This window comes from Thalassophryne amazonica, chromosome 6 (genome assembly GCF_902500255.1).
Source record: "Thalassophryne amazonica chromosome 6, fThaAma1.1, whole genome shotgun sequence".
In the NCBI taxonomy this organism is placed as follows: domain Eukaryota; kingdom Metazoa; phylum Chordata; class Actinopteri; order Batrachoidiformes; family Batrachoididae; genus Thalassophryne; species Thalassophryne amazonica.
The window spans coordinates 125405669-125477757 of record NC_047108.1 but is presented as its reverse complement, the minus strand read 5'-3'; the positions used below and the strand labels follow the sequence as shown (position 1 = coordinate 125477757).

Below are 72089 nucleotides of genomic sequence, written 5' to 3'. Positions count from 1 at the left end.
CTCCTTCTAGTCCCCGTCAGTACTCTAGCTGCAGCATTTTGAATTAACTGAAGGCTTTTTAGGGAACTTTTAGGACAACCTGATAATAATGAATTACAATAGTCCAGCCTAGAGGAAATAAATGCATGAATTAGTTTTTCAGCATCACTCTGAGACAAGACCTTTCTGATTTTAGAGATATTGCGTAAATGCAAAAAAGCAGTCCTACATATTTGTTTAATATGCGCTTTGAATGACATATCCTGATCAAAAATGACTCCAAGATTTCTCACAGTATTACTAGAGGTCAGGGTAATGCCATCCAGAGTAAGGATCTGGTTAGACACCATGTTTCTAAGATTTGTGGGGCCAAGTACAATAACTTCAGATTTATCTGAGTTTAAAAGCAGGAAATTAGAGGTCATCCATGTCTTTATGTCTGTAAGACAATCCTGCAGTTTAGCTAATTGGTGTGTGTCCTCTGGCTTCATGGATAGATAAAGCTGGGTATCATCTGCGTAACAATGAAAATTTAAGCAATACCATCTAATAATACTGCCTAAGGGAAGCATGTATAAAGTGAATAAAATTGGTCCTAGCACAGAACCTTGTGGAACAGAAGAAGAGAACATCTCTGCATTTCAGAATGTGAGGAAAGTGCCACCAAAAATGCCACCAATTTGAGGTTGAAGCTGTAGAGGAGACCTTCAGGTGTGAGTCTCTGCAGACTCACACTTGCTGCTACGCTTCTAAATAAAACAAAGGCTCTTTAAACAGTAACTATTTTATTATTTGAAAAAAAAAAAACTTTTCCTTGTTTTAACATTAAATTAATAAATCAATAAACATGTCCATGAAGTCAAATTTCAGTTAAAAAGACATTTGCACAGGTAGAAGAATCTCCACCCCTATTGTGCATAATTTTAAAACATTCACAACCACTAGAATAGTGAAATTTATTTTTTAGTAATTACTTTGTATTGATTACAACATTAAAAGCAATCACATAGTCAATGAGGGAGTGATTTAATGTTGAAATGACTCAGTTAAAAAAATTATTAAATCATGAGAAATGCTAATGAACAAACACACACAGCAATCATTGTTACATCATCTCCTATTGTGTTGATAATAAATATTTATATTTATTTACAGTGTCTTTTTTATGGTTGAAATGCAGATATGATTTAATGAATCTACCACTTAAAAATGTACGCATTACTTTTCATGCTATTTTGTCTAAAATAAATGTCCAAGGGTCATTATCATGTTAATCAAGAAATCATCTCATCTGAAACAACAACAATAGATGAGTTATGGTTTTAATTTACAGACAAACATCAAAGATTTCTAAAGAAACTTCTTTTTTTAACTTAAAAATGTTTGAATTACAAGTTATTGAATGTAAGAAAAAACACAAGGATTTTCTTGAATAAACTGCTGGGTATAAATTAGCAGTTCTGATGTTCCTCACACACATCTACACTATTCTGTGTTTTGGCCTGATGCCTTGGCTTTAAAGTAAGACTGTGACAAAGATTAATTAAAAAAAAAACTATGGCTTTCCTTCAGACAATTTGGTGCTCAAAATGTAGGCAATAGTGCGTCAGAGGGTTATAAATTTTAAAATCATCTGCTGTAAATATTTACCGGCTGTAGGAGAACTTTTCCCCCAGTGCTCGGGTGCTCGGTGGGTGGCACACTGCAGGAGAACTTTAGCGGCTGGAGGAGGACTTTAGTGGCTGTAGGAGAATTTTCCCCCGGCGCTCGGTGCGTGGCACACTGCAGGAGAACTTTAGCGGCTTCGGTTCTGTCGACTACGCCGTTTGGAAGCACTTTAAAATTAAAATGGCCATGTAAATATTCCGTGCCCTTCTCCATGTCCGCGGCAGCAGTCAGCGACAGACTTGCAAAAAAAATAAATAAATAAAAAAAACTGTGTTAACGTGATTAAAAAAAACTGTCAGCGTTAATTAATTAATGCATTAACGTGATAATAACACGTTAACTTGCCTAGCCCTAAAACATATACTTTTTAGATCATCTAGCTAGGCTTCCGGACCACATATTCCTTGATCTTTGAACAAACTATTTGAAAATCTTTTCACCTCTAGATACCTATCCATGTTATATTCCAACCAGATTTAAAGGAAATCCAGACATTTTTAACTTATCTTGTCTAAAGTTATTTCAAAATGCTGTCATTTTTGATCAGGATATGTCATTCAATGCACATATTAAGCAAATATGTAGGACTGCTTTTTTGCATTTGCGCAATATCTCTAAAATTAGAAAGGTCTTGTCTCAGAGTGATGCTGAAAAGCTAATTCATGCATTTATTTCCTCTAGGCTGGACTATTGTAATTCATTACTATCAGGTTGTCCTAAAAGTTCCCTGAAAAGCCTTCAGTTAATTCAAAATGCTGCAGCTAGAGTACTGACAGGGACTAGAAGGAGAGAGCATATTTCACCCATATTGGCCTCTCTTCATTGGCTTCCTGTTAATTCTAGAATAGAATTTAAAATTCTTCTTCTTACTTATAAGGTTTTGAATAATCAGGTCCCATCTTATCTTAGGGACCTCTTAGTACCATATCACCCCAATAGAGTGCTTCGCTCTCAGACTGCAGGCTTACTTGTAGTTCCTAGGGTTTGTAAGAGTAGAATGGGAGGCAGAGCCTTCAGCTTTCAGGCTCCTCTCCTGTGGAACCAGCTCCCAATTCAGATCAGGGAGACAGACACCCTCTCTACTTTTAAGATTAGGCTTAAAACTTTCCTTTTTGCTAAAGCTTATAGTTAGGGCTGGATCAGGTGACCCTGAACCATCCCTTAGTTATGCTGCTATAGACTTAGACTGCTGGGGGGTTCCCATGATGCACTGAGTGTTTCTTTCTCTTTTTGCTCTGTATGCACCACTCTGCATTTAATCATTAGTGATTGATCTCTGCTCCCCTCCACAGCATGTCTTTTTCCTGGTTCTCTCCCCTCAGCCCCAACCAGTCCCAGCAGAAGACTGCCCCTCCCTGAGCCTGGTTCTGCTGGAGGTTTCTTCCTGTTAAAAGGGAGTTTTTCCTTCCCACTGTTGCCAAGTGCTTGCTCACAGGGGGTCGTTTTGACCGTTGGGGTTTTTCTGTAATTATTGTATGGCCTTGCCTTACAATATAAAGCACCTTGGGGCAACTGTTGTTGTGATCTGGCGCTATATAAATAAAATTGATTTGATTTGATTTTAAAGACAAGCGACACACAGACACTCCAGTGAAAACAATGCCCTGTTCTCCACTAGATTTCTATTTACTCATTAGATGAAGGACCAGGCCAAACCACTCATTCGCTGGCTGTTGCCAGAGCGCCACCATATTGGTTAACGTCAGACAACCAGACATCAGTAGAAATCAATGTAGACATCATCAATATTTTCACGAGAGTTTCACCATAAATCTGCATTTTCCGTGCTTTTACTGTGCTGTTACATTTATTCAAACTCAGTCCCATATTTGTACAGCCACTATTTGTCAAAACAAAAACAGAAAACAAATACTATTTATATAATAGACTTGAATAAATTTGTCTCCCAGTCCAGACAGAAAATAATACCATCACTTTGTCAAACACACTATGTTTGCCACAACATCAGACACTAGTCTGATCCTTAATTCATTTGATTATAAAGTTAAGTTAAATTTGGGAAATAATTAGAGGTGAGAGTAAGAGCTTCACGTGCTCGCATTATATTAAAGATATGAATATTAAAGACTGCTCTTAACCCACCTGTGGTGCCAATTTTACGGAGCACTTCTACGTGAAAATATCAAATAAAATGAAACATCCACGCCAGCCACGGTGCTCTTACAGAATATCTCAGGATGGAAAACCTGATGTGAAGAAAAAACCAGAGGCTAATTAAAAAGGGATAAACTGAGACTTATGAAAGTGAGACTTCTAATTGAATCGGTAAACGAATGGTGAGATACAACCCCTGGCAATAATTATGGAATCACCGGCCTCGGAGGATGTTCATTCAGTTGTTTAATTTTGTCGAAAAAAAAGCAGATCACAGACATGACACAAAACTAAAGTCATTTCAAATGGCAACTTTCTGGCTTTAAGAAACACTATAAGAAATCAAGAAAAAAAATTGTGGCAGTCAGTAACAGTTACTTTTTAGACCAAGCAGAGAGAAAAAATATGGACTCACTCAATTCTGAGGAATAAATTATGGAATCACCCTGTAAATTCAATGTCAACGTCTGTGACCGAACTGTAAGAAACCGCCTAAAGGAAATGGGATTTACATACAGAAAAGCTAAACGAAAGCCATCATTAACACCTAAACAGAAAAAAACAAGGTTACAATGGGCTAAGGAAAAGCAATCGTGGACTGTGGATGACTGGATGAAAGTCATATTCAGTGATGAATCTCGAATCTGCATTGGGCAAGGTGATGATGCTGGAACTTTTGTTTGGTGCCGTTCCAATGAGATTTATAAAGATGACTGCCTGAAGAGAACATGTAAATTTCCACAGTCATTGATGATATGGGGCTGCATGTCAGGTAAAGGCACTGGGGAGATGGCTGTCATTACATCATCAATAAATGCACAAGTTTACGTTGATATTTTAGACACTTTTCTTATCGCATCAATTGAAAGGATGTTTTGGGATGATGAAATCATTTTTCAAGATGATAATGCATCTTGCCATAGAACAAAAAGTGTGAAAACATTCTTTGCAAAAAGACACATAGGGTCAATGTCATGGCCTGCAAATAGTCCGGATCTTAATCCAATTGAAAATCTTTGGTGGAAGTTGAAGAAAATGGTCCATGACAAGGCTCCAACCTGCAAAGCTGATCTGGCAACAGCAATCAGAGAAAGTTGGAGCCAGATTGATGAAGAGTACTGTTTGTCACTCATTAAGTCCATGCCTCAGAGACTGCAAGCTGTTATAAAAGCCAGAGGTGGTGCAACAAAATACTAGTGATGTGTTGGAGCGTTCTTTTGTTTTTCATGATTCCATAATTTTTTCCTCAATTCCATATTTTTTTTTCCCTCTGCTTGGTCTAAAAAAGTAACAGTTACTGACTGCCACAATCTTTTTTTCTTGATTTCTTATAGTGTTTCTTAAAGCCAGAAAGTTGCCATTTGAAATGACTTTAGTTTTGTGTCATGTCTGTGATCTGCTTTTTTTTCTACAAAATTAAACAACTGAATGAACATCCTCCGGGGCCGGTGATTCCATCATTTTTGCCAGTGGTTGTATTTATCATGACAAAGCATTCAGGCAGTAAAATTGAAGTCATTGTACAATACAGATCAACACAAAAAATAAATCATTTTCTAAACTTTATTCAGCAATGTTAGTCATTTCCCCACATCATTAATATTACATATAATACTCACCTATGAAAGCTCACGCCACCGTTTATTATTATATTTATTTTTTATATATTTAACCAGCTGATAGTCCTTTGTCAGCTTGTGGCAGCACTCGAATGCTGCACAAAACAGCATTTTCAGATCACTTCAACTGTTGTGGTTAGGGGTCCGGATGGGACCGGATGGACTCAAACGCTGGGAGCACAGACAAGAATGGGTTATGAACGAAAAGAGATTTATTATAACAAGGAATAGATGAGGAATTAAAGTGCTGAGCTGGTTAGGCTGCCTGCAGAGCCGATACAGGGCCACTTGTAGCGGTGGAATTCTGGGAGCTGCAGTGCACACAGGGCCAGACTTGGGAGTCTGAGAATGAGCTGGAATCCTGGATATATGGGACTGGACCCGGAGCCAGGTAGAACACACAGAGCCAAGGACGAGGAATGTTGTTGAGATGAGCTGTGGGAAGCTCAGACATCAAAGCGCATGGAAGCGGCAGGAATGATGCCGTAACGATCATGGAGAATCAATGTAGGATCTGGCCTAGTCAAGGTCAGAGAAGACTCTGGCAAAGACTGAGCTCAGAGCCGGTGTTTAAGTAGCCCGCTCATGTTCAGGAGCTCATGAGTGTCAGGTGTGAGGAGATAATGAATCTCAGGTGTTCTTCAGCTCTGCAGCACACCACCTGGAGGAGAAACAGACAAACAACACACAAAAGGACAGACAGGGCAAAGGACCAAGGCAGATCACGACATTAACCCAAGTTTAAATCAGCGCATCATAGATTTATATTTAATCTAATGCCTGACGATGCGGAATAATGCTAAGTGAGATGGCGGCCGCTGGCAACAGCTCACAGGCTGCATCCGCCATATAGTGGATTAAATAGAAATCGATGGTAAAATCCGACTGTGATTCTTAGATTTATTTTGACTGTACAGTATGAACCAAAGACATTTTGTATTTTCTGTGGTCAGTTTCATTTCATTTATTAATATACACTGATTTCTGCACTTAAGACCTGCATCAAATTCCAAAAAATGTGTAAATGCTAATCCATTTACCACTTTGTACTGTTGCTATTCCTTCTCACAACACTGAAAAGACATTTTGGCATTGATGATATCAAGTGATGACACATTTCAGGTGTTATTTTAACCCATTCATCCTACAGACACTTTTTAAGCTGTGCAGCAGTTTGGGGTAGTCAGTGTGAAATTTTTCCTTTCAAAATTCTCCAAACATTCCCCATTGGGGACATGTCAGCATCCGTACCTTCTGCTTCCACAGCAATGTTTTTGTAATGTGTGCAGTCTTTTTGAAAAATGAATGAACTTCCCTGACAATGTGATTTAGCTACCACATGCAATTAAAATTAGTGATGGTAGTTTTCTGAAGTGGAATGTATTGATCGGGTATATGGTGCATTCACTAGTGTGACCTTCTTGTGTCTTCTACAGTGATGGGGCCCACTCCAGCCCTGGGATTAATCATGCTGTTTGTTGCAGCTGTTTCTTCCATTGCTGATGGTGGAAAAGTGTTAGTTTTCGGTGTGGAAGGGAGCCACTGGCTTAAGATGAAAATCCTGGTGGAGGCCCTTCATTCTCGGGGCCATGACATCACAGTGATCCGTACTTCCACCAGTTGGTACATAAAAGATTCTTCACCTCATTACACCTCCATCACCATCACCCTGGAACAGGGTCAAAACATTGAAAGTCAGAGCCTCATGAGCAACTTCTTGAAAAGGTCACTAGACTTTCAAAAGAGCAACGGCTCACCGTGGGCGCTTCTGGCCTACTATCATAACACTTTTAACCTGCTTCAGAAGGACGAAGAAGTTACAGCAAAAGTGGCCGCCACCATCTTGGAGAATAAGACACTGGTTAAGGAGTTGAAACACAACAAGTTTGATCTTTTATTGACTGACCCTTGTCTTCCAGGTGGAGTGTTGTTGGCACATTATCTCCAGTGTCCAATGGTTTTGGTTGGTCGCTGGTTTTTCAGTGGTGAGGCCCACTTTGCTATTGCTCCTTCACCTCTTTCCTACATCCCTCAATTATTCTCCAAACTGACAGACAAAATGGATTTCTTTCAAAGGGTCAAAAATATCCTCCATCATGGCTTAATGTTGTACATGTACTACTATGTCACCAATCCACCATACCAGGCAGTCTGTGACCATTACTTTGGACCTGATACCAATGTTATGTCTCTCATTCAGGGGGCTGATATCTTTCTAATTAGTGCTGATTTCACTTTTGAGTTTCCTCACCCCACCATGCCTAATGTTGTCTATATTGGTGGGTTCCATTGTAGGCCCCCCAAGCCTCTTCCATCACACTTAGAGGAGTTTGTGCAAAGTTCTGGTGACCATGGGGTGATTATTATGACTCTGGGCACCCTGCTGGGTGACCTCGGCCCTGAGATATCGGAGATATTTGCCTCAGCATTTGCCAGCCTCCCACAGAAGGTTTTGTGGCGCCACACTGGAAAAAGACCTGTCACTCTGGGAAACAACACCATGCTGGTTGACTGGCTCCCTCAAAATGATCTCCTAGGTCATCCTAAAACCAGGATCTTGGTTTCACATGGGGGGACAAATGGACTTTATGAGGCCATCTACCATGGTGTACCAGTCCTGGGAGTTCCTCTCATCTTTGACCAACATGACAATATGGTTCGCATGACAGCAAGGGAAGTGGCTGAAGTAGTTGATGTGACAAACTTGGATGTTGAGTCTCTAACAAAGGCTCTGAAGAATCTATTAGACCTTGAAAAGCCTTACCGAGAGAATATGCAGAAACTATCCCAGATTCATCGTGACAAACCACTAAAACCAATAGACAGCGCCACTTTCTGGATGGAGTATGTCATGAGACACAAGGGTGCACCACATCTGCGCACTGAGTCGTACAAGTTGCCGTGGTATACCTATCATTCTCTTGATGTGATAGCATTCTTTCTAGGATGTGGGCTGCTGATTGTTATCTTAATTGTGACTTCCTGTGGATGTCTGTTCAGATGTTTTTCAAATACCAAAAACTTCAAATCTAAGTCTAAAAGAGAATAGATGAGTGGACAAATTAAGAAGATTGATAAAAATATTATAAACAACATATACAAATTTTGTTTACAAATGTGTTTATTATGCGGAATGTAAAATACTACAATAAAAGTGATACTTTTAGTCTGTTATCTCCTTGACTATTCATTCTGTCTCTTGGTAGGACAACACATTGTTGTGTATGTGTATTGTACTGTTTATGTCGAGGAGTCCTGGCATGTTACTCTGGTACAGGAAATACAGAAAGATGGGGTGACACATACAGAAAAATCTTGGTGTGGTTTATCTAGTGACATTTATGGATGTGTATACACCTTCCACTTATGAATATCACCGTGAATAGCACAAAAAAAGCATAAAACCATGTTTCCGTAGTGGTCCACACAAAAAGTCAGCCAGGATGGGACTAGAACCTTTGGCTGCTACAAACCACAGCTTGTGGCATAAGGTAAGTTCATTATCCCCTTGGTCACCTGTGTACTCAGTAGTTCTTCTAAAAGTTCATCTCCCATGAACTGAAGAATCATCTGAGTAACTGATGACCTGCTCTTTTAGTTATAATGCAACAGGTTCTGTGAATCACTGCTGATCACTGAGACAGGACATATTACTCAGAGAAACATCATCACAAACCGCTTCCAAATACTTGAGTGCATGAACTTTGGGTAATCACTGAAAGAAAAAGTCACGGATACAAGTGAGAAATGAGATTCCTTCATCGGCTATCTGGGTTTGCACTCATTGACAGGGTGAAAAGCTCAACTATCTGGGAGGGACTTAGCTGCTGTTTCTTTGCATCAAAAAGAGTCAGCTGAAGTGGCTCGGGTATCTGGTGAGGATGCCCCCTGGTGGTCTCCCCAGGGAGGTCTTCCAGGTGTTCTGTCCAACTGGGAGGAGGCCCCGGTGAAGACCCAGGACATGCTGGTTTGGCAACGATTCAGGATCCCCTGGGAAGAATTACAGGACTTTGCAGAGGATAAGGAAATTTTGGCTGAGCTGCTTGGTCTGCTGGCACCATGTCCTGGACCCAGATGAGTGGCAGAAGATGAACAAATGAATGAAAGAATACTTGATTGCATTAGAACAGTGATTCCTATAATGGAGGCCACAGTCCACCAGGAGGTCTCTTCGGCAGATCTTTTGGTACCGCCAGAATTATTTTGTGTCAAACAAACTGTTACTTAAGAAGATACAGATGAGGAATACTTGTTGCATCATGTGGGAACATGAGCTATGAGATTTTGGCCATGTGCTCTGTTTCCCTGAGGACCCCAGCAACTGGAAGGGGCCATGGCCACGCCCACATTGTAGTGGGCTGCAGCTGATAGATGGTTATTTTCAAGAGCTGAGGATGGACTCGTCATCTGCTTGGATAGTTGCCATCTAGGACCTGAGGCAGTTCTGTGGCCTGGTGGGTGCAGCGACTCACAGAATAAATGCATGTTCCCAGACTTGACTTGATATTCATAAAACTTGTTGTACTTTGGAGGCCTGTAAACAATTACTAGCAATACTCTTGATGCACCTTTCAGAACTGCACAGAGATGCAACAACTGTTTCTACTGCAAGGAACCAGAGCAGCTGTATAGTATCTTTATTTAATGATTTGTTGAAACCGCCTCAATTAAATGGTAAATGCTCACAAACTGCAATAGTGACGTCTATCGACTGACCTCAGTTCTTCGGGGTAGTCACAGCGTATCTGCTACAAATCTGCATTGGGATATGGCACAAGTCTGATGCCGGCTGTCCTTCCTGAAGCAACTCCAGTTCTGCACGGAGAAACACATGCAGCTTCTGGTCTTCCCAAGTGGACTTCCAGGTAAGTACTAATGAAGACCTACTCTGCTTCACTTCTGACATCCGAGGTGATCAGGAGTGCACAAAGCAGAGCTAATTTATTAACTTGTGCAATTTGTGCCAAAGATAGAACATTTTGGCAAGTGGCTGAGCTTGTACCTAAATTTTTATTTAATTCAAATTGACTTGATTTTAGCAGTACCTGTACTGGTCCTGTGTATAAGACATTTATCTTTCAAATACATCCCCACTGCCTTAGACACCAAATCAGGGGTACTGCCCCCCTATCAAATGTTACAGCACTCTTAACAAAACCATACCTTTAACCCAGCCCCCTCCCCCCGGGGCAACAGATCTGGAAGACGACCTGGAAGAAGATGAAGATCAATCAATCAATCAACTTTTTTTTTATATAGCGCCAAATCACAACAAACAGTTGCCCCAAGGCGCTTTATATTGTAAGGCAAGGCCATACAACAATCATGAAAAACCCCAACGGTCAAAACGACCCCCTGTGAGCAAGCACTTGGCAACAGTGGGAAGGAAAAACTCCCTCTTAACAGGAAGAAACCTCCAGCAGAACCAGGCTCAGGGAGGGGCAGTCTTCTGCTGAGACTGGTTGGGGCTGAGGGAAAGAACCAGGAAAAAGACATGCTGTGGAGGGGGGCAGAGATCGATCACTAATGATTAAATGCGGAGTGATGCATACAGAGCAAAAAGAGAAAGAGAAAAGAGAAGATGAAGATGAAGACCAATGTGTTTTTATAGCCTCATTAAAATTTTGCGCTGCTAAGTGTCAACACATATAGGCCACAATTCTTTTTTGGAGATGAATTCTGTGTTTTTATTTTTTCTTTTATCAATTTTCTTAATTTTGATTCACTGATACACTGTGCAGATTCTTTCCATGATACACTGGGCAATGATGAATCCTTGCTGCTCTTAATCTGGTAATGAAGTACTGCTTACATCATTCTTGTTGTTGATTTAGGTATTACAATGAAGTAACCGTTCATACACCATTTGGGGTGCAGGATTATGGGGCTTTGTTTTGTCTCAAAAGGGGGAGTAGCTAGTGTGTCTATAATTTGATTTGCCTGTACATGGAGAGACTCTGACGTCACACATTTGCATTAATCTCTCAATATCATAACGTTGCAACTGAGAAAAGATGTTAAGAGCGATCGATGACCACTCCATCAGCACAGATAACCTGTATAATTTTATAGTTGTGTTTGCTTTGTTGTGGTTGTTCAGACAATTTCATGATGAATATTAAGAGATTCCCCCCTGACACTTGATGAGCTCCTTATTTTCACTGTTATTCTTGCCTTCGTAACCTTTATATTTGATCTTTTCCTCATATCATTTGTTATGGCAATGTAAACGATTGTCATTTATTGTTGGTTGAGTGCAACATTGTCCAGATTTATCCAACAGATTAATCTTTAGGGAAACTGTTGGGGAGGTAATTCAATTCACATTCAGTGATCCTATGAATTTAAAGATCAGTGACAGTTTGGACGTGACACCTTGATTGGTAGTTCCCTCTCACACCTTGGTGCTGCTGCCTTGTCAGTATGTTGTCAGACGAGTCTGGAAGGCTGGATAGCTTATGACGGGTAAGATCCCACCTTATAACCCCATAAGGGAGCATCAGGATGGGGTCAATTGATGGCTGCTGTGCCTACATGTTTGGCATAATATTGATTTGATTGGAATATTGGATCATACATGAGAATTGAATTATGGCAAAATGATCTTCTTTGTTGACATGACAGAGTCATGTCAAGAGGGGAGGTTGTTAGATAATATCTGTGTTAATTCCTTCTTTTATTTTATGTTATCAAGTATTTGCTTTTGTTATCTGTTTAGAAGTGCCTGTAACCTGGTTCAAATTTCAACAAGAAGAGTTAAGTTTCACTTCCATTACGCATGCACAAGTTTCAGATGTATGGAGGGCTTCCCTCTGTCTGTGGGGAGCCAGTAAGATTACAAGCTTTATTAGAAAACTAACCGGCAGTTTTATAAAAAAAAAAAAAACTATATGGATTTGAATCACATGCGATTACACCAGACATGATTGAACCCTCGTGCGCATGCGTGAGTTTTTTCACGCGTGTCGGTGACGTCATCCGCCTGTGGGCAGGCTTTGAGTGAGCACTGGTTCAGCCCTCTCGGCTGAAATCCTTTGTCTGAGACGCTGCTGGAGACCGCGCGCGTTGCTTTATCAAAATTTTTTCAGGACCTGTGAGGGATATCCGAGTGGACACTTTCGAGAAATTCTGCTGGTTTTCGGTGAAAATTTTAACGGCTGATGAGAGGTTGTGGAGTTTCTTTCGCTTTAAGGACAGCTCACAAAGCAGATCGGCGCGGCGCGGTCAGAGGTGGCGTCAGTCTGGCTGTTTCCAGCTGAAAACTTTCTAATTTAAGGCTCTGTTCACCCAGGTCATCATCAGAGTACAGAGAAGTTTCAGAAGAAGTCGGATTGAGGAGTTTATGCGGACATTCCACTGTTAAAGGAGATTTTGATTTTGATTTTTTTAATGAAAGATGTGCGGACGGATTCGCGTCCTCCGTGTTGATAACCATTTATAAAATCCAGGCGGCTTTTGGTGGCTTTCAGTTGAGTGAGTATCTGAGAAATTGTTTAACAGCAGGGCATGTTCCAACTTGTCCTTAAGGCTTCCAACGGAGGTGTTTTTCCTGTGGCGGGCGCGCCGCGTCGGCTCGTAGCCACAGACCTCGTATATAAGAATCAGTAAATGAGGACAGTCTGTGTGCACTGTTTCCCTGTATATCGTTCTGAGCTACTGAGCCAAGCATGGGTGGAGCTCCAGAAAAAAAAAGACTTTTGCTGAGTGGTGTGCCTGCTCAAGAGGACCTGAAAGCGCAACATAACTAAAATTCTTCTTACTATTATTATTATTTTTATTCTCATTCTTATTATTACCCTCTCACCACACAATGTAGACATACTCATATTTTTGAAAAAGAATTTGAAGTTATAAACTCAGGTGTGTTTTTCTGTATTTCCTTTTTAAATTATGCTTTTATGATGTCCAAGGCTATTTTTTTTATTAGTACTGACACAACTGAATATTAAGCATTTTAATTAAAAATATGTTCTTTATTATTATTATTATTATTTTATTCAAGAAAAAGTTCCTTGTTTTCATTGTTAATTGAATTTTTTTTTAATGGAAAGCAATTCTATCAGTGGGGCGGCATGGTGGCTTTATATAGTACTTTATATGCACTATTTTGTCTGCAATCCACCATATCAGGTCATCTGTGATCAATACTTTGGACCTGATGTCAGTGTGTTGTCTCTCATCCAGGCTGCTGACATCTGCCTATATCGTGCTGATTTCACTTTTGATTTTCCTCATCCCACCATGCCTAACATTGTCTACATTGGTGGGTTTCAGGCAAAACCCCCAAAGCCTCTTCCATCAGACTTAGAGGAGTTTGTGCAGAGTTCTGGAGAACATGGAGTGATTGTCATGACTCTCGGGACCCTGCTCGGTGACCTCAGCCCTGAGATATCAGAAATATTTGTCTCAGCATTTGCCAGCCTCCCACAGAAGGTCATTTGGCGACACACTGGAAGTATACCTGCCACTTTAGGAAACAATACCATTCTGGTTGATTGGCTCCCTCAAAACGATCTTCTAGGCCACCCTCAAACCAGGGTTTTTGTTACACACGGGGGTACGAATGGACTTTACGAGGCCATCTACCATGGTGTACCAGTCCTGGGAGTTCCTCTCATCTTTGACCAACATGATAACATGGTGCGCATGACAACAAGGAAAGTGGCTGAAGTAGTTGATGTGACAAACTTGGATGTTGAGTCTTTAAAAAGGACTCTTAAAAATATTTTAGACCTTGAAAAGCCCTACCGACAGAATATGCAGAAACTATCCCAGATTCATCGTGACACACCACTAAAACCAATAGACAGCGCCGTTTTTTGGATAGAGTACGTCATGAGGCACAAGGGTGCAGCACATCTGCACACGGAGTCCTACAAGTTGCCGTGGTATACCTATCACTGTGTAGATGTGGTGGTATTCCTTCTAGCATGTGGATTGGTGATTGTTATGCTGGTTGTGATCAGCTGTAGGTTTCTGATTCGATGTTTGTTAAAGTTAAAAAAGTCCAAATCTAAGTCTAAAAGAGAATAAACGAGATGACAAAATGAGAATTTTGCTCAAAGCAGGATAAACAAAAGCCGTTAAATACGGTTGTCACCAATTTCTAAATGTAAACCAAATTCAAATCTCTTTAATTGTTAGGTGTAACATATCTGCAGTGTTCTTAGGCAGCATAAGGACTTCAATAGTTCCCTCTCAGCTAACAGCTAAAGCGCACTGTTGTCATCATATCTGTCCTCCTGTCTGTCTTTGTGTCTGTCTGTCTATGTGATGATATAAACACATTATGGATTCAGGGTTGTCCATCATTTTTATGTCAGTGATGCATCTGAGGAAGTGCTCAAGGCCTACTGGTGATTGGTCACACTGACATCATTTCTGGTGCAGATGTTTGCCATTTTACTGCCAGTGATGCATCTTGGAACAGACCAGAAGCTTATTGAAGATTGAGCTGTTTTTTTTTTTTTTTGGGGGGGGGAAAAATAAACTTTGTCAGTGCCTACATACGGTGCAGCTGGAAAGTATTCACACCGCTTCACTTTTTCCACATTTTGTTATGTTACAGCTTTATTCCAAAATGCAATAAATTCATTTCCTCCCTCCCCCAAAAAATTCTACTCACAAACAACAATAACACCAAACAAATAATTGGGAGGAAGGTAAAATAGTTCAGTAAAAATATTTAAAATTCAGTGTTCAGAGATTTGTTTCAGTAAAATAAAATTGATCAAAAACATATTTGTGACTGAAGTCACACAGATGTCATATGATGAAGTTATACATAGTGCAGCGTTTTGGTTTGATGAGGAACTGGATGAGCGCTGATGTGCGTCTTTGTGTGTACAAGCAGAGAGCACGCACATCATTAACCTGGCATGATAAGGTGAATCTGAACATTGTTCAGGGACCCTTCACACATAGTGCGGTTTTTGTAGAATTGTGCATGAAGCAGGAATCGTATGCAAAACGTGTAAAATCGTTGCTGCTTCCAACACCTTGTACTCTTGTTGCTATAACTATTTGCGCACACCAGCAGCTGAAAGACAGTGTGCGCTGTGCGAGCCCATTGAACCCTCTTGCGGCAGGTGTTGGCCAAATTACAGGTGACAAATCAAATCAAATCAATTTTATTTATATAGCGCCAAATCACAACAACAGTTGCCCCAAGGCGCAAGGTGACACACATGAACATCTAACACCACTCGCTTGGCACTTAGAAAATGTGTGGCCATTCATACTATCATCATGAAAAGATTCAGCAGACAATCACTGTCAAGCTGGATGTGAAATTTGTCTAAGTGCCCCACGAGTGTGGAGTTGCAAAAGCAACGCACATGTGGTTCATGTGTCTCGCATTTGTGCGTGTCTGTCGCCCCCCCACCCCCCCAACACATAAATGCATATATGTACTTACAGATCTGATCACATGGGAGCCGGACAGTGAGGTCTGATTGCACACAGCACAGGGAGGAGCCTGTCAGCTGATCACAACACACTGACAGGTGGGTGACGGCTCAGTGCACACATTACACACACAGACACCACCGCCAGGACAGGTATAGAAATAATTATGACAATAATTACATAACAAGTAACAATAATGAATGACCACATAACACAGAGAGTGACACGTTGGTCTGGGCACTGAACGGACAGGGGGTGCTTCCATGTTTGGAAGAACATGAACGGACAACATTCCTCTGTGAGGTGCGTGTCTCTATAAAATATTAGAACATTATTTGCCTGTGCGCCGGACTGCAGTGGCTGCACACAGCGCACCTTCTCTTTGTTGATTTTTGATTTCAGGCATTTTTCCACACTGATTACAGGCCAGCAATGGTAGCACAGTGGTAACGTTTCCACCTGGTAATCAGAGCTTATGGGTTTGGATCCCGTGACACTTTTTTTTTTATCAGGCTTATTTAACCACAGCGTTCTGTATTACGTCCCCTTTTATGTATTATTTACATCAACCCAGTGATATTCACGAATTATACAGCTGGTTTTATTTTATTATTCTCCACATCAGCGGTATGATGTGGTGCAGCTGCTCGCACTGTGTTCCTGCTCGAAAGACACCATCACACTGGGATCATGCACACCTGCCCGTCAGCGCAATGTTTTCGTGGTTCGCTCATATGAGCTGTGTCACCTTGAGTCGCCTTGAGTTGTACTTATTCATACTATGTGTGAAGGGGCCCTCAATATATATCACAGGAAATAAAAATAATCAAAAACAAAAAACTCTGCAATCAACTTAAGACCAAACGTCTGATGGTCTACAGTGGATTTTTTATTTGACATTTTTTGTTTGTTATTAAAGTAGTATAGACCCTAGGCCTGAACATGACAACTGTATGAGTTGTAAGACAGCAGTGACACTTGGACTGCGCTGTTTTGTGCCAGATGTGAGAGAAGGTGCATGACTTTAAAATCAGTGGTGGGCACAGATAACCAAAAAATTAACTTCGATAACAGATAATCAGATAACTTAAAAGTTATCTTTGATAAACATAAACCGATAAACCACCCAAAAATGTATCGGAAGTTACAGATAACCGATAACTGATAAATTCCAGTATTGTCTCTGGTACACTTGCAACTACTAACAAGCTGATTTTGAGTTGTAACACCACGATCACTTTTGGAAGCATTAAAAGGGATGACAGTAGAGGTGGGCGGATCGATCCTAATATCGATACCAATGCTGGTATTGATATTGAATGATCCTCGTGTAAAAAGATCGATACTCAAGCTTTTTTTCTCTCCTGCACACTGACTGCTGTGCACACAGATTCATCAAAGTCTACTTTCTGTCTGTAAGAGCAGCGCTGCGCTGTGTCACACAACACGGAGCAGCGCACCCTCCCCCCTCTGGTCTTTTGTTGTCGCGCCATCACGTGGTTTAGCAGTGCCAGCCAACAGTCATGCAGGTAGGATCAGCCTGGCCCGCCCACTCAGCGCTCTCCTCGAGTCAGCCCTCTACCTGAGATTTTGTTTTAAGTTGTGTTGAGTGATATTTTTTAAACAAAATTGTTGATTGTGATAAGGTATTTTGTTGTCACGTACAATGTTTGGCGAAATTCCATCCTAGGTCTTTTGGATCCTTTGTATTTATGAAGCTTTGTATATATGAAAAAATATCGGTATCGGCGATCCTGGTCCTGTATTTACTTGGTATCGGATCAATACAAAATTCTTGGTATCGCCCACCTCCAGACGATAGACCCAAACAATGAGTCAGCACTTCTGTCTTTGAGCATTCTGCCCACTGCTGGAAGCTCCTGTTTACTACATGGCTTCCAGTACAGATGCAAGCTGAGAAGAGCTATGAAGCTCAACTCTCTCCTCAATCATAATGATGCCGTGAGGCGGAGGAGGTCTTGGAAAATAAAGCAATGCTGAGTTATGGTTTGGTGTATAAATAAAATGAACACGATAGAATAACTGTCAATTCTGTCATTTGTACAAAGTTAAAATATAACATATATCTTTTAATGTTGAATAATGCACTAATTCTGAAGTTTTGTAAAAACAGACAGATCACAAAGGATTCTGGGTAAAATGTGCCTCGGCTAACACTGATTGGTTTGACTCATATATTATGTAAACCAACACGTTAATGTGAGGTGTGTCATGTGTTGGTGTTTACAGATAAATGTGCTTTTGTAAAACATTCCATTTTTTTATTTGTAAAAAAAAGGCATTAAAAAAAAAAGCCAAGTTGTAATTAGATAACCCTCTGATGTAACCTGTGTCAAAAATAAATAATAGAACACTGTCATGATCTACTGGTGCCAGACGTTCAGTAAGCTGGGTTTACACTGTGCGAGTTTTGCCCCTTTTTCAGATGATTTTTCATTCATGCGAGAATTTTTTGGATTACACCGAGTTTCAGGTTAATTGCGCGTCCTACATCATGTAGTATACATGGAGTAACGAGCTGTGTTTAACATCTCACGACCACCTCCTGATCGGCGATCGTATGGTCGAATGAAAATCAAACCTGTTTGATATTCTGGTCGGCCGTCGTGAGGGTATCCCGCTGCTGAAGAGCTGCAAGCATCCAACCGCTTGCACTGGGTCTGTCTTGTAATGTTTTTTTTGTTGTTGTTTTGTTTTGTTTTTTAAACTTTGATGTCTCCAATCAAGAGTTTTTGTAAATTAAGTTTGAAAAAAAGCTTACGTTTTGCTTCTGGAAACACGAGTCCAACGTGTGGTTTTTGAACCCACAATGTGTGTGAGAACATAAATCGGGTGCCCGTGAACTTTTACACCGTGTGGTTCTGTGGTACAGTTTGAACTGAAACTGAGTACATCGATTAAAAATATCATACAGTGTCTGCCCAGCTTCAGTTTAAATACTGCCATGAACACTACTGGCCAGTAGATGGCAGTAGAGACTGTGAAAACTTGCCAAACAAAAATTCCAGATAATCCGTGTCTGCTACATTTAAGATGCTTGGAATTTAACAAACGCAAACACAATAACATGTCTATAAACCCAGAGAATATATTCACAAGAGTTTTAGGCACTAGAGTTTAATGCTGTTGTCCATGGAGCCTGATCAGAGTGTCTGAAATGCATTTGTCCTGTCATGAACGTACTGAGATTACCCTATCCTACCCATAATGCACTGCTGGACACAGCGTGTGCTCACTAAAACCTTAAAAATTAGCACATTACTTTAACACTAAAACATATATCTGATATTTTCACTTTATAAAACTGCAGACGTGACAGTAATTTTAAATAACTTGTCCAAAATTAGTGTTATGTGTCGGACGCAGCTCGGAGAACCGACCAGCGTTTGAAGGACCCAGTATGAAATAAGCAGAGCACGGTACAAAGGCTAACTGAATTTAATACATAACAGTGAAAATATAATAACAAAAAGGTGCGGCCTGGCGTGGTGCGCTCCCAGCAGCGCTAACGGTCCAGAGCCAGAAGCTGTTTCGGACCCAAGGACCCCGCCGACACCCCCCAGGTGGCCGCAACAACCGAGTCTGTGAAAGAAGGAACCATTATGTGAGTCCACACTCTACACACAGAACACTTAAAGGTGTACAAACAGCAAACACTTCCTGGCTTGATTACTGATCAGCTTCCTAACCTGCAGGCATGGAACATCCAGTTCACAAAACTCCACTGCAGTGGAAGCTGATACATGACTAACAAACAGCTCAATACAATAAGGTGTGAGGGACACCACATTTACTGACTGTATAACTGTTAGTCACAAAATCTAACGTACCTCAGGAAGTGTGCTGACGAGCGTGAGACCTCACCCCCTCCTCTTTCACAGACTGTGCATCAAACCTGGACGTTCTCAGCATCCGCTGCTGATGAGATGGCTCCCGAGACGACGATCTCACCCGTCTGGTCACAAGGTCGAGTCTCTGGCAAATACACACTGTGCACTCCAGTCTTAAATGCCAACATGTTCCAATCCATCCAGATGCACCACAGCTGTGAGTCCTGACGAGTCGCAGGTGATCAGGGTGAGGTCCTGACAGCCTCAGCAACACAGCCACTCAGTCCCAAATGCACGCCACCTGGGAGGAAACCAAAAGACAAACAAACCGGCAGCCAGGCCCCCCCAGCCATATAACAATTAGTTTGGTTAAAATTTCAACCATAAGTTAAAAATGTATGCCTCTGGATGACTTGGGTGATATTGCCAGTGTATCAGTATGGGATTAAAAGATTTTCCTTCTGTGACCAGTTTCCTCCTGCAGAGAATAGAGCAGTTTCTTCTAGAAGCAGCTCTCTTCTGTTTGCAGAGTAGAACTACACATCTGCTATGAAACTTTTAACAGGTAGCTGCTCAACTGATTTTAAATTTTAAAAATGTTTGTAGCTGTTTACTACGTTAATGGTCTAAAAATTATCAGATGAAAATTTATCGGAAGATAATTAGTCCAATAATGGTTTTTAAAGTTATCTAAATAGATAATCCGATAATGAAAACATTATCTTCGATAACACTATGTAAGACAATTTTTGTTCTTGGCTTCTAAGTGTTATATTTTAACTGCTTATGTCTAAAGTCTATGGAAAAATGACTACATTCAGCACAAACTTTGATTTAATTTTTTTTTAACATTCTAGAAAGTTCTAAAAGTTTCTTGAAATTTCTAGATAATTCTGGAAACCTCTAGAAAATTCTGGACAGTTCTAGCAGTTAAAGAATATTCTAGAAGACTACTCAGTAGTAGTGAAGGCGAATCGAGAATATTCTTGAAAACAGACAAATTTCAAAATATCAATGTCCTGATCACAGAAGCAAAGTTTCTGTGGAATAACAGCTATTTTCTATTTATTTAAGGCATAACAGGTTAGGAAAACACACTGTGTACCCAGGAACAAAACAAAAATAAAAATTTGTTACATAGGGTAATTATCAGATTATCGGAACTGTGCCCAGGCTGCATTAGACAAGCTGTCAATCACCTGTCAGTCAAACTGACAGCTTTCTGCTATGAGCCATCATCACTCAAAACTAACGTGTCTTCAGGTGAGGTTTGTAAGAAAAAGACTGTCTCATTTGGATAAAATCACTCCTCCCTTTGCACATCTGTTTTTCTTCATGGTTTGGTGGGAGGGACTAAGACACAATGGAAAAAAGCAAGTGATGGACAGAAGGTGGATTCCAAAGTTCTCCACTGCTTCCACTGTTGCTATGATTTCTTCACCTCTTTGTGTTCGCTGCTTTCAATTAAGAATTTATGAATGAGGCGAGGATGCAAGGAAACAACATGAGGAGAGAGGATAAGCTGAAAGGTATCACCTGATGCAGTATCCACGTCTGATGACAGCGGCACTATTCCAACTGGACTAACTGCTCTTCAAGGACTTATGTATCCCCTCTGCAAAATGTCAAAATGTGAAATAAAAGTCTTTGCATGATGATGTTTAAAAACAGGCATCTCCAGATCAGTCATTGGATGTATGTTGTGACTTTAAACCAGTTTTGCTTTTGTCTCTTGAAAATGATTTAATAATCTGTATAATGTGACTTTACTCGTGATAAATACACCAATAAATAATAAAAATCTATGGTATAAAAATAACCGTAATTGAAATTTTTGCTCCAAAAAGAAGTCAATAAATAATTCACTTAACTGTAAGTTGTGCTTGTCAAGAGAAATTCTGCCAACCCAAAATAAAAATCATAGACTTCTGACAATTATGAATTGTTTTTTTTTTTCTTACTGAATTTTGAGTTTTGCATGGAAATGTCTAGGAGAGATGGCAGTAGAGTTTCTAACCAGATTGTTTAATAAAATCTTGGAAAGTGAGAGGATGCCTGAGGAGTGGAGACGAAGTGTGCTGGTTCCTATTTTCAAGAACAAGGGTGATGTGCAGAGCTGCAGTAACTACAGAGGCATAAAGCTGATCAGCCACAGCATGAAGTTATGGGAAAGAGTAGTAGAAGCTAGGCTTAGAAAACAGGTGAAGATCTGTGAGCAGCAATATGGTTTCATGCCGAGAAAGAGCACTACAGATGCAATGTTTGCTCTGACAATACTGTTGGAAAAGTACAGAGAAGGACAGAAAGAGTTACAATGTGTGTTTGTGGACTTTGAAAAAGCTTATGCTAGGGTGCCAAGAGAAGAGTTGTGGCATTGTATGAGGAAGTCTGGAGTGGCAGAGAAGTATGTTAGGGTAGTGCAGGACATGTACAAGAATAGTGTGACAGCAGTGAGATGCGCAGTCGGAATGACAGACTCATTCAAGGTGGAGGTGGGATTACACCAAGGATCAGCTCTGAGTCCTTTCTTGTTTGCAGTGGTGATGGACAGTTTAACAGATGAGATCAGACAGGAGTCCCCATGGACTATGATGTTTGCAGATGACATTGTGATCTGTAGTGAGAGTAGAGAGCAAGTTGAGTCTAGTCTGGAGAAGTGGAGATATGCTTTGGAGAGAAGGGGAATGAAAGTCAGTAGAAGCAAGACTGAGTACATGTGTGTGAATGAGAGGGAGCCCAGTGGAATAGTGCAGTTACAAGGAGTAGAAGTGGTGAAAGTAGATGAGTTTAAATATTTGGGGTCAACTGTTCAAAGTAATGGAGAGTGTGGTAGAGAGGTGAAGAAGAGAGTGCAGGCAGGGTGGAGTGGGTGGAGAAAGGTGGCAGGAGTGATTTGTGACTGAAGAATATCAGCAAGAGTGAAGGGGAAAGTTTACAAAACAGTAGTGAGACCAGCTATGTTGTATGGTTTAGAGACAGTGGCACTAACAAAAAGACAGGAGGCAGAGCTGGAGGTGGCAGAGCTGAAGATGTTGAGATTCTCTTTGGGAGTGACAAGAATGGACAAGATTAGGAATGAACATATCAGAGGGACAGCTCAGGTGGGACGGTTTGGAGACAAAATCAGAGAGGCGAGATTGAGATGGTTTGGACATGTGCAGAGGAGGGACCCAGGGTATATAGGGAGAAGGATACTGAGGATGGAGCCACCAGGCAGGAGGAGAAGAGGGAGACCAAAGAGGAGGTTCATGGATGTGCTGAGAGAGGACATGCAGGTGGTTGGTGTGACAGAGGAAGATACAGAGGACAGGGTGAGATGGAAACGATTGATCTGCTGTGGCGACCCCTAACGGGAACAGCCGAAAGACAAAGAAGAAGAGGAAGACGACTGAATTTTGAGTTTCAAGTAGGAAATGTACAGCTGCCCTGAAATTCTCACATTACTCGCTAGATGGCGACAAAAGCTGCTCAGCTGTGCAGTAAGGTCTTAACAGTTTATTCATGTGAGAAGTAAACTTTTGCAAAAAAAATAAAAATAAAATAAAATAAGAATGGGTGACAGCCAATAGTCAACCGACAGTTGTGTTTCTTGCCCTTATGGGCAACTTACTCGTAATAATTCCTCACGCACAGGGGGAACGTAAAATAGCTATGCAAAATAAATGACTGTTGTGAAACACATGAAAGGGTACCGCTGCCACACCAACTTAAAAAAGTTTAGTCTCATTTCATAATGTGAATTTCTCACCTTTTAACACGAAACGTTATGACAAAGTTACCATAATAAACTTAACATATTATTTTATAACTTGCTGAGTTTGCATGTTTTGATAACCTGATATTATAACATGATACTGAACAATTTTTGTTTTCTTTTATGGCAGTTTTACAGTTCCAGACTAACAGACAGACTGTATCAACAAAAGTAATGAATAGTGGATTTGCACCAACGTTACACGACAAGAAATCAGTGTGATCATGGAGGACACACAAAAATGGCCTATTGTGTTAACACACCAAAGGTCACTAAGGATCCAAGACATCGACACATGCTAATTTCCGTACATATGTCTTATCTGCTGTAGATAAGCACTATAAACTTACTCCATCTCCTGAAGTTGATTGCATAGATGTTAGAACACAGACAGACTGAAAAACAGTTGTTTTTTCCCCCCAAAAGCCATAAGCATCCTGAACTCACAAGTGCATTGACGCTTGAGTCTAACCCCGAGACTTTCTCTACTCACTTACTGTGAAATACATGACTGTGCAATATCTGTATCCCCAACTCTCTCTGTCCAATATCTATATTTCATTGCATATGATCAATACTACTGTGCACATCCAATTAATAACATGCAATATGTCACACTGCATATAAACACATATTCAGACTTGAAAATCCATAGTATTCTTTTTTCTGCAATTGTATATAAATCTCAGACAGTGCACCTTATCCCCCCTTCCTGTATCATTGTTTTATATGTTTGCACTGAGAAGGAGTTACTTTTAATCTCATTGTACATGCATTTTGTGTCAATAAAGGCATTCTTTTCTATTCTATTCTAAGATATCAATCAATCAATCAACTTTTTTCTTATATAGCGCCAAATCACAACAAACAGTTGCCCCAAGGCGCTCCATATTGTAAGGCAAGGCCATACAATAATTATGAAAAACCCCAACGGTCAAAACGACCCCCTATGAGCAAGCACTTGGCAACAGTGGGAAGGAAAAACTCCCTTTTAACAGGAAGAAACCTCCAGCAGAACCAGGCTCAGGGAGGGGCAGTCTTCTGCTGAGACTGGTTGGGGCTGAGGGAAAAAACCAGGAAAAAGACATGCTGTGGAGGGGGGCAGAGATCGATCACTAATGATTAAATGCAGAGTGATGCATACGGAGCAAAAAGAGAAAGAAACAGTGCATCATGGGAACCCCCCCACAATCTACGTCTAAAGCAGCATAACCAAGGGATGGTCCAGGGTCACCCGATCCAGCCCTAACTATAAGCCTTAGCGAAAAGGAAAGTTTTAAGCCTAATCTTAAAAGTAGAGAGGGTGTCTGTCTCCATGATCTGAATTGGGAGCTGGTTCCACAGGAGAGGAGCCTGAAAGCTGAAGGCTCTGCCTCCCATTCTACTCTTACAAACCCTAGGAACTACAAGTAAGCCCGCAGTCTGAGAGCGAAGCGCTCTAATGGGGTAATATGGTACTACGAGGTCCCTAAGATAAGATGGGACCTGATTATTCAAAACCTTATAAGTAAGAAGAAGAATTTTAAATTCTATTCTAGAATTAACAGGAAGCCAATGAAGAGAGGCCAACACGGGTGAGATATGCTCTCTCCTGCTAGTCCCCGTCAGTACTCTAGCTGCAGCATTCTGAACCAACTGAAGGCTTTTTAGGGAACTTTTAGGACAACCTGATAATAATGAATTACAATAGTCCAGCCTAGAGGAAATAAATGCGTGAATTAGTTTTTCAGCATCACTCTGAGACAAGACCTTTCTGATTTTAGAGATATTGCGTAAATGCAAAAAGGCAGTCCTACATATTTGTTTAATATGTTTACACAGAGACTGCTACCTGCTGCTTTGGACTTGAATTAACAGTCTTTTTCAAGACTTTTTTTTACCTTTTTACCTTTTTTTTTTTTACTTTTTTACTGTGCTCCAACGCCTAAGGAAGACCTCTAACGGTCGAAACATCGCGACGGAGCACTTTTATCAGCTAACTTTCATCAGTGTTGGCAAGCTAACTAGCTTGCTAACGCTTTCGTTTTTATTTTTTTTATTTTATTTTATTTTATTTTTTTCTCTTTTAGCACTGTTGTCGTGCGTTATCTGTGCTGCTCCACAGCGTGTTTAGTTGATTTTTATTTTATTTTAGCACCGTTGTCGTGCGTTCGCTGTTGTTGTGCGTTCGCTGTTGTTGTGCGTTCCCTGTGCTGCTTCATGGCCTGTTTGGTGCCTTGATTGGGGCACTCCTTCTGCTGAATCACCTTTAAATTATTTACACATTATTCACTTCGTGTGTTTTTAGGAATCCGCTAGGTTGCGTAGCTACTAGCTCTTAGCCGATTTAGCATGGCGGCTTCTCCTGTCTCTCCCGCACTTTTCTGCTCTGGGTGTGAAATGTTTAGTTATTCCTCGGCCTCCTTTAGCAGTAACGGTACTTGTAATAAGTGCAGCTTATTCGTAGCTTTGGAGGCCAGGCTGGGCGAATTGGAGACTCGGCTCCGCACCGTGGAAAATTCTACAGCTAGCCAGGCCCCTGTAGTCGGTGCGGACCAAGGTAGCTTAGCCGCCGCTAGTTCCCCCCTGGCAGATCCCGGGCAGTCGGGAAAGCAGGCTGACTGGGTGACTGTGAGGAGGAAGCGTAGCCCTAAACAGAAGCCCCGTGTACACCGTCAACCCGTTCACATCTCTAACCGTTTTTCCCCACTCGACGACACACTCGCCGAGGATCAGACTCTGGTTATTGGCGACTCTGTTTTGAGAAATGTGAAGTTAGCGACACCAGCAACCATTGTCAATTGTCTTCCGGGGGCCAGAGCAGGCGACATCGAAGGACATTTGAAATTGCTGGCTAAGGCTAAGCGTAAATTTGGTAAGATTGTAATTCACGTCGGCAGTAATGACACTCGGTTACGCCAATCGGAGGTCACTAAAATTAACATTGAATCGGTGTGTAACTTTGCAAAAACAGTGTCGGACTCTGTTGTTTTCTCTGGGCCCCTCCCCAATCGGACCGGGAGTGACATGTTTAGCCGCATGTTCTCCTTGAATTGCTGGCTGTCTGAGTGGTGTCCAAAAAATGAGGTGGGCTTCATTGATAATTGGCAAAGCTTCTGGGGAAAACCTGGTCTTGTTAGGAGAGACGGCATCCATCCCACTTTAGATGGAGCAGCTCTCATTTCTAGAAATCTGGCCAATTTTCTTGGATCCTCCAAACTGTGACTGTCCAGCGTTGGGACCAGGAGGCAGAGCTGTGGTCTTATACACCTCTCTGCAGCTTCTCTCCCCCTGCCATCCCCTCGTTGCCCCATCCCCGTAGAGACGGTGCCTGCTCCCAGACCACCAATAACCAGCAAAAATCTATTTAAGCATAAAAATTCAAAAAGAAAAAATAATATAGCACCTTCAATTGCACCACAGACTAAAACAGTTAAATGTGGTCTATTAAACATTAGGTCTCTCTCTTCTAAGTCCCTGTTGGTAAATGATATAATAATTGATCAACGTATTGATTTATTCTGCCTAACAGAAACCTGGTTACAGCAGGATGAATATGTTAGTTTAAATGAGTCAACACCCCCGAGTCACACTAACTGTCAGAATGCTCGTAGCACGGGCCGGGGCGGAGGATTAGCAGCAATCTTCCATTCCAGCTTATTAATTAATCAAAAACCCAGACAGAGCTTTAATTCATTTGAAAGCTTGTCTCTTAGTCTTGTCCATCCAAATTGGAAGTCCCAAAAACCAGTTTTATTTGTTATTATCTATCGTCCACCTGGTCGTTACTGTGAGTTTCTCTGTGAATTTTCAGACCTTTTGTCTGACTTAGTGCTTAGCTCAGATAAGATAATTATAGTGGGCGATTTTAATATCCACACAGATGCTGAGAATGACAGCCTCAACACTGCATTTAATCTATTATTAGACTCTATCGGCTTTGCTCAAAAAGTAAATGAGTCCACCCACCACTTTAATCATATCTTAGATCTTGTTCTGACTTATGGTATGGAAATAGAAGACTTAACAGTATTCCCTGAAAACTCCCTTCTGTCTGATCATTTTTTAATAACATTTACATTTACCCTGATGGACTACCCAGCAGTGGGGAATAAGTTTCATTACACTAGAAGTCTTTCAGAAAGCGCTGTAACTAGGTTTAAGGATATGATTCCTTCGTTATGTTCTCTAATGTCATATACCAACACAGTGCAGAGTAGCTACCTAAACTCTGTAAGGGAGATAGAGTATCTCGTCAATAGTTTTACATCCTCTTTGAAGACAACTTTGGATGCTGTAGCTCCTCTGAAAAAGAGAGCTTTAAATCAGAAGTGTCTGACTCCGTGGTATAACTCACAAACTCGTAGCTTAAAGCAGATAACCCGTAAGTTGGAGAGGAAATGGCGTCTCACTAATTTAGAAGATCTTCACTTAGCCTGGAAAAAGAGTTTGTTGCTCTATAAAAAAGCCCTCCGTAAAGCTAGGACATCTTTCTACTCATCACTAATTGAAGAAAATAAGAATAACCTCAGGTTTCTTTTCAGCACTGTAGCTAAGCTGACAAAGAGTCAGAGCTCTATTGAGCTGAGTATTCCATTAACATTAACTAGTAATGACTTCATGACTTTCTTTGCTAACAAAATTTTGACTATTAGAGAAAAAATTACTCATAACCATCCCAAAGATGTATCGTTATCTTTGGCTGCTTTCAGTGATGCCGGTATTTGGTTAGACTCTTTCTCTCCGGTTGTTCTGTCTGAGTTATTTTCATTGGTTGCTTCGTCCAAACCATCAACATGTCTATTAGACCCCATTCCTGCCAGGCTGCTCAAGGAAGTCCTACCATTATTTAATGCTTCAATCTTAAATATGATTAATCTATCTTTGTTAGTTGGTTATGTACCACAGGCCTTTAAGGTGGCAGTAATTAAACCATTACTTAAAAAGCCATCACTTGACCCAGCTATCTTAGCTAATTATAGGCCAATTTCCAACCTTCCTTTTCTCTCAAAGATTCTTGAGAGGGTAGTTGTAAAACAGCTAACTGATCACCTGCAGAGGAATGGTCTATTTGAAGAGTTTCAGTCAGGTTTTAGAATTCATCATAGTACAGAAACAGCATTAGTGAAGGTTACAAATTATCTTCTTATGGCTTCGGACAGTGGACTTATCTCTGTGCTTGTTCTGTTGGACCTCAGTGCTGCTTTTGATACTGTTGACCATAAAATTTTATTACAGAGATTAGAGCATGTCATAGGTATTAAAGGCACTGCGCTGCGGTGGTTTGAATCATATTTGTCTAATAGATTACAGTTTGTTCATGTAAATGGGGAATCTTCTTCATGGACTAAAGTTAATTATGGAGTTCCACAAGGTTCTGTGCTAGGACCAATTTTATTCACTTTATACATGCTTCCCTTAGGCAGTATTATTAGACGGTATTGCTTATTGCGCATATTAAACAAATATGTAGGACTGCTTTTTTGCATTTACGCAATATCTCTAAAATCAGAAAGGTCTTGTCTCAGAGTGATGCTGAAAAACTAATTCATGCATTTATTTCCTCTAGGCTGGACTATTGTAATTCATTATTATCAGGTTGTCCTAAAAGTTCCCTAAAAAGCCTTCAGTTGGTTCAGAATGCTGCAGCTAGAGTACTGACGGGGACTAGCAGGAGAGAGCATATCTCACCCGTGTTGGCCTCTCTTCATTGGCTTCCTGTTAATTCTAGAATAGAATTTAAAATTCTTCTTCTTACTTATAAGGTTTTGAATAATCAGGTCCCATCTTATCTTAGGGACCTCATAGAACCATATTACCCCATTAGAGCACTTCGCTCTCAGACTGCGAGCTTACTTGTAGTTCCTAGGGTTTGTAAGAGTAGAATGGGAGGCAGAGCCTTCAGCTTTCAGGCTCCTCTCCTGTGGAACCAGCTCCCAATTCAGATCAGGGAGACAGATACCCTCTCTACTTTTAAGATTAGGCTTAAAACTTTCCTTTTCGCTAAGGCTTATAGTTAGGGCTGGATCGGGTGACCCTGGACCATCCCTTGGTTATGCTGCTTTAGACGTAGATTGTGGGGGGGTTCCCATGATGCACTGTTTCTTTCTCTTTTTGCTCCGTATGCATCACTCTGCATTTAATCATTAGTGATCGATCTCTGCCCCCCTTCACGGCATGTCTTTTTCCTGGTTTTTTCCCTCAGCCCCAACCAGTCTCAGCAGAAGACTGCCCCTCCCTGAGCCTGGTTCTGCTGGAGGTTTCTTCCTGTTAAAAGGGAGTTTTTCCTTCCCACTGCTGCCAAGTGCTTGCTCATAGGGGGTCGTTTTGACCGTTGGGGTTTTTTATAATTGTTGTATGGCCTTGCCTTACAGTGTGGAGCGCCTTGGGGCAACTGTTTGTTGTGATTTGGCGCTATATAAGAAAAAAGTTGATTGATTGATTGATAATATGCGCTTTGAATGACATATCCTGATCAAAAATGACTCCAAGATTTCTCACAGTATTACTAGAGATCAGGGAAATGCCATCCAGAGTAACGATCTGGTTAGACACCATGCTTCTAAGATTTGTGGGGCCAAGTACAATAACTTCAGTTTTATCTGAGTTTAAAAGCAGGAAATTAGAGGTCATCCATGTCTTTATGTCTGTAAGACAATCCTGCAGTTTAGCTAATTGGTGTGTATCCTCTGGCTTCATGGATAGATAAAGCTGGGTATCATCTGCGTAACAATGAAAATTTAAGCAATACCGTCTAATAATACTGCCTAAGGGAAGCATGTATAAAGTGAATAAAACTGGTCCTAGCACAGAACCTTGTGGAACTCCATAATTAACTTTAGTCTGTGAAGAAGATTCCCCATTTACATGAACAAACTGTAATCTATTAGACAAATATGATTCAAACCACCGCAGCGCAGTGCCTTTAATACCTATGACATGCTCTAATCTCTGTAATAAAATTTTATGGTCAACAGTATCAAAAGCAGCACTGAGGTCCAACAGAACAAGCACAGAGATAAGTCCACTGTCCGAAGCCATAAGAAGATCATTTGTAACCTTCACTAATGCTGTTTCTGTACTATGATGAATTCTAAAACCTGACTGAAACTCTTCAAATAGACCATTCCTCTGCAGGTGATCAGTTAGCTGTTTTACAACTACCCTCTCAAGAATCTTTGAGAGAAAAGGAAGGTTGGAGATTGGCCTATAATTAGCTAAGATAGCTGGGTCAAGTGATGGCTTTTTAAGTAATGGTTTAATTACTGCCACCTTAAAGGCCTGTGGTACATAACCAACTAACAAAGATAGATTGATCATATTTAAGATTGAAGTGTTGTGAAAGTGTAGGAACACGGACCCACAACAGGGGGCGCAATGAACGGACAATGGAGAAAGTAAATAACAATTTTTACTGTTGTGAAAATGCACAACCAATACAACAATTGACACTTTGGGTTTACACCGAATTCCACTGGTGTCGTGTGGGCAGGCTCGAAGGTAGGAGACGTCCGTCTCAGTCGAACCGGAACCACCCAGATCTCCTCTGCCACCGACCCCCGGAAATACTGGAACCGCCAAGTCCCGAATTCCCAGGTGGCCACTGCCTCCGCTCGTCGGATCCGGTACTGCTGGCAGGAGAGAGCAACAACACACAGATGTGGATGCGACAGCACCCAGCCACGGAGAGGGGAGAAGCCGCCTCCACCTCTTGACAATATACAGCAGGAAGGTGAGTACTTATTCAAGCAATTTAGCTGTTAGTAGTCAGCAGTCCTGAAACGGTTTACAAATCTTAGCTGGTTATTCAGAATATGAAGGCAGAGAATGTTACCTCAGTCTTAAGGCGATATCTCGGCACTGAGGTGGAGACGCCGTCCTCCTGATATACCTCGGTGCTGAGTAGAAACAGCTGTGTTTGGAGATGGGTGACAGCTGTCACCCAGATTACTCCCATGATGCGGTAGCGCCCTCTGGTGCCTGGAGCCCGCACTCCAGGCAGGGCGCCCTCTGGTGGTGGTGGGCCAGCAGTACCTCCTCTTCAGCGGCCCACACAACAGGAAGCATTAAATAATGGTAGGACTTCCTTGAGCAGCCTGGCAGGAATGGGGTCCAATAAACATGCCGATGGTTTGGACAAAGCAACCAATGAAAATAACTCAGACAGAACAACTGGAGAGAAAGAGTCTAACCAAATACCGGCATCACTGAAAGCAGCCAAAGATAACAATACATCTTTGGGATGGTTATGAGTAATTTTTTCTCTAATAGTCAAAATTTTGTTAGCAAAGAAAGTCATGAAGTCATTACTAGTTAAAGTTAATGGAATACTCAGCTCAATAGAGCTCTGACTCTTTGTCAGCCTGGCTACAGTGCTGAAAAGAAACCTGAGGTTATTCTTATTTTCTTCAATTAGTGATGAGTAGAAAGATGTCCTAGCTTTACGGAGGGCTTTTTTATAGAGCAACAAACTCTTTTTCCAGGCTAAGTGAAGATCTTCTAAATTAGTGAGACGCCATTTCCTCTCCAACTTACGGGTTATCTGCTTTAAGATACGAGTTTGTGAGTTATACCACGGAGTCAGACACTTCTGATTTAAAGCTCTCTTTTTCAGAGGAGCTACAGCATCCAAAGTTGTCTTCAAAGAGGATGTAAAACTATTGACGAGATACTCTAACTCCCTTACAGAGTTTAGGTAGCTACTCTGCTCTGTGTTGGTATATGACATTAGGGAACATAACGAAGGAATCATATCCTTAAACCTAGTTACAGCACTTTCTGAAAGACTTCTAGTGTAATGAAACTTATTCCCCACTGCAGGGTAGTCCATCAGGGTAAATGTAAATGTTATTAAAAAATTATCAGACAGAAGGGAGTTTTCAGGGAATACTGTTAAGTCTTCTATTTCCATACCATAAGTCAGAACAAGATCTAAGATATGATTAAAGTGGTGGGTGGACTCATTTACTTTTTGAGCAAAGCCGATAGAGTCTAATAATAGATTAAATGCAGTGTTGAGGCTGTCATTCTCAGCATCTGTGTGGATGTTAAAATCGCCCACTATAATTATCTTATCTGAGCTAAGCACTAAGTCAGACAAAAGGTCTGAAAATTCACAGAGAAACTCACAGTAACGACCAGGTGGATGATAGATAATAACAAATAAAACTGGTTTTTGGGACTTCCAATTTGGATGGACAAGACTAAGAGACAAGCTTTCAAATGAATTAAAGCTCTGTCTAGGTTTTTGATTAATTAATAAGCTGGAATGGAAGATTGCTGCTAATCCTCCGCCCCGGCCCGTGCTACGAGCATTCTGACAGTTAGTGTGACTCGGGGGTGTTGACTCATTTAAACTAACATATTCATCCTGCTGTAACCAGGTTTCTGTAAGGCAGAATAAATCAATACGTTGATCAATTATTATATCATTTACCAACAGGGACTTAGAAGAGAGAGACCTAATGTTTAATAGACCACATTTAACTGTTTTAGTCTGTGGTGCAATTGAAGGTGCTATATTATTTTTTCTTTTTGAATTTTTATGCTTAAATAGATTTTTGCTGGTTATTGGTGGTCTGGGAGCAGGCACCGTCTCTACGGGGATGGGGCAACGAGGGGATGGCAGGGGGAGAGAAGCTGCAGAGAGGTGTATAAGACCACAGCTCTGCCTCCTGGTCCCAACGCTGGACAGTCACAGTTTGGAGGATCCAAGAAAATTGGCCAGATTTCTAGAAATGAGAGCTGCTCCCTCTAAAGTGGGATGGATGCCGTCTCTCCTAACAAGACCAGGTTTTCCCCAGAAGCTTTGCCAATTATCAATGAAGCCCACCTCATTTTTTGGACACCACTCAGATAGCCAGCAATTCAAGGAGAACATGCGGCTAAATATGTCACTCCCGGTCTGATTGGGGAGGGGCCCAGAGAAAACTACAGAGTCCGACATTGTTTTTGCAAAGTTACACACCGATTTAATGTTAATTTTAGTGACCTCCGATTGGCGTAACCGAGTGTCATTACTGCCGACGTGAATTACAATCTTACCAAATTTACGCTTAGCCTTAGCCAGCAATTTCAAATGTCCTTCGATGTCGCCTGCTCTGGCCCCCGGAAGACAATTGACAATGGTTGCTGGTGTCGCTAACTTTACATTTCTCAAAACAGAGTCGCCAATAACCAGAGTTTGATCCTCGGCGAGTGTATCGTCGAGTGGGGAAAAACGGTTAGAGATGTGAACGGGTTGACGGTGTACACGGGGCTTCTGTTTAGGGCTACGCTTCCTCCTCACAGTCACCCAGTCAGCCTGCTTTCCCGACTGCCCGGGATCTGCCAGGGGGGAACTAGCGGCGGCTAAGCTACCTTGGTCCGCACCGACTACAGGGGCCTGGCTAGCTGTAGAATTTTCCACGGTGCGGAGCCGAGTCTCCAATTCGCCCAGCCTGGCCTCCAAAGCTACGAATAAGCTGCACTTATTACAAGTACCGTTACTGCTAAAGGAGGCCGAGGAATAACTAAACATTTCACACCCAGAGCAGAAAAGTACGGGAGAGACAGGAGAAGCCGCCATGCTAAATCGGCTAAGAGCTAGTAGCTACGCAACCTAGCGGATTCCTAAAAACACACAAAGTGAATAATGTGTAAATAATTTAAAGGTGATTCAGCAGAAGGAGTGCCCCAATCAAGGCACCAAACAGGCCATGAAGCAGCACAGGGAATGCACAACAACAGCGAACGCACGACAACGGTGCTAAAATAAAATAAAAATCAACTAAACACGCTGTGGAGCAGCACAGATAACGCACGACAACAGTGCTAAAAGAGAAAAAAAAAATAAAAAAAAATAAAAAAAAATAAAAACGAAAGTTAGCTGATAAAAGTGCTCCGTCGCGATGTTTCGACCGTTAGAGGTCTTCCTTAGGTGTTGGAGCACAGTAAAAAAGTAAAAAAAAAATAAAAAAAAAAAAGTAAAAAGGTAAAAAAGTAAAAAAGTCTTGAAAAAGACTGTTAATTCAAGTCCAAAGCAGCAGGTAGCAGTCTCTGTGTAAACAGTCCCAACAGAGAGCCAAAATTCTGATGCCAACACGTAAACCAACACGTATCACGTAATGACTTGACTTGGGCTTCTGGTTACAGATACTGGGCTGGAACCTCTTGTCGAAAGTCATTGAATTGATATGAATTCAATGATGGTAGATGTTCTGCTGATATCAACGAGAGGATGATACAGACCTCCTGATATGGTAACTAATAAACAAATGAAGACATGGAAATCCATAAATGAATACATTTAGAAATGCAGAAAAAGCCCAAGTAACAGCTGATATATGGAGATATAAAATAATTTCAATACATTATTATACCCAGTCCTATGACTAAAACATATTTATGTTCATATTATCAATATTTTATTAACATATTTTTCATACCTTTCAGCTTCTTTCCCTTCAAGACTCATTTCAGCCATCCCCTTCTTTTTGAACTTCCTCCTGTAATCAACAAAATAAAAGGGAATCCATTACTGTGTGAGTTACTTTCCTTTGTTTTTCAAATGAAATGCAGTTTTTGATTGATTACATTTGATTTATTAGCAAAATAACAGAAAATGTACATAATATACACAAAGCAGTAATTACTGAGAAAAACAATATAAAGCAAAAACTCTTATTTCCATTGTTTAGAATTTGTTTAAGGTGTATAATTTATTTTAATCCATTTCAGATTTTTTTTACGTATGAGTTGTATTTGTATTATTTGTGTTTTTCATGTAGTTCAAAACAGCAAAAATGAAAAAACGTTCAGACACTGTGACTTCCAGAAGTGCATAACCAGTGTGAATCTTGAAATTTCTAAAGTTGGACAACATTGGACGTTTTGTTTAAATTTCCAGATGTTTTTTTCTATCTACATGTCAAGAAAACATTCATCCTTAGCCTCCTCCCCCCAAAATTAAACCAGCTGAGCAACTCAGTTCTATTCCAAAAGCACACAGTGCCCATCTTGTTATGTGCCGACGCGGGTTGAGGAGCGGACCTGCGTCTGACTGAACCCAGCGCTAAATAACCAGAAAGCGGTTCCAAAAACAAAACAATTTTATTTTTCCCCTCTTGTGCAATAATTGTGTACAACATAAAATATGGTTTATCTGGCGGAGTGAAGGACGGCGCGCTCTCCAGCGCCCAAAGGGATCGAAGCCCGGCGCTTCTGGACTCAAGTTCACCGCCAAACACCCCCAGGTGGACACGACAAACTGACTCTGTGAAGGATAGAAGAGGTGAGGTAAGTCAACAGCTACAACTAATATCCCTCAAAGGCACACACTATCAGCAACACATTCAGGTCTGAATTTAAGCTTTATGTAAATGAGCAGCTTCTCACAACAGGTGGAGGATCATCAGTCCGCACGCCACAGCCGTGAGAAGCGAGCTGCACAATTCTCATCAATGTTCAAATATACTGCGTAACAAAATACCAAATTACTGTTAACACTTATTCAGACAATCAATCACCTCTGATGTGTGCTGACAGAATGTGTCCCTCACCCGTCCTCCTTCACAGGCACGATGTGTCAAACCCAGGCGCGGTCCTCAGCGTCTCACAAACGAACGTCACAAGGTCGAGTTCCCGGCAATTCTGCTTGAACCACTCATGGCTTAAACGCAGAACGCCATCTCATTATCTGCTTCAGCTGAAAGTCCTTAAGTCTGCACGTGAGCATCATCCACAGGTGCTGCGAGTCATTAGGCCTGCACGTGGACATCCTCCACAAATGCAGCGAATAATGTTGATGAGGGTGAAGGATTCTTCTGCCAGCACCATCTCCACAGACAAAAACCAGTTTGCATACCACCTGGAGAGCAAAGAAAAGAAAACAACACAAAAACATCCAGCCAAACCCCCCAACACACAACACATCTGGAAAGGGCGGCCACATTACAAACAACATTTTTTTTCTCTCCTTCTGGAATTCTGGAAACATCATACTGCAGGAGGCCCAACAGCAGCGCTTCTTCTCTATGTTCTTCTTGGGGTAAAGTTTGGGTGCGTTCAACATGAAAGTGCAAGAGTGATAAAGGATTCCTGTGTCGTCAGCTGTGGCAGCTGGTGGTATTGACTTTTAAGAAGGCACATCTTCACTTCTGTATGAAATGGGTTTTCCATCAAGGCTACATTATGTTTCACAAGGTGTATCTAATAAACTGGCAACTCTCTCCACTCTCTCTCACACACACAAAGGTCAGGTTCTCTGTGACCTTGTGCTGCACTTATCAGGTATGTCAATGAAAACACATCATCGTTCATAAAAGAAATCAGACCTGACACATTTGCTTTGTCACACAGATCAGCAGTCCACAGGTTTTCAGCTCAGTCACCTTCACCTGAGCCTAGACTTTACAACGTAGATGAGTGAGCCACAGGTTTTCAGCATTAGCTGAATCTAAACTTTGTCCTTGGAGCTTTAGTGAGCTCTCTTTTTTAAAAAAAAAGATTACAAAAAACAAGTACAAATTGTGGTTTTGGACTCAAGTACTTTCAATTTGGATTTAATGTCATGGTGGTTTGTTTCTTTCTGTTCAGGGCTGGTTGAGGCCACCCCTGCCCATTCTCCATGAGGGTCATCCGGCCTAAAATTTGTGCCAAATTAACATGAAGCTCCACCTCGTATCTCCTGTGGCGACCCAGAGTGAAAGAAGGGAGAAGCCGAGGAGACTCATTCTGCTCTGTTCCTCCTCTCTCTCTTCTTGTTCTCTGGCTCCCTCGTGTGGCTGTAATCATGCCCTGCCACTCTGCAATGATTTATTTCTCATTTTTCAGTGGAGCTTTATTGAGATAGGAAACATACGTTTACATTGTCAAAGCAAGTGTTACATAGAGAAAAAAATAAAAATTAAGATGTACATACAGTTAATCTCTCTCTCTCTCTCTCCTTTCATTTGCTCTCTTGCTCCCTCTGATGTCCCCTTGTTTCACTCCTGTGGGATCATCCACATCTGTCCCTGTGTTAATATATTAGTTCCTTCTTCAGTACGATTGGTTCCTGTTTTTTACTGGTTCTGTTCCTGGCTTCATCCATACTTGGTTCCTGTGAATTCTCAGTATTATTTTCTAGTTTATTCTGTGTGTGTGTTTCCCATTGTATCTGATGTGTTTTATTTCATCTGTGTTTTGTATGGACCAAGTTGTCACTGGGAACCTGAAATCTAGATAAACACTTTATTTGTTCACAACTAAAGTTCTTAGTGTCTTCATGTGCCTGTAGTTGGGTTCTGTGACTGACCGGATATTCTTTACTGATATCTGCAGTTTGATTTAGTCAAAACTCTAATTTCAGATATCTGTAATTAGATTTTGACTCATGCTGGATTACCAGACTCTGGCCTTCACGTTCTTGGATGATGACTGGAGCAGGGAGACGGATGAGGGCTGTGGCCTGCTCTGGATGGTTAGGGTTAGGGACACCAGTGGATTTGCTGTAGTTTATCAGGAACAATAATGTTGACAATAATGATCCACTTAACTGTTGACAAATGGTTAATATGGGCACTGGACTTTTCAGTACCTGGATGCTGAGTTCCATCATCTCTGTCCTCTGAGTCTGGTCTGCTTGATGTTTCTTCCTACTATCTCTTTTTGAAAAGTCATAAATTTCAGAAAGACAGGTGTGGAGTGAGAACATGTTCATTCATTAATTCACTCATTTTCAGCCACTTATCTGGGTCAGGGTTGTGGTGGCAGCAGACCAAGCAGCTCATTCCACATCTCCCTATCCTTGGCCAAGTCCTGTAACTCTTCCTGAGGGATCCCGAGACGTTCCTTAGCTGTCTGGGAAATATAATCCCGCCAGTGTGTCCTGGGTCCTCCTCCCAGTTGGATGTGCCTGGGAGACCTCCCCAGGGAGATAACCAGGGGACCTCCTCCCCAGATGCCTGAACCACCTCAGCCAGATCCTTTCAATAAGAAGAAGCAGCGACTCTACTCAGAGTCCCTCATGGGTAGCCAAGCTTCTCAGCCTGTCCACAAGTGTAAATCCAGATACCTGACTGAGGAATGTCATTTCTGCTGCTTGTATCTTATTCTTTAATTGCTTCAGTATTGTTCTTTCAGTCATTACCCAGAATTCATGACCACTGGTCAGGATATAGGAGCACAAATCGAGTGGTAAATTGAGAGCCTCGCCTGTCATCTGATGAGCATAATTAGTGTAACTATACCGTAACAGAATTTTCTTTTCTCCATATTTTGAAGGGCTGCTTCTTATCACCCTGTGCATTTTATTTTGAAAGCTCCTCAATGACAACACTCAGGTGAGTCATGCGGGAGCCAACGTTTTCCGCTTTGTCCAGGTTTACCTGCGGGATTAAAATCTCTCGCTTTTGTCTTCCACAGTGAAACGTGTCATGTTTCATTAGAGTTAGAAAGATGCTACATGCAGCTCACAACCACCAAAGAACATCGAAGACTCGATCACAGCCCGCCGCCGTGTCGTCGGTGAGTTTGTTTCGGTGTCTTCGTCTTGTTGACTCGGTCATAAATGATTATCTGTCTCAATTGTGAACAATAAGGAGAGTCCGCCTCAAGCTTCGAAAATCCAGACAAACCAGTTTTGGAACATTGGTGTGACGTGGAGTTTGTTGGTTCTCTGCAAAAATTAATGAATACAACATGAAGAAATACTTTGACTTTTTTTGGAGGGGGGTATTTTTCTTTGTGCTTATTTCCTCCTTTATCTCGCTTCACCTTTTCTCTGACGTCACATCTGTTTTCAGTAAAGAGCAAGTTGCCAAGTTATAAATGACTCAAACACATTTTCTTGTTCACTGAGGAAGGCAGACTATTACGGATAAATTCACTTGATAAATTAATTTTTCGGTTTGTTTTTTGGAGTGATAATTTGTGTTTTTTTTCTGAGTTATTTATTTTTTGTCTGTTTTTCGGAATAATTTCTGTTTTTCTGAGTAATTTATTTTTTGTCTGTTTTTGTAATAATTATTTCTGTTTTCTGAGTTTTTCTGTTTTTCAGAGTAATTTATTTTTATCGTTGGTTTTTCAGAGTAATTTGTTTTTCCTGATTTTTTTGAATATTTTTTTCTTCTGTTTTTCGGAGCACTTTTTTCCAGAGTTTAGAGAGCATTTGAAGATGCATTCATTCATTGAGAGCTCGATTTGGTAACAAACATGACATTGTTCAGTTTAATCAAGTTTTACTTTATTCTCAGTTTAAGCCACTGGGAGATTGCCCTGTCTTTTAGTCATATAGATGGTATTATCATTAGTTTGTCGACTCGACGCAGGCACCTGAAAAACAGAACAACAAAAAACTCTGAAAAACAGGAAAATAATTACTCAGAAAAACTGGAAAAATAGTAAAAAAAAAAAAAAAAAAAAAAAAAACTGAAAAAATGGGGGGAAAACAAACAAACCTAAAGATAAATTACTCAGATAATTCTGAAATTCTGAAAAACAGACAAAAAATAAATTACTCAGAAAACACAAATAATTACTCCGAAAAACAACCAAAAAATAAATTACTCAGAAAAACACAAATAATTACTCTGAAAAACAAGCCAAATAATAAATTTATCAAGTGAATGCAATACGCTTCCGTAGACTATCTCTCTCTCTCTTCTTCAGTGGAGCTTTATTTACATAGGAAACATACGAGGGCTGTCAATAAAGTATAGGTCCTTTTTATTTTTTTCAAAAACATATGAATGAAATCCATATAGTTTTTGAAAAAAATAAAAAGGACCTATACTTTATTGACAGACCTCGTATGTTTACAATGTCAAAGCAAGTGTTACACAGAGCCAAAAACAAAAAAATTATGAAGATGTACATACCTTAGTACCTTATATTTGGAATGTATAATAGAAGATATACTTTACTGAATTTTCATACAGTTAACAATATTCTACAGTAAATAAATGTGTAAACAGGAGATATGTGATTGAAATAAAAGTAAAAAAAAAAAATTGTGTTTTCTGTGTAAAAATATACTGTCCTATAAAATGTGTTATACATAGATAAAATGACATAGCAGTTTAATCTCCTGCTTTGGGTTCACGGTGGTTTACGTATGTCGTGTCTGTTGCTCCTTCTTTTCTTATCGCAGTGACTCACAAGCCTTGCTGTTGTGTTTGCACATTGTTGTACTTCAGCCAACAGATACGGAGGTTTGTTGATGTTAGTCATGCTCTCAAAGTCTTTTTGGGTGTTTGTGATCTGTTGGAAGTACGTGTCTCTGATGTCTTGGTACAGCGGGCAGGTGGTTAGAAAGTGCAGTGGGTGCACAGTCTGTCTTCTCTGGGGAGCCAGGTCGGTCTGACTTTCTCCACGGCAAGGCTGTGCTCACTGAGTCTATACATGGATCAAGGATTTCCTGAGCTTTCAAAGTGCTCATGTAAGTCTATCTCTGTAATCTGAGGGGGATCCATTAGCAGATGGTGTTAATAGATCCCAGATACTGGGATTCACCATAGCAAAAAATAAGAAAACAGTGAAAAAATGTTGGAGCTGCAAAAGAGCAAGAAACTGCACAAGAAAAAAAAAAAAAGCTCGTGTTGCTTTTCCCAACTTTTTCCAAGCGTCCACTGATCTGAAGGAATGCTGATCAATGGTGGTAGGACAAATTTATTTTTCTCGAAAGGGTTATAAATAATGATATTACTGTTTCTCATACTCATCTTTCTGAAAAAAAGAATTTCAAGTTATAAACTTAGATCAGCTTTGGGTAAACTTTACTTGAAGGTATCATCATAATTGTGACATGATATTGTCATAACTGTTACATGACAAAATCATGAATGTGTAATAACCATTATGTCAATGTCATAAATGTTTATGACTGCTGTCATTAAGTGTCATTTGGTTTTTGTCATGACAAGTTGACTTTTTTGGGTTGTCTTGATTATGAAAACTTGACATTCATCAACGTAACATGACCAGAAGTTCTCTTTGTCATGACAACTTGACAATAAATTTGTTTGGGATGTTCTTATAATATGATGCATGATGCCACCTTTTTTCAAAGTTCTTAGACTGCACAGTTTATTTTTACTCATTAAAATATTTCTGTAATTATTTTTAAGATCATGAGAAAATGTCATGTGTTTTGTGATTTGAATTATACATGCGATTAAATTTGATTAATTTCAAGACTTGTAATTAGACTTGTAATTAGATTTTTTTTTTTAATCACCTGACAGCACTAGTTTGGGGTTTTCTGAGGAGTATGTCACCTTATTACACTGAAAAAAATGCTACTTTGGATCAACTTAAAAAAATTGATGTAATTTGTTACAGCTACTTTTTTTAGTTTCTCACAATGTATATTTATGATTTTGTAAAGTGATTCCAGCAGATTTAAACTGGAAACCACAATTTTCCATTAGACCAATGTAAATAAGTACTTTGAATGAAGTGCACTGTGTTTCACTTTTTTCAGTGTACCCTTCAGCTACAGTATTTCACAATAGATGTGATCGACTGTCACTGAGGGCCCGTCCACACAGAGACGAGTGTCAGTATATCTGCAAAAGTTTTGTATCGTATCAGTGTTTTGTCCACATGGAACCAGTGTTCTCAGAGCCCGAAAACACTACTTCATCTAATAAATATATGTAGTCCCAGCTAAATTGAATTAAATTATCTTGCATGGATGTGCTTTTTTTGAGTTGGGGCTACATATATTTATTAGATAGAAATCCTGCACAGAATTGAACTGAGTTCATCCAGTGAGTAATTTTTTGAGTGCAGCCTAGACAGAGACAGACACTTTATTCATCCCCTCATGGAGAAATTCAGTTGTCATTCAGTAGCAAGTATGGACTGAAAGACAGGGGACAATATATATATATAAAAAACTCTAAATGTCCAAGGCTTAAACCCCGCACACATTTAAATCAGCAGTGTTCATTATAAAATTGAATAGCAGCAAGAATGAAGGATTTTCTAAGACGTTCCGTCCTGCAGCACATTGAGAGGAGACGCTCAGATCTATTGCTCCTCTGGGCAGACAGAGTCTCATGCAAACGGTGTCTGGCGTTACTGAGGATTGCTTGCACTTTTCTCCCCATGCACCGCTCCACCACTGCACCCATGGTGTCCAGGGACCCCCCCAACCACTGACCCTGCCCTCTTAACCAGCTTGTCCAACCAATTACAGTTTTTAAGAGAGATGTTATTGCCCCAGCAGACAGCAGCATAGAAAAGGACAGCAGCAACAACAGATCAATAAAAAACAGACAACATTTGGTGACACACATCAAAGGACCTCAGCCTCATAGTGAGCTTTTGGTGTTCCATTCACAGAAGACTGTGATCAGGTCTGTGTGCACCCCCTCCTGGTTGTTTTTAACACACGCCACAATGGCTGTGTCATCAGAATACTTCTGAATGTGACGCGTATCCGAGTGGTATTTAAAGTCAGACTTGTAGATGGTAAATAGGAAGGACGTGAGCACAGTTCCTTGTGGAGCTCCAACTTAGCCCACAACAGTGTCCGAAATGATGCTGTCCAGCCTCACGTATTGAGGCCGACCTGTCAGGTAACTGTGGATCCAGTTTGTGAAGGTCGAATCCACCCTCTATCGCTCCAGCTTTTCTTTGAGGATCTCCGGTTGGATCATGTCAAATGCACTTGAAAAATGAAAGAACGTCATCCTCACATATCCACCAGGTTCATCCAGGAAGGAGTAGGTCTGATGCAACAGAAAAAGAACGGCATCATCTACTCCAGTTGCCTCCTAATAGTCAAGCTGCAGTGGGTCCTGCGCATGTTGTACCTGCAGTCTGAGAAGGTGCAGGACCAGCCGCTCCAGCGTCTTCATGATGTGAGATGTAAGAGTCTTAACCCCAAGACATCACGTAACAACAAGAATGGTGGACTACGGACTTGTGTTTCTGCTACAGAAGCTACTGAGCTTATTGGGGCTACTATGGCAAAATCCTCTGCTCCTCTTCTACTACTACAAGCAGCAAACGGTCACGTCTTCTAGTTTAGTCAATTTATAATCCAGTGTGACTTCAAGCAGAAGCTGAACTTCATTGTTGGTTGACACCAACATCTCAGCTTTTGCTCTCACTTCAGTGTTCATGTTCACCATCGAGTTTTTTTGTTTTTTGCTCCATGTCTTCTTCTGTGTTTTGTGTGGGGGCATTACAGCATCACATACAGGTCTGGCGTATATGCAGAAGCGTTTTCAGTTGTTTTTAATGGTTTTGTGTGTATGTAGATATTTCTTGAAACGGTGCCATGTTTATGGATCACTTTTTGAAAATGACAAAGGAAAAGATGTAAATGGAAAGTTACAGTTTCATGTGGACAAAGTATGAATTGGTGCCCCTTTCAAAGTTCTGGGCCTTGGAACATGGCCCGCAATGCAATTATGTTGCAGTGCTTTGGGTTTGCTGCCTGAACTAACGTGTTCTTGCAGGGATTCCATTTCTATCATGACACTGCATCTTTTGATTTGGATTAACCACAAATAATGCTTTTTTCACCTCGTGCAGGCTCAGCATTTTCATATTCAAATAAAATATTCAGTCATTCACAGAAATCTTGGAACTTTTAGAATTAATTATTTCCAATTTTCAGTAACAAGTCAGAATTAGATTGCTAAAGTCTCTTGGATGATACAAAATTTTCTAAGTAGTTTTTCTTCCTCAGATGTGCTGTTGACTGAGTCCTGGAAGGTTTTTTTTTTTCCCTCCAATTCCATGAGAAATTGTCAAACTACTGCGAAATGAGTCCAGAAGGCAAGATGCTCTTGAACATCGTCATCCTTGGCGTCAGCTTTATGTTGCTGATCAGTGCTTTTCAAACATGTGGAAATGTTGAGGTAGGCTGGATTTCATGATGGACATGATGGAATGACAACATATAAGTTAACATACGTCAAACCTTCAGTTCAGTATATCATAACATGGAATCAGCCATCCTTCTCCATCGTTACAGCAAACAGTTATCAGAAGCTTCAATAACAGTGATTTTCACGGGAGCGGATACACAAGGTAAATCATTAATACTGCAAGAAAAATCCTCTGCTACAAATGAAGATTTGCCTTTTGTACCATATATGACTTTCTAAGTGCCCTGCCTTCTGTCACACCCAGTATGGCCATTGTCTATGGCGTGTACTCTGTGTCCAGCCTCATGGCCCCGTCAGTGGTCGCTGTCGTAGGACCGCGTCTGTCGATGTTTGTTAGTGGGCTTTTTTACAGGTAAACCCCACACTGACCGACACATCAAGCACAAACATTTCATGTTCACCCCTGAGTGTCTCTTGATGTTGTGTTCCACAGCGGGTACATCGCTGTGTTCATTTACCCATACACCTGGAGCTTCTATACAATGTCTGTGTTGGTTGGAATAGCAGCTGCAGGTACAAGAACAAAATGTCTTCTGTTTTTTTAACTCCAGGAAATTAATCTTTTCAACTAGTTGGTTTTGTGACATCTTCTTTTGTTGCATTCCAGTGTTGTGGACAGCTCAGGGACTTGTACTTTCTATCAACTCAACTGACTCCACCATGGGAAGAAACAGTGGGATATTTTGGGCGCTGCTTCAATTCAAGTAAACATATTTCCCTGCAAACTGTGTTTCTATCTGATTGCATAAAGTTCTTAACAGCTGATATTTCTCTGCAGCTTATTCTTTGGAAACCTGTACGTATATTTTGCTTGGCGTGGACATGTGTCCCTCACAGGTACTCTATCCACAGTGTTTCTTCCTTTATCAATTTCACTTCTTGTAAAGTGTTTATTTTTAAGTATGTGTGTCATATTTTGTGTCTTAGACAAGGATCGTCAGACAGTGTTCATCTCTCTCACAACTGTTAGCTTGTTGGCATGCTTCCTCTTCTTTCTACTCCGGAAACCTGATCCTGAACCCGTTCCCTCAGAAGAATTGTCAACTAATACTGTCACCACAGCTGGGTCAGTGCCGTCACGAATTCAGTTTATTTTCATTTATATAGCGCCAGATCACAACAAGGTTGCCTCAAGGTGTTTTACACAAGTAAAGTCTAACCTTACTAACCCCCAGAGCAACAGTGGTAACAGAAATGACAAAATAATTCACAAAACAAACATACAGGAAATGTTGCCGGTGCACAGTACGGTTTCTGTAACAGATACCACACCCATCTCTGGATGGAGCCGCACCTCAAACAGAGAGAAAAGCCAGAAAGCAGAATCAAGCATCAGAAAGACAACAAATACAGTATAATTTGTCAGCATTAAACAACAAGAAAAACAGAAGAAATACTAAGGTGATCGCCGGCCACTAGCCCTAAGCTTCACTAAAAGACCCAGAATTTAGATAAAGTTGAGGCCGCGGCACGCTCCGTTTCCTAATAAAATGAATTAAAAGAGTAAAAAGCGCAGTAACATACTATGCGTCTGTATGTTACGCACTAGCATAAGTGCATCGTAAGTCTGGACTTGAAAATCTCCACAGAATCTGACTGTTTTATTGATGCAGGGAGATCATTCCACAAAACAGGGGCACGATAAGAGAAAGCTCTGTGACCCACAGACTTTTTATTCACCTTAGGGACACTAAGTAGTCCTGCACCCTGAGAATGCAAAGCCCGGGCCGGTACGTAAGGTTTCATTAGGTCAGCTAGGTAGGGAGGTGCCAGTCTGTGAATAATTTTATAGACTAGTAGCAGAACCTTAAAATCTGATCTCATTGGGACAGGAAGTCAGTGAAGAGATGCCAAAATGGGTGTAATGTGGTCAAACTTTCTGCTTTGTGTCAAAACTTGGCAGCAGCATTTTGAACCAATTGGAGACCCATAATGCTGGGCTGTGGTAAACCAGAAAATAGAATATTGCAGTAATCCAATCTAGAAGAGACAAATGCATGAATCAGGGTCTCAGCATCAGCCATAGACAGGACGGGACGAATCTTCACTATATTTTGCAGGTGGAAGAAAGCAGTCCTCATAATATTTCTAATGTGGAGGTCAAAGGACAATGTAGGATCCAAAAAAAAAAATCATGAATTATAATCCCACTTTCTATATCTGGAAACATGCAGTGTAGCTGCTGCCAGATTAGGTGAGGTTTGGATCATGCACAGGTTCTACATGTGGCTGCAAACACCACATAATGGAGGTGCTTTGGGTCCTAATTTTGCATCCACCTCGGCATACTTGCAGTAAACCCTTATGTATGGATAGGAACCATTTTTCTGTCACAGGTGTCATATGGGCATCCTGTTAGCCTGGTCAAGATGCTGGGAGTTGTGTAGGAACAAGACACTTGCATGCTGGCACATTAATACTATCATGTCATTCAACACCAAATCGCTCAGTGAAAGTGGAATTCTAAACATCATCCCCTCAGATTTTCATGAAATTCAGAAAATATGTTAGTTCTGACCCCACAAACCTCAAATCTAATATTTCAGGTAAACCTGATGAAGGGTTTCCGAGATATGGGGCATTGTTATTTTGCAAAATTTTCAAGCATTTGGATTTATTTTGTAGTGATGAGATTTTTAGCTATATTTTAATCTGGAAATTGACACCATGGATGAAATTACGTTGGGACAGCAATATCAAATTAAGTGAATTTGAATTTAGTGTGTCCGTATCAGTAAAGTTGGCATCATGGCAATACCTTGGTGGCGAAGAAGATTTGCCTCTTGATCATTTTCCCAGATGTGTTATCTTCAACCGGGGATCATTCTAGATATGCCTGTGCATGTGGTTTGTATAACGTGGGAATGTCGTTACACACTGAAAAACACACAGTCCTTGACACATCCTTAGCCTGGTATGATGGTTGGGAAAGCCCAGACGATCAGGATCTGATCACCTGCTGCAGCTTTTTCATCTGCCTTCGCAGTCATTGGGTTACAAGCCATCACCTCTTCTGCCTGATCCACTGTTGAGGACTTCTTGTTTCACCAAAGCACTGTTAGCTGTGTTGCGTTCAGGGTTCCTGTTAGGCCATGGGGCACACAAGGTTCCCACATTATATTTCACTCCAACACGCAATCCCCTACGTCAGCCATTCCCCAGGTGTCACGATGAGGACAAGGGGTTGGATTTTGACACCCATTAGTAAAGTAGAAAATAATAGAATACTGTAGCACATGCACACAAGGACTGTTTCATACATAATTCACCAAGTTAGATGTTCAGAAGGAAATGCAGCCACTTCCTGCCTTACACAGGGACATGTGTCACACCTCTGTTGATCAAACTCACATGTGAATGTTATGGAATGACCCTGTATTGTTGCAGCTGATGCTCGCTTGCAATGAATGTAGCAGGCCTATTAAACTGTAGCTGTGCTGTAGTTTTTCTACATTGCCAGTCATGGTTGCTTCATTTATTTATGATCTTCTTCTGTTTGTAGGTCACCTCCATCAAGTGTCCTCTCACAAGCTGTGGATGCTTTTTGTAAGTTTGGTAAAAATAATTTTACCTCAAGCCTTCATTCTGACTGACTTTTCTTGATGCAAAACTTGACTTTTTTCCTTTGGCAGTCAAGTTGTGCAAACTGTTTGTCACCAAAGAAATGCTGCTCCTGAGCACTTCCATGGGATACACAGGTACTACAATATTTACATGCAGAATTGGATGAGGGGAAAAATGCATGTGAATGTATCCAATGAGGACGGTTTGATGTATGTTGCTGTTTGCTTTGGCAGGCTTGGAGCTCACATTTTACAGCGGCGTATATGGGACATGTATCGGGGCCATGACAAAGTTTGGGCCTGATGCAAAGAGTCTGATCGGTGCCTCTGGTATTTGTGTTGGCCTCGGCGAAATTTTAGGTCAGTCCTCTGAGATGAAACTTTAACATTTTATTTATGAGGTCTGAAATCCCTGTAGAAGTGGAGGACAATCAGACAGAAAATACCTCTATCAAGAAATGATGTGAGGAATATCAAAAGGTCCTTCTCTTTGCTTTGTACGGTCAGGTGGGGGCACATTTGGGATCTTGAACAAAAACAACCGATTTGGCAGAAACCCAGTGGTGCTGTTAGGACTCATCACTCACTTTTTTGCCTTCTACCTGATTTTCCTGAACACTGCCAGTGATGCCCCTTTGGCCCCAGCATCAGGAACAGATCTGCATGGCTACATCACTCCCAGGTAACATGGTCTGAATTGTCTGTGCAAGAAAATAACAGTGCAGCCAATGATAAAATGTGGAACATTAACATTTACATTTGCTCTTTGAATTCCTTCATGTAAGAGTATTGTGCCACTGTAAGTCATACAAAACAGATTTTAGTTCTGCAAAGTAGAGAAATTGTATTCTGATAAATTTAAAACTTGTTCACATATCAATCAATCAATCAATCAATTTTTTTTATATAGCGCCAAATCACAACAAACAGTTGCCCCAAGGCGCTTTATATTGTAAGGCAAGGCCATACAATAATTATGTAAAACCGCAACGGTCAAAACGACCCCCTGTGAGCAAGCACTTGGCTACAGTGGGAAGGAAAAACTCCCTTTTAACAGGAAGAAACCTCCAGCAGAACCAGGCTCAGGGAGGGGCAGTCTTCTGCTGGGACTGGTTGGGGCTGAGGGAGAGAACCAGGAAAAAGACATGCTGTGGAGGGGAGCAGAGATCAATCACTAATGATTAAATGCAGAGTGGTGCATACAGAGCAAAAAGAGAAAGAAACAGTGCATCATGGGAACCCCCCAGCAGTCTACGTCTATAGCAGCATAACTAAGGGATGGTTCAGGGTCACCTGATCCAGCCCTAACTATAAGCTTTAGCAAAAAGGAAAGTTTTAAGCCTAATCTTAAAAGTAGAGAGGGTGTCTGTCTCCCTGATCTGAATTGGGAGCTGGTTCCACAGGAGAGGAGCCTGAAAGCTGAAGGCTCTGCCTCCCATTCTACTCTTACAAACCCTAGGAACTACAAGTAAGCCTGCAGTCTGAGAGCGAAGCGCTCTATTGGGGTGATATGGTACTACGAGGTCCCTAAGATAAGATGGGACCTGATTATTCAAAACCTTATAAGTAAGAAGAAGAATTTTAAATTCTATTCTAGAATTAACAGGAAGCCAATGAAGAGAGGCCAATATAGGTGAGATATGCTCTCTCCTTCTAGTCCCCGTCAGTACTCTGTACATAAGCAGGGCTGATTTAATACTAAGAACTTCCAACAAAAATATGTTATTACTGTAATAATACTGCATCCCTCAAACTTACAGAGTCCTGATGCCTCCAGTCTCACATCTGTGGTTGACAGACGAAGGGCCCGGTGTTACACTCGGCACAAAACAGCACAGCGCAACTGTTATTGCTAGTAATTTAGGGAACATTAATTACAACACTATGGCTATATGGCAGGTTTCCTTGGGCATTATTTTGTATGCAGATGCCTCATTGCTGAGGACCTCTTTAGCTGGAAGAGGCCTTGACATGGCAACTGGTTGCTGCAAATGGAGTTACATTCAAGAAATAAGCATAGACAGCAGCTCTGCATTAAAAATGATGACTAAAACAAACTGATTTTGACTTTTAAATAGCATAGACTGGCATGAAATAATCTGTTTCTAAATTTCTTAAAACTAGATAATGCTACCCTTTGCATGACTGCAATCAGGGCATTGACAATATGACATGTGGCCCCAGTGATCTTGTCTTTCATCCAAATGATTGGCCTACTGCCGACCCTGCCAGGACAATTCTGGAACCCGTCTATATAAGTGTGACATTTGGTCCAACTGGGTTGAAAATCACATTCCTTGACCTTTGCCCAAAGGAACTCTTTAGAGGTAATTTCAGGGTTAGCCTTCATTGACAGACCAAGTTTGTTGGAAATCACCAATAAGACCTGGTAGGCCATTAATCAAACAGGCAGACTTGACCTTGAGCCCAATGATTGATCTCTGGTTTGATCTATGCAATTCCAAAACCCACCAAAACACCTGTTTGACCTTTGACCCAAATAAACTTGACCTTTACCAAAACAAACCCTTTCAGGGTAATTCTGGGGCCTTCATCCACATGCTGTTGGGGGAGAAATTGGCCATAGTACATGGGAGGTGAAGGGGATTCAAGAGACCGTATGATCATGCATCAGAATTAGTGTTGGTCCAAAAAGCCATTTCTTGTTCATTACCATGCCACCTGTACATCCAATATCAACTGATCAGAAATACGGTTTTTGTAATGTACCTGTCTTGCCTACTGTAATGTTGGGGAAGGTGAAGCTCTTGTTTTCACTTCGATTTGTATGTTTGTGTCTCATGGCTCAGCATTGGGGTGGCGTTGCTGTGCAGCTTCCTGCTAGGCTTAGGCGACAGCTGCTTCAACACTCAACTCCTCAGCATCACCGGCGTCATGTTTCGTGACAACTGTGCACCTGCCTTTGCTGTTTTTCGGTTAATTCAGGTACTTTTTTGTGTCATTTTGTGTAAGTGCATCTGAACAAAAGCATGAAAATATGTTGAACCAGCATAGTAAAAATGGCAAAATGCACAAAATGTGGACAATCCAGGCTGGGGTCCTTAGTGTTTTTAAAGTGCTTTTTATTGTCATAATGTATGTCACATTTATCACCTTGTTACTGTTGAGGAACACCTTGATGATGTTTCCTTGTTGTTTCTCCACAGTCCATCATGGCAGCTCTGGCTTTCTTCTACAGTAACTATCTGCTGCTGCACTGGCAGCTGCTCATCCTGGTTGTGGTGGGTTTCTTTGGCTCGGTGACTTTCTTTATGGCCGAAAGGGCCTGCAAAGCCCAACGAGAGAATTTCAGCCTATGACAGCATCAGATACACACTGAAGTCCATAAATATTTAATTTAATCATTTATCAGTCAAAAAATATGCTTATTTAGGGTCTGCTCCTTTCTCTGGCCCTGCCTAAAGCAGAGTCTCTACATCCAGGCGCCGGTGACTGTGGCTGCCCACTGCTCCTAGTGGTAGGATGGGTTAAGTGTCGAGGACAAATTTCATTCTATGTACGTACAATGACAATAAAGGCTCTATTTTGTTCTGTTCTATCACTACGTAATAAAGTTCAAAGCAAATGGGAAACACGGTCAGTCAGTCAATATTTATTCATGTTTCCCTTTACAGCAGCCAAACGGTGCCCAAATTGCTTTACAGTAAAATCAAACATCAAGAACTCACAAAAATAAAAACATACAATAGAGTTAAAATGACACACAGTTTAAATAAGTCTTGAGCTTTGATTTAAAAAGTGCTGGGTCAGAAATAGTGTGTAAATCAGGAGGAAACTTGTTCCACAGTCTGGGTTAAGCTACCGCAAAAGTACAGTCACCCCAGAGTAGGACTGGGAGATATATCGATTAATTCGAATTATTTGTTGCGGACGATGTAAAAAATAAAAAATTCGAGTTTTTTTTTTTCTCCTCTTGCAGCGGCGCACCTTTTTGTCCCCAGGACGTTCCGTAGCTCCCCCCTCCCCATCCCATTTTCTTCACACAATAACAAAGATGGCTAACCGCGAAGCAATTTTAATCAACGATCTTCTTCACACAATTTAGTGAAACAGTAAAGTGTGAAAAACGGATTTCTTTATTGTTGTTTATGCACCAATGACACCAGATCAAATTAATTGTATGTGAGAACTTACTTGGCAATAGATTTGATTCTGATTTGACAATCAAATCAGTCCAGGTTTAGCTCTTGTACAAACAAGACAATTAGGGTTATATTGTTTTTTAAAAGTATGCAATCCCACTCAGAAATGTTAAAAAGAAAAAACTAAACTGTCAACATGACAGTAAAACTCTGCCTGTCTGACTGGATTAAAGGTACAGTGTGTCATTTTTTAAAAAAAAAGAGGAGAGCAAATGATATGTCTATCAAATATTAATGTGTTTTTAAACTTTTCAATGTTATTTATTTTATTAACTTAGAAACATGCAAAAAGAACTTTGATATTACAACATAAGTGTCCTTTTTTTGGTCTATTATTCTTGCTTTCAATGCATCTAAAACCTGTCAAAATGACTCGCAGCGCGCCACCTCGGGTGATAATTGCCAACAGCACCGCTATACTAAAAATTTCTAGGGTGAACCCTGAAAGCCCACCTCAACAAAACACAGCCGCACAACAAACTTATTCCAGTATCTAAAACAGGCATCCAGATGCATGGGAGAAATGCTACACTTTACAAGGGGAACAAGAGCGCCAACTCCCGCTAAAAACCAGCTTACTCTGGTGGAATCATTTAACAAAGTGTATTTTTTAAATCAAAAGAACAGTTGGAGCTTCAATTCGAGGAGGTAAGTAGGGGTTAGTTTTAAGTTTTTGATTAAAAAATAAAAGCAAAACATGTTCCGAGTTATCTCGGTCATTTGTATTAAATGATTTCTTTTAAAAAGTAGGGGGAAAAAATCGAAAATCTAATTTTTTCTGAAAAAATCGGAGATTTTATTTTTAGGCCAAATTGCCCAGGCCTACCCCAGAGTTTATATTTTGACCTGAGAACATCTCAGTAAAGTTGACCGTACACCTGTAATGTCCTACTGCATGTGTGGAGAGTTAAAATTTCAGGCAAGTTGTTGTGTGTGCGCCTGTCAATCGTGTCTGTGCTTTATGTTTGTGTGTTTGCATGTAGTCTTCTGTCTTTTTCTGTGTATACTAAAGGTATACACAGTGTTTGTCTTCTGCCTGCAGCCCTTTTGTAGTCAGTGTGTGTGTCCTTCCAGGTCAGTTATCCATGTGGGTCCTTCTTGTGGTTTGTCCTTTGGCTATGTCCTGAGGCTGTCTCTGTGATGTTTTTTGTTTCAAATCTGCAGTGATTAAACCATTACTTAAGAAACCTAATCTTGACCCTAGTGTATTGACAAACTAACGGCCGATATCAAATCTGTCATTTTTCTCTAAAATTCTGGAAAAAGTGGTGTCACGGCAGCTCGTAGACTATCTTACTGAGAATAATCTCTTTGAGCCGCTGCAGTCTGCTTTTAGAAAATATCATTCCACAGAGATGGCTCACACTAAAGTGATGAATGATCTTCTGCTTACAATGGATTCGGACACCACTACGGTTCTGCTGCTGTTAGATCTCAGTGCTGCATTTGATACAGTGGATCATCATATTCTACTTGATAGGCTGGAAAATCATTTTGGGATTACTGGGTGTGCCCTTGCATGGCTGACGTCATACTTGACCAGTCGTTCTCACTGTGTTTTGTACAGTAACACTACCTCTAACCTTAGTGACATGAAATTTGGCCTTTGGTCTTAGGCCCCCTGCTTTTCTCCCTTTATATAGCACCCCTTGGGCACATATTGCAGCATTTTGGGATTACCTTTCACTGCTATGCAGATGATACTCAGTTATACATGCCGATAACTGCTGGTAATCTTGTTCACATAAAATCCTTAGAAGATTGCCTTGCAGCAGTGAGAAGTTGGATGTCTAGAAACTTCCTACTTTTAAACTCTGATAAGACTGAAATGATGGTTCTTGGTCCAGTAAGACATCGGCATCAATTTGATCAGTTAATGCTCAGCCTCGGCTCGTGTGTCATACATCACACTGACAAAGTGAGGAACCTTGGGGTAATTTTTGATCCTTTGTTGTCCTTTGGCCTCCACATTAGAAATATTATGAGGACTGCTTTCTTACACCTGCGAAATATAGCGAAGATTCGTCCCATCCTGTCTATCGCTGATGCTGAGACTCTGATCCATGCATTTATCTCTTCTAGATTGGACTACTGCAATGTTCTATTTTCTGGTTTATATAATATAGTGGGCGATTTTAACATCCACACAGATGCTGAGAATGACAGCCTCAACACTGCATTTAATCTATTATTAGACTCTATTGGCTTTGCTCAAAATGTAAATGAGTCCACCCACCACTTTAATCATATCTTAGATCTTGTTCTGACTTATGGTATGGAAATAGAAGACTTAACAGTATTCCCTGAAAACTCCCTTCTGTCTGATCATTTCTTAATAACATTTACATTTACTCTGATGGACTACCCAGCAGTGGGGAATAAGTTTCATTACACTAGAAGTCTTTCAGAAAGCGCTGTAACTAGATTTAAGGATATGATTCCTTCTTTATGTTCTCTAATGCCATATACCAACACAGTGCAGAGTAGTTACCTAAACTCTGTAAGTGAGATAGAGTATCTCGTCAATAGTTTTACATCCTCATTGAAGACAACTTTGGATGCTGTAGCTCCTCTGAAAAAGAGAGCTTTAAATCAGAAGTGCCTGACTCCGTGGTATAACTCTCAAACTCGTAGCTTAAAGCAGATAACCCGTAAGTTGGAGAGGAAATGGCGTCTCACTAATTTAGAAGATCTTCACTTAGCCTGGAAAAAGAGTCTGTTGCTCTATAAAAAAGCCCTCCGTAAAGCTAGGTCATCTTACTACTCATCACTAATTGAAGAAAATAAGAACAACCCCAGGTTTCTTTTCAGCACTGTAGCCAGGCTGACAAAGAGTCAGAGCTCTGTAGAGCTGAGTATTCCATTAACTTTAACTAGTAATGACTTCATGACTTTCTTTGCTAACAAAATTTTAACTATTAGAGAAAAAATTACTCATAACCATCCCAAAGACGTATCGTTATCTTTGGCTGCTTTCAGTGATGCCGGTATTTGGTTAGACTCTTTCTCTCCGATTGTTCTGTCTGAGTTATTTTCATTAGTTACTTCATCCAAACCATCAACATGTTTATTAGACCCCATTCCTACCAGGCTGCTCAAGGAAGCCCTACCATTATTTAATGCTTCGATCTTAAATATGATCAATCTATCTTTGTTAGTTGGCTATGTACCACAGGCTTTTAAGGTGGCAGTAATTAAACCATTACTTAAAAAGCCATCACTTGACCCAGCTATCTTAGCTAATTATAGGCCAATCTCCAACCTTCCTTTTCTCTCAAAAATTCTTGAAAGGGTAGTTGTAAAACAGCTAACTGATCATCTGCAGAGGAATGGTCTATTTGAAGAGTTTCAGTCAGGTTTTAGAATTCATCATAGTACAGAAACTGCATTAGTGAAGGTTACAAATGATCTTATGGCCTCAGACAGTGGACTCATCTCTGTGCTTGTTCTGTTAGACCTCAGTGCTGCTTTTGATACTGTTGACCATAAAATTTTATTACAGAGATTAGAGCATGCCATAGGTATTAAAGGCACTGCGCTGCGGTGGTTTGAATCATATTTGTCTAATAGATTACAATTTGTTCATGTAAATGGGGAATCTTCTTCACAGACTAAAGTTAATTATGGAGTTCCACAAGGTTCTGTGCTAGGACCAATTTTATTCACTTTATACATGCTTCCCTTAGGCAGTATTATTAGACGGTATTGCTTAAATTTTCATTGTTATGCAGTTGATACCCAGCTTTATCTATCCATGAAGCCAGAGGACACACACCAATTGGCTAAACTGCAGGATTGTCTTACAGACATAAAGACATGGATGACCTCTAATTTCCTGCTTTTAAACTCAGATAAAACTGAAGTTATTGTACTTGGCCCCACAAATCTTAGAAACATGGTGTCTAACCAGATCCTTACTCTGGATGGCATTACCCTGACCTCTAGTAATACTGTGAGAAATCTTGGAGTCATTTTTGATCAGGATATGTCATTCAAAGCGCATATTAAACAAATATGTAGGACTGCTTTTTTGCATTTACGCAATATCGCTAAAATTAGAAAGGTCTTGTCTCAGAGTGATGCTGAAAAACTAATTCATGCATTTATTTCCTCTAGGCTGGACTATTGTAATTCATTATTATCAGGTTGTCCTAAAAGTTCCCTAAAAAGCCTTCAGTTAATTCAAAATGCTGCAGCTAGAGTACTAACGGGGACTAGAAGGAGAGAGCATATCTCCCCCATATTGGCCTCTCTTCATTGGCTTCCTGTTAATTCTAGAATAGAATTTAAAATTCTTCTTCTTACTTATAAGGTTTTGAATAATCAGGTCCCATCTTATCTTAGGGACCTCATAGTACCATATCACCCCAATAGAGCGCTTCGCTCTCAGACTGCAGGCTTACTTGTAGTTCCTAGGGTTTGTAAGAGTAGAATGGGAGAATGTTGTGATTTGGCGCTATATAAATAAAATTGATTGATTGATTGATTGATTAAAGTATGATTAAAGTGGTGGGTGGATTCATTTACATTTTGAGCAAAGCCAATTGAGTCTAATAATAGATTAAATGCCGTGTTGACGCTGTCATTCTGTCATTGAATAATCAGGTCCCATCTTATCTTAGGGACCTCGTAGTACCATATCACCCCAATAGAGCGCTTCGCTCTCAGACTGCAGGCTTACTTGTAGTTCCTAGGGTTTTAAGAGTAGAATGAGAGGCAGAGCCTTCAGCTTTCAGGCTCCTCTCCTGTGGAACCAGCTCCCAATTCAGATCAGGGAGACAGACACCCTCTCTACTTTTAAGATTAAGCTTAAAACTTTCCTTTTTGCTAAAGCTTATAGTTAGGGCTGGATCAGGTGACCCTGAACCATCCCTTAGTTATGCTGCTATAGACTTAGACTGCTGGGTTCCCATGATGCACTGAGTGTTTCTTTCTCTTTTTTGTCTGTATGCACCACTCTGCATTTAATCATTAGTGATTGATCTCTGCTCCCCTCCACAGCATGTCTTTTTCCTGGTTCTCTCCCTCAGCCCCAACCAGTCCCAGGAGAAGACTGCCCCTCCCTGAGCCTGGTTCTGCTGGAGGTTTCTTCCTGTTAAAAGGGAGTTTTTCCTTCCCACTGTCGCCAAGTGCTTGCTCACAGGGGGTCGTTTTGACGGTTGGGGTTTTTCTGTAATTATTGTATGGCCTTGCCTTGCAATGTGGAGCGCCTTGGGGCAACTGTTTGTTGTGATTTGGCGCTATATAAATGAAATTGATTTGATTTGATCTTTCTTTCTTTCTTTCTTTCCTTTTTTCTTGTATAGCGCCAAATCACAACAAACAGTTGCCCCAAGGCGCTCCACATTGCAAGGCAAGGCCATACAATAATTATGAAACACAGTCTACGTCTAAAGCAACATAACCAAGGGATGGTCCAGGGTCACCCGATCCAGCCCTAACTATAAGCCTTAGCGAAAAGGAAAGTTTTAAGCCTAATCTTAAAAGTAGAGAGGGTATCTGTCTCCCTGATCTGAATTGGGAGCTGGTTCCACAGGAGAGGAGCCTGAAAGCTGAAGGCTCTGCCTCCCATTCTACTCTTACAAACCCTAGGAACTACAAGTAAGCCCGCAGTCTGAGAGCGAAGCGCTCTAATGGGGTAATATGGTACTACGAGGTCCCTAAGATAAGATGGGACCTGATTATTCAAAACCTTATAAGTAAGAAGAAGAATTTTAAATTCTATTCTAGCATTAACAGGAAGCCAATGAAGAGAGGCCAACACGGGTGAGATATGCTCTCTCCTGCTAGTCCCCGTCAGTACTCTAGCTGCAGCATTCTGAACCAACTGAAGGCTTTTTAGGGAACTTTTAGGACAACCTGATAATAATGAATTACAATAGTCCAGCCTAGAGGAAATAAATGCATGAATTAGTTTTTCAGCATCACTCTGAGACAAGACCTTTCTGATTTTAGAGATATTGCGTAAATGCAAAAGGCAGTCCTACATATTTGTTTAATATGCGCTTTGAATGACATATCCTGATCAAAAATAACTCCAAGATTTCTCACAGTATTACTAGAGATCAGGGAAATGCCATCCAGAGTAACGATCTGGTTAGACACCATGCTTCTAAGATTTGTGGGGCCAAGTACAATAACTTCAGTTTTATCTGAGTTTAAAAGCAGGAAATTAGAGGTCATCCATGTCTTTATGTCTGTAAGACAATCCTGCAGTTTAGCTAATTGGTGCGTATCCTCTGGCTTCATGGATAGATAAAGCTGGGTATCTATATGTCAAAGGCTGCTATGAGAGCCAACAGAACCAGAAGAGCAGAATTCCCGGCATCCACAGATAGTGATGTCATTATGTACTTTTAAAAGTGCAGACTCAGTGTTGTGTCGTGATCTACATTCAGATTGAAATTTTTCAAGGATGTGATTGTTTTATAAAAATGACTGTAACTGTATAAAAACAACCTTTTCTAAAACCTTGGAGAAAATTAGCAAAAGTGACACAGGTCTAAAACAGGATAAAACTGACGAGTCGAGGTGAGTTTTGTTAAGAAGGGGTTGAACCACGGCGTGTTTAACAGCAGCTGGAACAGACTCTGAACTAAGACAAGAGACCCGACAGTTAAAAACATCTTTTGGCACCTTAGCTGGAACAACATTGAAAGGACAACTTGACGGTTTTGTGTGTTTCAATAATTCACTAAGGGACGAAAGAGAGATGGACTGAGACTGCTCGAGCACAGCAGAATGTGCACAAAGAACAGACCCTTCAACATTACATTAATGATCAGCATTCTGCCTGACATGACATTTTGTTGATGAAAAACTGAAGAAACTGCTCACACAGGTCATGGTTGTAGCATCCATTGAAACAGAGGTACACTACAACTGAGTTTATAGTCTGGTAATACTTTTTACGGGACAAAAATGAATTATTCAAATAGTGAGATGTAAGGATAATGCCAGCACCCTGCATCTACAGAGACTGATAGAATATTCAGACCAATGTTTAAAAAAACAAAACAATGCAGCAACTCAGAATTAATATACATTCCCTCAATGTTGCTCTTTTATTAGAATTTCTCATCATTTATTGTAGAGAAGATTGAATCTTCGACTGGACTGGGTTGCTTGACGCGAGGATGTTTCGCTTCAAATCGCAGAAGTTCCTCAGCTAAAATTCTTGCTCTGGTGGTCTGACTTCTGTCTTGACTCTTGTAAAGAAGAATAATCAGAAGTCACAAAAGCTGGAGTTTTAAACCTAACCAGACCCCTCCTACCGAGAGGCACACTGCTATAGGCTAGTGACTAAACAATAGCTCTAATTAGCACCTATTGTGCTCTAGTTAGCACCCTCCTAATGACAGGGCAGCTGTCCCTCCTAATGATGGGATGGACCCTCTCCTGATGGCTCCCTTGACCACTCTGCTGATGACGTGAATGACTCATTACCATGAACAAAAGACCGAAACTGCTTTGACCTGAGTACCCCATTGTAAACGGGATAAAGCGTGTCTCAGACCCCCTCCCCGGTTAAGGCTGGGTTTCAAACGTTTCACAAAGATTCAAGCTTCTCTACTATGGAAACCACCTGGACAACTGAGAGCCTACACAGAATCATCATTTATTACAACTTTATTCTTGCAGTAGTGCAGACTTGACACTGTTCTCTTTTCTACCATACCTGACCTACTGCCGACCAGTGGGGGGAATGCTTATTAAAGTTATTACAGACACAAACGGCAACACATTTGAACAGGAAAAAAAAGAATCCCTTTCATTTTTAATGGAAGACAGATGTGAATACTGCAGTTATTGTCTTTAAAATAGAAAAACACTAAATTTAAAAAATGTTTTACATTACAGCTCTTATAATGTAAAAGGAAATTGTATCAATTATTATAAAAATGTCAAAACGTTTGACATTTGCGTTTGAACTGCAACACACTGGCCCAAAGGGAAACATCATCCTTATTTCATGGTTTATTTCTCATGCTGTAAGTAAATAAGTCCTCTGCCGGCCCCGAGGCCCACTGATGCCAGTGCATGAAGTGGATGAGAAGCTGCAACTTCCTCTAAACGAGAGGTCAGTCCAGCATCGTTAACGTCCTCAGCCAAGACTGGTACTTATTTACAGCTGTGTGGACTGAGGCAATGCAGATAAAGTGTGTTGTCGAAGGCCATAAACAGATAGCATTGACCAGGAATCAAACCCAGGTCTTTATATTGGCAGCCCAACCCCTTGAAACATTTTGATGTCAGTGAATGTCTTTCAATTTCAATTTATATTCCTGTATATAGTGCCAAATCACAACAGAGTTGCCTCAAGGCCCTTCACACAGGTAAGGTCTAACCTTACTAACCCCCAGAGCAACAGTGGTAAGAAAAACTCCCTCTGAGGAAGAAACCTCAAGCAGACCAGATTCAAAGGGGTGACCCTCTGCTTGGGCCATGATACAAACATAAATTACAGAACAATTCACGGACGAATATACAAGAAATGCTATTGGAGCACAGGACAGGAGGATCACCAACACGAATACAACTCCCATCTCTGGATGGAGCTGCACCTTAAACAGAGAGAAAAAAACAGAATCGGGCATCAGAAAGACAAAAAAAAAAAAACTGTATAATTTGCCAGCATTAAACAACAATAAAAACAGAAGAAATACTAAGGTGATCGCCGGCCACTAGCCCTGAGCTTCACTAAAAGACCCAGAATTTAGGTAAAGTTGAGGCCGCGGCCCGCTCCAATTACTAATAAATGAATTAAAAGAGTAAAAAGCATAAAAACAAAACTGTCCCAGTATGCTTTAACTTAACTTACATCATGCTACGATTTGATGCCAGGATATAAACAGAGTGATGTTTCTCAAATGCAGGGCAGCCAAGACAAAAGGTTGAATTTCAAAGAATACCAAGTTTAATGCAAGACTGGTGGCAAAGACACAAAAACAGTGGAGGAGCAGGAACAACAAAAATGCAATGTTCACCCACTCAGGGTGTGGGGAGGCAAGGTGTAACCTAGGCAGACAATCTTCCAGGGAGTGCAAAAACCAGAACTGAGTACTTAAAAAATGAAGCAGTGGAGAACAGAGGACATCAGAAAAGGTGAGCAGACACTTTAACAGAATGTTAAGTAGTACTGCACAGACAAAGACAAATAGCTACAATGAACCCACAAGGAACATGAACACAGGTGAGGTGAAATACTGAGTCTGATGACTGAATTCATTCCAGCTGGAAACTAGAAGGGGTGTGATGATTTAATTAAGACACCAGATGGCGGTAGAGAACAACACATGAACAAAGAGGACAGGCATGAAGTGACCCAGTGATAAAGAAAAGAACACACGGTGAAGAGACCAAGACACAAGCAACCACAGGAGTGTAGAAGAAAAACAAGGTGACAGACCAGACAGGAAACGACGTGAACAAAGGGCGGGGTCTAACCAGGACTGACAGCACTGCGCGCTCACAGCGAGAAATACCCAGACACCGAGCGCGCACGTGCACCAAAAACGACAGAGAGACATATACAATCTTTACGGGAAAACACAATTACCCTGAGGGCTAAACCACCGCTCACTGATTTATTAAACATAATTTAAATGTCACAGAATTTAACAGAATTCAAGTTTTACAGAATGAGTGAGATAGATCTGATCATACCCAGAAGTTCTGAGGGTCCCAGGAGCTGAGAGCTTCCAACCAGGTGTTTGGTGTTCCAGCAAGCTCTCAGCAAAGAGGAACCCCGAACAGTGGGCTGGACTCCGTTTATACAGTCCTCTGTCTTCCTATGCTAATACAATGATTCATGCGTTGTCCTTCATCTGAGTGGTCTTCACCCCTCTGCTTCATGGCATTGGTCCTGCCCACATGCGCCATGGAATCTTCTTGCTTTCTCTTTCTCCTAAAGTGACACCTGTGCCTAAACTGATAGGAAATTGTTTTGGGCCAGAAAACTGCTAACTGAAAGACTGTCAGCAAGTCTCATCACCGCCGTTATACCACAAGAATATTTGCACATCTCATAATTGCACAACATTCTAACAAGCAAGTCTAATCATACCCACATATCAAGTTTAGTCTCCTTATCTGACTGTTTGTGGTCAGTACTGGCATCCTGTTCCATACGCTGTTTGCAACATGTGGATGTTTGTCAATGTATCTTTCTGGGCCTCACTGAAAAAGGGGCACATCACCTTTATAACACTTTGAAAATGATTAAGTAAATCATCTTCATAACAGCATTGTTGTGTGGGCCGCTGAAGAGGAGGTACTGCTGGCCCACCACCACCAGAGGGCGCCCTGCCTGGAGTGCGGGCTCCAGGCACCAGAGGGCGCCGCCGCCCCACAGGAGCAGCCTCGGTAACAGCTGTCACCCATCACCTGAGACAGCTGACGGCAATTATCACTGGGGTATATCAGCAGGACGGCATCTCCACCTCATCGCCGAGATATCGTTTCTACCAGAGAGGTAACGTATCAAAGCTACGGAGTGTATCTTTTTGGATTTGTGCTTAGTTTGTGGATTACTGTTCCAACGAGAGGTGGAGGTAACTTCCCTGCTGTTCGGAGTCCTGGGTGCAAACGCGCCCCCATCTAACTGTCCTTTGTTCCTCGCCAGCAGTACCAGGTCCGACACGCGGAGGCAGTGGCCACCTGGGAGTTCGGGACTTGGTGGCTCCAGTATTCCCGGGGTCCTGTGGCGGAGGAAGCCGTGTGGTTCCGGTCTTACCTTGGAGAGGCGTCTCCTATCTTCGAGCCTGCCCACACGACACTTTTGTGAATTGACTGTTGTCCATTGCTGTGATTGGTTGTATTCGTTGTGCACATTCACAACAGTAAAGCTTGTTATTTTGACTTACTCCATTGTCCGTTCATTTGCGCCCCCTGTTGTGGGTCCGTGTTCCTACACTTTCCCAACAGGATATCTCGGCCAGCGTCATGGATCCCGAGGGGCGTCAACCGGCTGTTGAACGGCCAATGGAAGAACAGGACGCGCAGGCATCCGCGGGAGGGGTAATCGGTGAGTTGCAGCGGATCCTCACCGCTTTCACGACTCGGTTGGATTTCATGACCGAGCAGAACGTCCTCCTAAACCGCAGGGTGGAGGCTCTCGCTGCGCAGGTGGAAGCGCGCCCTCCGGGTGCCGCTGCGGCTCTCCCTCCCGTAGATCCTGTGCGTAACGTTGACGTTCCACTGGTTGTTCAACGACCTCTCCCTCCTTCCCCGGAAGCATACATAAGCCCTCCAGAGCCGTACGGAGGCTGTGTGGAGACGTGCGCGGATTTTCGATGCAGTGTTCGCTCGTCTTCGCACAGCGTCCCGTTATGTACGCGACCGCTGCTAGTAAAGTAGCTTATGTCATAAACCTGCTTCGCGGTGAGGCACGCGCTTGGGCTACAGCGCTCTGGGAGCAGAATTCACGGCTCCTTCTGACATACGATGGGTTTGTGAGGGGGCTCAGAACCGTGTTCGATCACCCTAATAGGGGCGAGACCGCTTCAACCGTGCTACTGTCAATGAGACAGGGGCGCCGGAGCGCAGCTGTTTATGCAGTCGACTTCCGCATCGCGGCTGAGAGATCCGGCTGGAATAACGCTGCCCTCCGCGCCGCCTTTGTAAACGGACTGTCTTTGGTTCTCAAGGAGCACCTGGTGGCTAAGGACGAACCGCGGGATTTAGACGGGCTTATCGATCTTGTCATACGGTTGGACAACCGGTTAGAAGAACGTCGGCGGGAACGAGACGAAGGGCGTGGCCGCGCACGCGCCGTCCCTCTCCCTTCCGGTTCCGACCGCGCTCCGCCTTCCCCACGCTCCACGGCCCCTGCGCTCCGTGGGGCCACAGCTCCCCCTACTGACGAAGCTATGGACACGAGTAGGGCAACATTTAGGGCACCAGCTGCACAGAGGAGACGGGCCCATGGAGCTTGTTTTGTTTGTGGTGCACTAGAGCACCATGTGAGAGACTGCCCCGAGCGGTTACAACACCAACGCCCGCCCCTAGAGACTGGCTAGGGTGGGCCGAGACATTCACGTGGGACACACCCACATTGCTACACGACTCCCAGTCACGATCCTGTATGAGGATTTAACCCTGAAGGCCCCAGCACTGGTGGACACGGGCTCTGAGGGGAATCTGTTGGACTGCAGATGGCCAGGGAGATAGGGCTCCCTCTGGTGGCGCTTACCTCGCCTGTGCAGGTTCGAGCGCTAGATGGCTCCCTGCTCCCTCCGATCACACATAAGACACCACCTGTAACGCTGGTGGTGTCAGGAAACCACCGGGAGGTGATCGAGTTTTTTGTGACTCAGGCCACTTCCCGTGTGGTTTTAGGCTTTCCCTGGATGTTGAAGCACAATCCCCGGATTGATTGGCCGTCCGGGGTAGTGGTTCAGTGGAGCGAGACCTGCCATCGGGTGTGTCTAGGTTCCTCGGTTCCTCCCGGCTCCCAAGCTAAGGAGGAGGTCAGAGTCCCGCCCAATCTGGGGACGGTGCCGGTGGAGTACCACGACCTTGTCGACGTGTTCAGCAAGGATCTGGCGCTCACACTCCCCCCCCACCGTCCGTACGATTGTGCCATCGATTTGGTTCCAGGCAGTGGGTTCCCGTCCAGTAGACTGTACAACCTCTCACGGCCTGAGCGCGAATCAATGGAGACCTACATCCGGGACTCGTTAGCTGCCGGGTTGATCCGAAATTCCACCTCCCCGATGGGCGCAGGTTTCTTTTTTGTGGGTAAAAAAGATGGCGGACTTCGTCCATGCATCGATTATAGGGGGCTGAACGAAATCACGGTTCGCAACCGATACCCGTTACCCCTGTTGGATTCGGTGTTCACGCCCCTGCATGGAGCCAAGATTTTTACCAAGCTTGATCTTAGAAACGCGTATCATCTGGTTCGGATCCGGAAGGGAGACGAGTGGAAGACGGCATTCAACACCCCCTTAGGTCACTTTGAGTACCTGGTCATGCCGTTCGGGCCTCACAAACGCCCCCCGCGACGTTCCAAGCCTTGGTTAACGACGTATTGCGGGACTTCCTGCACCGGTTCGCCTTCGTATATCTAGACGATATACTCATCTTTTCTCCGGATCCTGAGACTCATGTCCGGCATGTACGTCAGGTCCTGCAGCGGTTATTGGAGAACCGGCGGTTTGTTAAGGGCGAGAAGTGTGAGTTTCACCGCACCTCTTTGTCCTTCCTGGGGTTCATCATCTCCCCCAACTCCGTCGCACCTGATCCGGCCAAGGTTGCAGCGGTGAGAGACTGGCCCCAACCCACAAGCCGTAGGAAGCTGCAACAGTTCCTCGGCTTCGCGAATTTCTACAGGAGGTTCATTAAGGGCTACAGTCAGGTTGTTAGCCCCCTGACAGCCCTGACCTCACCAAAAGTCCCCTTCACCTGGTCGGATCGTTGCGAGGCCCGCGTTCAAGGAGTTGAAACGGCGCTTCTCGTCTGCACCCGTTCTGGTGCAGGCCCGATCCTAGTCGCCAGTTAGTGGTTGAAGTGGACGCCTCGGACTCAGGGATAGGAGCTGTGCTGTCCCAGAGTGGGAAGACCGATAAGGTCCTTCATCCGTGTGCCTATTTTTCCCGCAGGTTGACCCCGGCTGAACGGAACTATGACGTCGGCAACCGAGAACTCCTTGCGGTGAAAGAGGCTCTTGAAGAGTGGAGACACCTGTTGGAGGGAACGTCCGTGCCATTCACGGTTTTCACTGACCACCCGGAACCTGGAGTATATCAGGACCGCCAAGCGGCTGAATCCCAGGCAAGCCCGCTGGTCACTGTTCTTCGGCCGTTTTGTCTTCCGCATCACCTACCGGCCCGGGACCAAGAACCAGAAGTCGGATGCCTTGTCCCGGGTACACGAAGACGAGGTCAAAGCGGAGTTGTCGGATCCACCGGAACCCATCATCCCGGAATCCACTATCGTGGCCACCCTCACCTGGGACGTTGAGAGAACCGTCCGGGAGGCCCTGGCACGAAGCCCGGACCCCGGGACTGGACCAAAGAACAGACTTTACGTCCCACCAGAGGCAAGGGCTGCAGTCCTGGACTTCTGTCACGGCTCTAAGCTCTCCTGTCATCCAGGGGTGCGAAGAACCGTGGCAGTTGTCCGGCAGCGCTTCTGGTGGGCGTCCCTGGAGGCCGACGTCCGGGACTATATCCAGGCCTGTACCACTGTGCCAGGGGCAAGGCCGACCATCGCAAGGCTCCGGGACTGCTACAGCCGCTGCCCGTGCCCTCATCGCCCCATGGTCCCACATCGGCCTGGATTTTGTCACGGGCCTCCCGCCGTCCAGGGAAACACCGTGATCCTCACGATAGTGGACCGATTCTCCAAGGCGGCCCACTTCGTGGCCCTCCCGAAGCTCCCACGGCCCAGGAGACAGCGGACCTCCTGGTCCACCACGTCGTCCGCCTGCATGGGATACCATCAGACATCGTCTCCGCTCGCGGTCCCCCAGTTCTCCTCGCATGTCTGGAGGAGCTTTTGTCGGGAACTGGGGGCCACGGTCAGTCTCTCGTCCGGGTATCACCCCCAGACCAACGGGCAAGCAGAGCGGGCCAATCAAGAAATGGAGCAAACACTGCGTTGTGTGACAGCCGCGCACCCGGCGGCCTGGAGTACTCATCTGGCCTGGATCGAGTACGCCCACAACAGTCAAGTGCCTCTCCCCCTTTGAGGTGTGTTTGGGGGTATCAGCCCCCGTTGTTCCCGGTGGTTGAGGGAGAGGTCGGTGTGCCCTCGGTCCAGGCCCACCTGCGGAAGTGCCGTCGGGTGTGGCGTGCCGCCCGTTCTGCTTTGTTGAAGGCCCGGATGAGGGCGAAGACCCATGCAGACCGGCGGCGGACCCCGGCCCCTACGTATCCGCCCCAGGGCAGGAAGTGTGGTTGTCCACAAAGGACATCCCACTACAAGTGGCCTCCCCTAAACTACAGGACAGGTACATAGGACCGTTTAAAATCCTCAAGGTCATCAATCCCGCCGCAGTGAGGCTTCAGCTTCCAGCCTCACTGCGGATCCATCCTGTATTTCATGTGTCGAAGCTCAAGCCCCATCACACCTCGCCCATCTGTACAACCCGGTCCGGCACCACCTCCTGCCCGGATCATCGATGGCGAGCCGGCTTGGACAGTGCGCCGGTTGTTGGAACGTCCCGTCGGATGGGCCGGGGCTTTCAATATCTGGTGGACTGGGAGGGGTATGGTCCCGAAGAACGCTCCTGGGTGAATGAGGAGCTTCATCTGGACCCGGCCCTCCTGGCCGACTTCTACCCGTCGCCACCCGACAAGCCCGGTCGGGCGCCAGGAGGCGCCCGTTGAGGGGGGGGTCCTGTTGTGTGGGCCGCTGAAGAGGAGGTACTGCTGGCCCCCCACCCACCAGAGGGCGCCCTGCCTGGAGTGCGGGCCCCAGGCACCCGAGGGCGCCGCCCGCCCCACAGGAGCAGCCTCGGTAACAGCTGTCACCCATCACCTGAGACAGCTGAACGGCATTATCACTGGGGTATATCAGCAGGAACGGCATCTCCACCTCATCGCCGAGATATCGTTCTACTACCAGAGAGGTAACGTATCAAAGCTACGGAGTGTATCTTTTTGGATTTGTGCTTAGTTTGTGGATTACTGTTCCAACGAGAGGTGGAGGTAACTTCCCTGCTGTTCGGAGTCCTGGGTGCAAACGCGCCCCCATCTAACTGTCCTTTGTTCCTCGCCAGCAGTACCAGGTCCGACACGCGGAGGCAGTGGCCACCTGGGAGTTCGGGACTTGGCGGCTCCAGTATTCCCGGGGTCCTATGGCGGAGGAAGCCGTGTGGTTCCGGTCTTACCTTGGAGAGGCGTCTCCTATCTTCGAGCCTGCCCACACGACACTTTTGTGAATTGACTGTTGTCCATTGCTGTGATTGGTTGTATTCGTTGTGCACATTCACAACAGTAAAGCTTGTTATTTTGACTTACTCCATTGTCTGTTTATTTGCGCCCCCTGTTGTGGGTCCGTGTTCCTACACTTTCCCAACAAGCATGCTAAGAAACTAAAATAATACTTGAAGCAAAAGCAAATGTAATCATAAATATAACATACCTTTAATTTTGTACACACAATACACAATTCAAAAGCATTCAAACATATATTTCAAAAAATATTTAAACATTTAGATATCATGTAATTAACTTTAGCTATTGATTACGTGTTTAATAAATACTGATCACTATGAGCATATGAGTATTATATTCTTCAACAGCAGCAAGCTCTATTACAGTTTTTTTTTCTGTTTATAAGACACTAAATTCCTCTGACTACACACATTCTCCATCTGACTGCACACATTTCTCAAAAAACAGAACTCTGTCGTCAAAATATTTGACACATTTCATGGCTTACACACTGCTCCCAAAACTGTTGCACACTGTTAGAAAAAGACTGCACACATTTTTTGCTCATTTGAAGACATTTCAGTCACAGCACACGTTTGTCAAAAAGTGAACACTAGGAGGCAGAATGCAAACACTATTCCAGCACAGCTGTCATAATTAGTTTTTTTTTTCCAACTGTTTACACACATTTTCAAAGCTCTGTTGTTTTCTCAAAACTTTACACACAAATCCAACTATAGCTCACACAAAAATGCCAAAAAGCGCCCTATCTCCCTGCGAATGAAACACAGTAATTTCAAAAAGCAAGCATTTGTCCTCACATCATAAACACATTTACCATAGTATCACATCTTGTGTATATCATTTACACACTATAGCTCTAATTTAAAGCTCTTTTGTGTTTGGGATTTTTATATATATTTAGTGCCTTACAAGAATGAAAATCAGTATTATGCAGATATAAGTCAACACAGCAATATTGGAACCAAAAATTTTATGTCTGAATAAATTGGCTGCTGTTGTGAATGCAGTATTGTACAGCATACAAGAAAAAAACAAGCAAAGTACAACCAACCACCACATATGTGATACAGCACCAAAAAACAGACATGTATGAAAAAAGTGGTGTGTGTGTTTGTTGATGGGGGGAGAACTAGTTGGGTGGTTATTTAGGGTCAATCTCTCATCCGGCTGTGTCTGGCCACAATATTTCATCAACAATCTCATGCTATATTTTCTCTTGCCAAACATCGAGGAAAGAATCTTCTTGTGTGGCGAATCCAACCTTGGATAGAAGCAGCATCAGTGTCACCACATGCTTCCTCCATTGCCTGAAGAAGTGTAAGGCGGGCATAGGGATGACGATCATACACTTTCCAACGCCATGTTGAGAAGAATTCTTCGATCGGGTTAAGAAATGGTGAATATGGAAGCAAGATGACAACACAAAAATGGGGATGTTGACAAACCAATTTTGGACCGACTGGGAGCGATGAAAACTGACATTAACTCATAAAACCACAAATCTTGCCTGTTCTGGATTCTCTTTATTTGGAGAAAGAATAGTGTCCAGAAATGTCAGGATATGACTAGTGTTATAGGGGCCAAGTGTTGCATGGTGATGCAGGACACCATCCTGCGTTATGGCAGCACACATGGTGACATTTCCTTCACGTTGGCCTGGGACATTGACAACTGCCCTAGGTCCAATGATGTTTCTCCCCTTCTGTCTTGACTTAGAGAGGTTGAATCCCACCTCATCCAAATAAATGTATTCATGGAGGATGGGGTGGGCATCCATCTCCAAAATTCTCTGTATTGGACAAAAGAATATCAATCAATCAATCAATTTTATTTATATAGCGCCAATCACAACAAAACCGTTGCCCCAAGGCGCTTTATATTGTAAGGCAAGGCCACACAATAATTATGTAAAAACCCCAACGGTCAAAACGACCCCCTGTGAGCAAGCACTTGGTGACAGTGGGAAGGAAAAACACCCTTTTAACAGGAAGAAACCTCCAGCAGAACCAGGCTCAGGGAGGGGCAGTCTTCTGCTGGGACTGGTTGGGGCTGAGGGAGAGAACCAGGAAAAAGACATGCTGTGGAGGGGAGCAGAGATCAATCACTAATGATTAAATGCAGAGTGGTGCATACAGAGCAAAAAGAGAAAGAAACACTCAGTGCATCATGGGAACCCCCCAGCAGTCTAAGTCTATAGCAGCGTAACTAAGGGATGGTTCAGGGTCACCTGATCTTCTAAGTCCCTGTTAGTAAATGATATAATAATTGATCAACATGTTGATTTATTCTGCCTTACAGAAACCTGGTTACAGCAGGATGAATATGTTAGTTTAAATGAGTCAACACCCCCGAGTCACACTAACTGCCAGAACGCTCGTAGCACGGGCCGGGGCGGAGGATTAGCAGCAATCTTCCATTCCATCTTATTAATTAATCAAAAACCCAGACAGAGCTTTAATTCATTTGAAAGCTTGACTCTTAGTCTTGTCCATCCAAATTGGAAGTCCCAAAAAACCAGTTTTATTGTTGTTATCTATCGTCCTCCTGGTCGTTACTGTGAGTTTCTCTGTGAATTTTCAGACCTTTTGTCTGACTTAGTGCTTAGCTCAGATAAGATAATTATAGTGGGCGATTTTAATATCCACACAGATGCTGAGAATGACAGCCTCAACACTGCATTTAATCTATTATTAGACTCTATTGGCTTTGCTCAAAATGTAAATTTGTCCACCCACCACTTTAATCTGATTTATGGTATGGAAATTGAAGACTTAACAGTATTCCCTGAAAACTCCCTTCTGTCTGATCATTTCTTAATAACATTTACATTTACTCTGATGGACTACCCAGCAGTGGGGAATAAGTTTCATTACACTAGAAGTCTTTCAGAAAGCGCTGTAACTGTTGTGTGTTGGGGGGTGTGGCTGGATATTTTGGTGTTCTTTTCTTTTCTTTGCTCTCCAGGTGGCATGAGAACTGATTTGTCTGTGGAGAAGGTGCTGGCTGAAGAATCCTTCACCCTCATCAACATCATGTGCAGCACCTGTGAATGGTGCTCACATGCAACCTTAAAGACTTTCAGCTGAAGCAGATAATTGGATGGCGTTCTGCATTTAAGTCATGTGTGATTCAAGCAGAACTGCTGGGAACTCGACCTTGTGATGTTCGTTTGTGAGACGCTGAGGACCGCGCCTGGGTTTGACACATCAAGCCCGTGAAGCAAGGAAGGGTGAGGGACACATGCTGTCAGCACACATCAAAGGTGATTAAGTGTTTGACTAATTGTTGATAGTAATTTGGTATTTTGTTACGCAGCATACTTGAATTGTGATGAGGATTGTGCAGCTCGCTTCTCACTGCTGTGGCATGCGGACAAGTGGTCCTCCACCTGTTGTGAGAAGCTGCTCATTTGCATAAAGCTTAAAATACAGACCTGAATGTGTTGCTGATAGTGTGTGTCTTTTGAAGGATATTAGTTGTAACTGCTAACTTACCTCACCTCTTCTATGCTTCGCAGAGAGTCGGTTTGTCGTGTCCACCTGGGGGGTGTTTGGCGGTGGTAGTGGGTCCAGGAGCGCCGGGCTTCGATCCTTTTGGGCGCTGGAGAGCGTGCCAGCCTTCACTCCACCAGAAGGATGCTATTTCTGTTTTTACACTTTTTATGCACCAGCGGGTGAAATAAATATATTGTTTTTGGAACCGCTTTTCTGGTTATTTGTAGCGCTGGGTTCTGTCTGACGCAGGTCCGCTCCTCAACCCGCGTCAACACATAACAGTAGTTCCCGGCCATTCCATAATGGACCCAGCGGCAGAGGCGGTTCCTTTTGCCGAAAAAGTTCAAGAACACTTGGAGAAAATATGGGAGCAATTACAGCATCTCGCAAACCAAATTAAACAAACAGACGCCCGTGTTACGGAGCTTGCAGCGCAAGCCGTTCCGCTTCCTGCTGCTCCAGCTGCGGCACCATCGATACTAGTGCAGATAACTCCGTCACCCAGAGATTCGGCGTCCGAACCGATTGTTTGTCGTCCGGAGCCTTGTGTGGTGATGCAATGTTCTCTGGTTTCCGCTCAGTCAGGTTGGAGCGCCGCAGCTTTACGAGGAATGTTTGTAGATGGGTTAAATGAGTCATTAAAAGACGAGCCGGCAGTCCGTGACGAGCCAAACAATTTAGATGAGCTAATATCGTTGGTGATTCGTCTAGATGATCGGATG

General features: G+C 42.3%; 2 protein-coding genes and 1 long non-coding RNA gene across 3 annotated transcripts in view; all 3 read left to right on the top strand.

The window, feature by feature from the left end:
• LOC117513056 (UDP-glucuronosyltransferase 2C1-like) overlaps positions 1–9022 on the top strand; it is an 11977-nt gene extending 2955 nt beyond the window's left edge. The window contains exon 2 of the mRNA XM_034173368.1: positions 6818–9022. Within this exon, the coding sequence (XP_034029259.1) occupies positions 6820–8430 (1611 nt within the window). The 5' untranslated portion in view covers positions 6818–6819 and the 3' untranslated portion in view covers positions 8431–9022. The remainder of the gene's footprint in view (positions 1–6817) is intronic.
• Positions 9023–11227: 2205 nt separating this feature from the next.
• Positions 11228–20215, top strand: LOC117513058. The gene is made up of 3 exons (XR_004561446.1): positions 11228–11323; positions 12374–12380; positions 20205–20215. It is a non-coding gene; the product is annotated as an uncharacterized LOC117513058 (long non-coding RNA).
• An 18468-nt stretch (positions 20216–38683) lies between these two features.
• On the top strand, positions 38684–51395 carry LOC117513054 (UNC93-like protein MFSD11). Its single transcript, XM_034173367.1, has 14 exons — positions 38684–38858; positions 44038–44209; positions 44326–44381; positions 44484–44591; positions 44673–44752; positions 44847–44943; positions 45018–45076; positions 45167–45305; positions 47742–47785; positions 47872–47937; positions 48037–48162; positions 48310–48484; positions 50613–50748; positions 50970–51395. Exons 2-14 carry the CDS (start codon positions 44114–44116, stop codon positions 51120–51122), a joined length of 1335 nt encoding a protein of 444 aa, XP_034029258.1. The 5' UTR covers positions 38684–38858; positions 44038–44113; the 3' UTR covers positions 51123–51395.
• The last annotated feature ends 20694 nt before the right edge of the window (positions 51396–72089 follow it).

What these genes read in the sequence shown, in the direction of transcription:
- LOC117513054 (XM_034173367.1), top strand. Translation starts at nt 44,114, where the DNA reads ATGAGTCCAGAAGGCAAGATGCTCTTGAACATCGTCATCCTTGGCGTC. An exon ending in AAACATGTGGAAATGTTGAG is followed by an intron (nt 44,210 to 44,325) that starts GTAGGCTGGATT and finishes CCATCGTTACAG; the next exon opens with CAAACAGTTATCAGAAGCTT. An exon ending in TGGGCGCTGCTTCAATTCAA is followed by an intron (nt 44,944 to 45,017) that starts GTAAACATATTT and finishes ATTTCTCTGCAG; the next exon opens with CTTATTCTTTGGAAACCTGT.